This window comes from Triticum aestivum, chromosome 5A (assembly GCF_018294505.1).
Source record: "Triticum aestivum cultivar Chinese Spring chromosome 5A, IWGSC CS RefSeq v2.1, whole genome shotgun sequence".
NCBI lineage: Eukaryota > Viridiplantae > Streptophyta > Magnoliopsida > Poales > Poaceae > Triticum > Triticum aestivum.
In genome coordinates, this window is record NC_057806.1 from 584,439,163 (window position 1) to 584,511,251 (window position 72,089).

The window sequence follows — 72,089 nt, forward strand, 5'->3', positions numbered from 1 at the left end:
TCCTTGTAGTTGATGCTAGTTAGTTTAATTGGTGGAAGATCATATGTTCAGATCCTTTATGCATATTAATACCCCTCTGATTATGAACATGAATATGCTTTGTGAGTAGTTACGTTTGTGCCTGAGGACAAGGGAGAAGTCTTGCTATTAGTAGTCATGTGAATTTGGCATTCGTTCGATATTTTGATGAGATGTATGTTGTCTACCCTCTAGTGGTGTTATGTGAACGTCGACTATATAACACTTGACCATTATTTGGGCCTAGAGGAAGGCATTGGGAAGTAATAAGTAGATGATGGGTTGCTAGAGTGACAGAAGCTTAAACCCTAGTTTATGCATTGCTTTGTAAGGGGCTGATTTGGATCCATATGTTTCATGCTATGGTTAGGTTTACCTTAATACTTTTGTTGTAGTTGCGGATGCTTGCAATAGATGTTAATCATAAGTGGGATGCTTGTTCAAGTAAGAACAGCACCCAAGCACCGGTCCACCCACATGTCAAATTATCAAAGTACCGAACGCGAATCATATGAACGTGATGAAAACTAGCTTGACGATATTCCCATGTGTCCTCGGGAGCGCTTTTCCTTATATAAGAGTTTGTCCAGGCTTGTCCTTTGCTACAAAAAGAATTGGGCCACCTTGCTGCACTTTATTTACTTTTGTTATTTGTTGCTCGTTACAAATTATCTCATCACAAAACTATCTGTTACCACTTATTTCAGTACTTGCAGAGAATACCTTGCTGAAAACCGTTTATCATTTCCTTCTGCTCCTCGTTGGGTTCGACACTCTTACTTATCGAAAGGACTACGATAGATCCCCTATACTTGTGGGTCATCAAGACTCTTTTCTGGCGCCGTTGCCGGGGACTGAAGCGCCTTTGGTAGGTGGAATTTGGTAAGGAAAAATTTATATAATGTGCTGAAATTTACTGTCACTTGTTACTATGGAAAGTAATCCTCTAAGGGGCTTGTTCGGGGTATCTTCACCCCGACCAGTAGAGCAAAGAGTTGCTCCTCGACCTACTGAACCTATTGAAAATGAAATTCCTTATGAGTATCCTTCGAGTATAATAGAAAAAATTGCTAGCTAATCCTTTACAGGAGATGGAACAAAGCATCCTGATGAACACTTACTATATGTGGATGAAGTTTGTGGATTATTTAAGCTTGCAGGTATTCCCGATGATGTTGCTAAGAAGAAGGTCTTCCCTTTATCTTTGAAGGGAGACGCATTGACATGGTATAGGCTATGTGATGATATGGGATCATGGAACTATAGAAGATTGAAATTGGAATTTCATCAAAAGTATTACCCTATTTATCTTGTTCATCGTGATCGCAATTATATATATAATTTTTGGCCTCACGAAGGAGAAATCATCGCTCAAGCTTGGGGGAGGCTTAAATCAATGTTAAATTCATGCCCCAATCATGAGCTTCCAAGAGAAACAATTCTTCAAAAAATTTATGCTTGGCTTTCTGAAAATAATCGCACCATGCTCGATACTTCTTGTGCTGGCTCTTTTATGATGAAGACTATTGGATTTAGATGGGATTTATTGGATAGAATTAAACGCAACTCTAAAGATTGGGACCTCGACAATGGTAAGGAGTCAGGTATGACACCTAAGTTTGATTGTGTTAAATCTTTTATGGATACCGATATTTTCTGTAAGTTTAGCACTAAATATGGACTTGATTCTGAGATAGTAGCTTCTTTCTGTGAATCTTTTGCTACTTATGTTGATCTCCCTAAGGAGAAGTGGTTTAAATATCATCCTCCCATATAAGTAAAAGTAGCTGCACCTATTAAAGTTGAAGAAAAGACTGTCACTTATAATGATCCTATTGTTCCTACTTGTTATGTTGAGAAAACACATTTTCCTGTTAGGATAAAGGATCATGCTAAAGCTTCAACTGTGGTTTGTAAAAGCAATACTAAAACATATACACCTCGTGAGCAAGTTAAAGTTGAACCTAATATTACTATTGTTAAAGAGCTCTTGTCTGATAATATTGATGGGCATGTTATTCAATTCTGCGGTGAAACTGCTAGAATTGCTAAACCTTGTGCTAAAGATAAACATAGACCTATGGTAGGCGTGCCTGTTATTTCTGTTAAAATAGGAGATCATTGTTATCATGGCTTATGTGATATGGGTGCTAGTGCTAGTGTTATACCTTATGACTTGTATAAAGAAATCAAGCATGAAATTGCACCTGCTGAGTTAGAAGATATTGATGTCACAATTAAACTTGCTAATAGAGATACTATTTTAGCAATGGAAATTGTTAGAGATGTTGAAGTCTTGTGCGGGAAAGCCAAATATCCTGCTGATTTTCTTGTTCTTAGTTCTCCACAAGATAGCTTTTGTCCCATTATATTTGGTAGACCCTTCTTGAATACAGTTAATGCTAGGATAGGCTGCGAAAAGAATGTTGTTACTATTGGCTTGGATGATATGACTAATGAGTTTAATTTCTCTAAATTTAGTAAACAACACCGTGAAGAAGAATTGCCTAGTAAGGATGAAATTATTGGTCTTGCTTCTATTGTCGTACCTCCTAATGATCCTTTAGAACAATATTTGCTAGACCATGAGAATGATATGTTTATGAATGAAAGAAGGGAAATAGATGAAGTATTCTTTAAACAAGAACCTATGCTAAAACACAATTTGCCTGTTGAAATCCTAGGGAATCCTCCTCCACCTAAGGGTGATCCCGTGTTTGAGCTTAAACCGTTGCCTGATAATCTTAAATATGCTTATCTTGATGAAAAGAAGATATATCCTGTTATTATAGGTGCTAACCTTTCAGAGCATGAAGAAGAAAGATTATTGAAAACTCTGAAGAAGCACCGTGTTGCTATTGGATATACTCTTGATGATCTTAAGGGCATTAGTCCCACTCTATGTGAACATAAAATAAATTTGGAAGCTGATGCCAAACCTGTTCGTGATCCTCAAGGATGTCTGAATCCTAAAATGAAAGAAGTGGTAAGAAAAGAAATACTAAAGCTTCTGGAGGCAGGTATAATTTATCCCCTTGCTGATAGTCAGTGGGTAAGTCCTGTTCATTGTGTCCCTAAGAAGGGAGGTATTACTGTTGTTCCTAATGATAAAGATGAATTGATTCCACAAAGAATTATTACTGGTTATAGGATGGTAATTGATTTCCGCAAATTAAATAAGGCTACTAAGAAAGATCATTACCCCTTACCTTTTATCGATCAAATGCTAGAAAGATTATGCAAACATACACATTACTGGTTTCTAGATGGTTATTCTGGTTTCTCTCAAATACCCGTGTCAGCTAAAGATCAATCAAAGACTACTTTTACAGGCCCTTTTGGTACTTTTGCTTATAGACGTATGCCTTTTGGTTTATGTAATGCACCTGCTACCTTTCAAAGATGCATGATGGCTATATTATCTGACTTTTGTGAAAAGATTTGTGAGGCTTTCATGGATGACTTTTCCGTCTATGGATCTTCTTTTGATGATTGCTTGAGCAATCTTGATCGAGTTTTGCAGAGATGTGAAGAAACTAATCTTGTCTTGAATTGGGAAAAGTGCCACTTTATGGTTAATGAAGGTATTGTCTTGGGGCATAAAGTTTCTGAAAGAGGTATTGAAGTTGACAAAGCCAAGGTTGATGCTATTGAAAAGATGCCATGTCCCAAGGACATCAAAGGTATAAGAAGTTTCCTTGGTCACGCCGGATTTTATAGGAGGTTCATCAAGGACTTCTCAAAAATTTCTCGGCCTCTGACTAATTTATTACAAAAAGATATACCATTTGTCTTTGATGATGATTGTGTAGAAGCATTTGAAATACTTAAGAAATCATTAGTCTCTGCACCTATTGTTCAGCCACCTGATTGGAATTTACCCTTTGAAATTATGTGTGATGCTAGTGATTATGCTGTAGGTGTTGTTCTAGGACAAAGAGTTGATAAGAAATTAAATGTTATCCATTATGCTAGTAAGAGTCTAGACAATGCTCAAAGAAATTATGCTACTACTGAAAAAGAACTTTTAGCAGTTGTATTTGCTTGTGATAAGTTCAGACCTTATATTGTTGATTCTAAAGTAACTATCCACACTAATCATGATGCTATTAAATATCTTATGGAGAAGAAAGATGCTAAACCTAGACTTATTAGATGGGTTCTCTTGCTACAAGAATTTGATTTGCATATTGCTGATAGAAAAGGAGCTAAGAATCCCGTTGCAGACAACTTATCTAGGTTAGAGAATGTTCTTGATGAGCCACTACCTATTGATGATAGTTTTCCTGATGAACAATTAAATGTCATAAGTACTTCTCGTAGTACCCCTTGCTATGTTGATTATGCTAATTACATAGTTGCTAAATTTATACCACCTAGCTTCACATACCAACAAAAGAAAAAGTTCTTCTATGATTTGAGACATTACTTTTGGGATGACCCACATCTTTATAAGGAAGGAGTAGATGGTGTTATTAGACGTTGTGTACCTGAGCATGAACAGGAACGTATCCTACGCAAGTGCCACTCCGAAACTTATGGAGGACACCACGCGGGAGATAGAACTGCACATAAGGTATTGCAATCCGGTTTTTATTGGCCTACTCTCTTCAAGGATGCCCGTAAGTTTGTCCTATCTTGTAATATTAGTAGACGTCAAGAAATGCCTATGAACTATTCACTTGTTATTGAACCGTTTGATGTTTGGGGCTTTGATTATATGGGACCTTTTCCTGCCTCTAATGGATATACACATATTTTAGTTGCTGTTGATTACGTTACTAAGTGGGTAGAATCTATTCCAACTAGTAGTGTTGATCATAACACTTCTATTAAATTGCTTAAAGAAGTTATTTTTCCGAGGTTTGGAGTCCCTAGATATTTAATGACTGGTGGTGGTTCACATTTTATTCATGGTGCTTTCCGTAAAATGCTTGTTAAATATGAAGTCAATCATAGAATTGCATCTCCGTATCACCCACAATCTAGTGGTCAAGTAGAATTGAGTAATAGAGAACTCAAATTAATTTTGCAAAAGACTGTCAATAGGTCTAGAAAGAATTGGTCAAAGAAACTTGATGATGCATTATGGGCCTATAGAACTGCATATAAAAATCCTATGGGTATGTCTCGGTATAAAATGGTATATGGAAAAGCATGTCACTTACCTCTCGAACTAGAACATAAGGCATATTGGGCTATTAAAGAACTCAACTATGATTTCAAACTTGCCGGTGAAAAGAGTTTATTTGATATTAGCTCACTTAATGAATGGAGAACCCAAGTTTATGAAAATGCCAAGTTGTTTAAAGAAAAGGTTAAAAGATGGCATGACAAAAGGATACAAAAGCGTGAGTTTAATGTAGGTGATTATGTATTGCTATAAAACTCTCGTTTAAGATTTTTTGCAGGGAAACTTCTCTCTAAATGGGAAGGCCCCTATGTTATCGAGGAGGTCTATCGTTCTGGTGCCATAAAAATCAACAACTTTGAAGGCACAAATCCGAAGGTGGTAAACGGTCAAAGAATCAAACACTATACCTCAGGTAATCCCATAAATGCTAAAACCAATATCATCGAAACCGTAACCCCGGAGGAATACATAAGGGACACTTTCCAGAATGTTTCAGACTCCGAAAAGGAATAGGTATGTGGTACGGTAAGTAAACTGACTCCAAAACAAATTTTAAGGCAATATTTCTCCGTTTTGGAATATTTAGAAAAATAGAAAATTAAGTAGCAGTCCGGGAAGGATACGAGGGCCTCACGAGGGTGGAGGGCGCGCCCTACCCCCCTGGGCACGCCCCCCTACCTCGTGAGCACCGTGTGCCTTCCGGACTCCGTTTTCTTGCACGATACGTATTTTGGTCAGTAAAAATTCATTATATAATCTCCCGGGGGTTTGGACTCCTGTATCACGCAAAAATCCTCTATTTTTGTTTTGAGCTGTTGCTGCTGCAGATTAGAGCAAGATGTCTTCTCAAGAGTCAGTCGGGGAGAGCCGAGTATCTAATCCGGCACCAGAACCAAGGGCAAACAGCGACCCTGACCACTTTGGGCCAGCAACGGAGGAAGAGATAGAGGCTGACCTAATGAGGGTAGATGCCATGGAGGATCAAGAAGTCACCTCTCGCTTCCAAGCTGGATTCACAATGGGAGAACTGCAGAGCTCAGCTATTCCAAACTCGGTTATCCCTTCCAATGTTAGATTTCTTTCTTATGAGAATATGAAAAGGAGTGTCACTGGTTCTCCCGCAGCTATGCGGCACCCTTGGGTGCAGGGAGCTTCGGCTGTTACAGGAAAACTCCGAAAGGAAATAATGGATCTCAAGCAGCAAGTCAACAAGCTTGAGGAGGAGAATCGTATTTTGAAGGGCATCATCGCCAAAAACATCACATCACCATCCCCGAAAAGAGAGACATAATCACCTGGGTATGGGCACTCCACTTGGCAACTGCCAATCATGGGGGAGTGCCCTGATACGTCTCCGTCGTATCTATATTTTTTGATTGTTCCATGCCAATATTATTCAACTTTCATATACTTTTTGGAAACTTTTTATATTATTTTTGGGACTAACATATTGATCCAGTGCCCAGTGCCAGTTCCTGTCCGTTGCATGTTTTTGGTTTCACAGAATATCCATATCAAACGGAGTCCAAATGGGATAAAAACGGACGGAGCTTATTTTTGGAAAATATGGAAAATTCGGAAGGAAAAGCAACACGAACCAGTGTCCGAGGTGGTCACGAGGCAGGCCCCCCCTAGGGCGCGCCCCTACCCTCGTGATCCCACTGTAAGGCGGTTGACACTCTTCTTTTGCCACAAGAAATCTAATATTCGGAAAAAAATCACGGTGAAGGTTTCAGGCCAATCGGAGTTACAGATCTCCATATATATACAAAACGGTGAAACAAAGCCCGAATAGAACACAGAACCGGAGAGAAACAGAGAGATAGATCCAATCTCAGAGGGGCTCTCGCCCCTCCCACGCCATGGGAGCCAAGGACCAGAGGGGAAACCCTTCTCCCATCTAGGGAGGAGGTCAAGGAAGAAGAAGAAGAAGGGGGGCCCTCTCCCCCTTGCTTCCGGTGGCGCCGGAGCGCTGCCGGGGCCATCATCATCACCGCCATCTTCACCAACAACTTCACCGCCATCATCACCAACTCTTCCCACCTCTATGCAGTGGTTTAACCTCTCTCTTACCCGCTGTAATCTCTACTTAAACATGGTGCTCAACGCTATATATTATTTCCCAATGATGTATGGCTATCATATGATGTTTGAGTAGATCTGTTTTGTCATAATGGCTATTTGATGATCGTGATTGGTTTGAGTTGTATGTTTTATTATTGGTGCTGTCCTATGGTGCTCTCCGTGTCGCGCAAGCGTGAGGGATTCCCGCTGTTGGGTTTGCAATATGCTTATGATTTGCTTATGGTGGGTGGCGTGAGTGACAGAAGCACAGACCCGAGTAAGTAGGTTGTTTGCGTATGGGATAAAGGGGACTTGATACTTTAATGCTATGGTTGGGTTTTACCTTAATGAATCTTTAGTAGTTGTGGATGCTTGCTAGAGTTCCAAGCATAAGTGCATATGATCCAAGTAGAGAAGTATGTTAGCTTATGCCTCTCCCTCAAATAAAATTGCAATAATGATTACCGGTCTAGTTATCGATTGCCTAGGGACAAATAACTTTCTTATTGACAAAAGCTCTTTACTAAAACAAATTTAGTTGTGTCTTGATCTAAACAGCCCCTAGCTTTTATTTTTGTGTTCTTTACTTTCTTGCAAGCTTACCCAAAAACACCTACAAAGTATTTCTAGTTTCATACTTGTTTCCGGTAAAGCGAACATCAAGCGTGCGTAGAGTTGTATCGGTGGTCGATAGAACTTGAGGGAATATTTGTTCTACCTTTAGCTCCTCGTTGGGTTCGACACTCTTACTTATCGAAAGAGGCTACAATTGATCCCCTATACTTGTGGGACATCAAGACCTTTTTCTGGCGTCGTTGCCGGGGAGCAATAGCATGGGGTGAATATTCTCGTGTGTGCTTGTTTGCTTTATCACTAAGTAATTTTTATTTGCTGTTCTTCATTGTTTTCTATCTTTAGTTATGGGTAGAAAACACAAAATAAAAAAATTAGTTGTACCTACTGAACCAATGGTTGAAGAACCAATCAAAATCTATCACACTGCTGAAGCTTATTACTTGGATCATCTTCGATCCCTATGTGCTCGTGCTGAAACCCCAACTAGCTTAGTTGAGGGCAAATCTTTAGATGAGCATGCTTGTTATGTGCGACACTGTATATCTGAAAAAGGGAAATTATTATGGAGTAAAATTCAACGTTTGCAATGCTATGCTTGGAATTTATGTGAATTATATGATTTTACTTGTTGTTCTGAAAACCCTAAGAAACACCTTCCCTACCAATGTGAGTTTATTGATAATGGAATCTTATCTTCTTATGCTAAAGGTGTTTATAGTTACTATGATGTTCAACAAATTGAAGAATTTGTTGCTTTTGAGGGTGCTTATGAAATTGCTTCCTTGATTGAAAAGTATGATGCTACTTTTCAGAAATCTGAAAATTTTGCTATACTTAAATATTGCTATGATAATTATGCTTCTAATACCTATGTTAAACAATATATTGAGGAATACTCCGCTGTCCAAGAAGAGACTAATATTTTGCAGGAGTCTATGGAAGAAGAAGTTGATGACACTGTGAGCTCATTGGATGAAAAAGATGAGGAGGAGAGCGAAGAACAAAAGGAGGAAGAGCGGATTGATCACCCGTGCCCACCTTCTAATGAGAGTAACTCTTCAACTCATACATTTTTTAATTCCCCTTCGTGCTTACCGAAGGATGATTGCTATGATGATTGTTATGATCCCATTGATTCTCTTGAAATATCCCTTTTTGATGATTCTTGCTATGCTTGTGGCCAAGATGCCAATATGAATGATGCTTATGGAGATGAACTTGCTATAGTTCCTTATGTTAAACATGAAATTTTTGCTATTGCACCCACGCATGATAGTCCTATTATCTTTTTGAATTCTCCCAACTACACTATATCGGAGAAGTTTGCACTTATTAAGGATTACACTGATGGGTTGCCTTTTACCGTTGCACATGATGATTTTGATGAATATAATATGCATGTGCTTGCTGCTCCTACTTGCAATTATTATGAGAGAGGAACTATATCTCCACCTCTCTATGTTTCCAACATGATAAAATTGCAAGAAACTGTTTATACTATGCATTGGCCTTTACTAGGTGTGCATGAATTGTTCTTTTATGACATGCCGATGCATAGGAAGAGAGTTAGACTTCGTAATTGCTTGATATATGTTGCTTTGTGCTCACTACTAAACTACAAATCATTGTTAATTAAAATTGGCTTTGATATACCTTGGGATCCGGGTGGATTCACTACTTGAGCACTATATGCCTAGCTTAATGGCTTTAAAGAAAGCGCTGCCAGGGAGACAACCCGGAAATTTTAGAGAGTTATTTATTTCTGTTGAGTGCTTTTATATAGTTTAAAAAACAACAAAAATAAAGAGGGGAACCCAAATTTTTTTCAAAAAGGAAAGCGAAAGTGAGAAAGACAAGCATTGTTGAAGTGGGAGCTAGCCTTGAACTTTGTTCATGCTCACGGAAACTTTGTGAATCTTGATTACAGAAACTTTTTCAATAAAAATAATTATCCCCTTGTACAATTCCATTGTATTATAAAAATAATGTGCCAAGGTTTGCCTTTAGGATGTTTACATTTGCTTGATGGTTTGTAAGGTGCAGGACAGAAACTTTGGCTGTAGTGCGCGATTTTACATTTTTAGCTGGAACGTCAAATGGTTCTGATTCTTTTTGCACTGTCTTCCTATAGAAATTGTTTATTTTTCCTAATTTTGGTAGAATTTGTCAAGAATCATAAGTACGGTGAATGTTCAGATTATTACAGACTGTTCTGTTTTAGACAGATTCTGTTTTTGATGCATAGTTTGCTTATTTTGATGAAACTATCAATTCATATCAGTGGATCAAGCCATGAAAAAGTTAGTATTAGAGTAGACACAATGCAAAAATAAAATATGAATTAGTTTGCAACAGTACTTAGAGTAGTGATTTGCTTTATTATACTAACGGATCTTACCGAGTTTTCTGTTGAAGTTTTGTGTGGATGAAGTGTTCGATGATTGAGAAGGTTTCGATGTGAGAAGAAGGAAGAGAGGCAAGAGCTCAAGATTGGGGATGCCCGAGGCACCCCAAGTAAATATTCAAGGAGACTCAAGCGTCTAAGCTTGGGGATGCTGGGGAGGCATCCCCTCTTTCTTCAACAAATATCGGTATGTTTTCGGATTCGTTTCGTTCATGCGATATGTGCAAGTCTTGGAGCGTCTTTTGTATTTAGGTTTTTATTTTTCTTTTTATGCACCATGCTGGTATGAGATAGTCCTTGGTTGATTTATAGAATGCTCATTGCACTTCACTTATATCTTTTGAGTATGGCTTTATAGAATGCTTCTTGTGCTTCACTTATATCTTTTGAAGTTTGGATTGCCTGTTTCTCTTGACTTAGACAACCGCCATTTCTAGAATGCTCTTTTGCTTCACTTATATTTGTTAGAGCACGGGAATATCTTTTGTAGAAAGAATTAAACTCCCTTGCTTCACTTATATCTATTTAGAGAGATGACAGGAACTGGTCATTCACATGGTTAGTCATGAAATCCTACATAAACTTGTAGATCGCTGAATATGATATGTTTGATTCCTTGCAATAGTTTTGCGATATAAAGGTGGTGATATTAGAGTCATGCTAGTCGAGTAATTGTGAAATTGAGAAATACTTGTGTTGAGGTTTGCAAGTCTCGTAGCATGCACGTATGGTGAACCGTTATGTAACGAAGTCGGAGCATGAGGTGTTTATTGATTGTCTTCCTTATGAGTGGCGGTCGGGGACGAGCGATGGTCTTTTCCTACCAATATATCCCCCTAGGAGCATGCGCGTAGTACTTTGTTTCGATGACTAATAGATTTTTACAATAAGTATGTGAGTTCTTTATGACTAATGTTGAGTCCATGGATTATACGCACTCTCACCCTTCCACCATCGCTAGCCTCTCTAGTACCGTGCAACTTTCGCCGGTACCATAAACCCACCATATACCTTCCTAAAAACAGCCACCATACCTACCTATTATGGCATTTCCATAGCCATTCCGAGATATATTGCCATGCAACTTCCATCATCATCATATACATGACTTGAGCATTCATTGTCATATTGCTTTGCATGATCGTAAGATAGCCAGCATGATGTTTTCATGGCTTGTCCGTTTTTTGATGTCATTGCTACGCTAGATCATTGCACATCCCGGTACACCGCCGGAGGCATTCATATAGAGTCATATCTTTGTTCTAGATATCGAGTTGTAAGTAAATAAAAGTGTGATGATCATCATTATTAGGACATTGCCCCAGTGAGGAAAGGATGATGGAGACTATGATTCCCCCACAAGTCGGGATGAGACTCCGAACGAAAAAATATAAAAATATATAAAAAAAGAGAAAGACCAAAAAAAAGAGAAGGCCCAAAAAAATGAGAGAAGGGCAATGTTATTATCCTTTTACCACACTTGTGCTTCAAAGTAGCACCATGTTCTTCATATAGAGAGTCTCTTGAGTTATCACTTTCATATACTAGTGGGAATTTTCATTATAGAACTTGGCTTGTATATTATGATGATGGGCTTCCTCAAATGCCCGAGGTCTTCATGAGCAAGCAAGTTGGATGCACACCCACTTAGTTTCAGTTAGAGCTTTCATACACTTATAGCTCTAGTGCATCCGTTGCATGGCAATCCCTATTCACTCACATTGATATCTATTGATGGGCATCTCCATAGCCCTTTGATACGCCTAGTTGATGTGAGACTATCTTCTCCTTTTTGTCTTCTCCATCATCATATTCTATTCCACCTATAGTGCTATGCCCATGGCTCATGCTCACGTATTGCGTGAAAGTTGAAAAGGTTTGAGAACGTCAAAAGTATGAAACAATTGCTTGGCTTGTCATCGGGGTTGTGCATGATGTGAATGCTTTGTGTGGTGAAGATGGAGCATAGCCAGACTATATGATTTTGTAGGGATGAGCTTTCTTTGGCTATGTTATTTCGATAAGACATAATTGCTTGGTTGGTATGCTTGAAGTGTTATTATTTTTATGTCAAATGATAGACTATTGCTTTGAATCACTCTTGTCTTAATATGATCAAGATTATCCTAGGTAGCATTCCACATCAAAAATTATCTTTTTTATCATTTACCTACTCGAGGACGAGCAGGAATTAAGCTTGGGGATGCTGATACGTCTCCGTCGTATCTATAATTTTTGATTGTTCCATGCCAATATTATTCAACTTTCATATACTTTTTGGCAACTTTTTATATTATTTTTGGGACTAACATATTGATCCAGTTCCCAGTGCCAGTTCCTGTCTGTTGTATGTTTTTGGTTTCGCAGAATATCCATATCAAACGGAGTCCAAACGGGATAAAAACGGACGGAGCTTATTTTTGGAAAATATGGAAAATTCAGAAGGAAAATCAACACGAACCAGTGTCTGAGGTGGTCACGAGGCAGGGGGGCGCCCCCCCTAGGGCGTGCCCCCTACCCTCGTGAGCCCACCGTAAGGCGGTTGACGCTCTTCTTTTGCCGCAAGAAAGCTAATATTCAGAAAAAGATCACGGCGAAGGTTTCAGGCCAATCGGAGTTATGGATCTCCATATATATATATATACAAAACAATGAAACAGAGCCAGAACAGAACGCAGAACCGGAGAGAAACAGAGAGATAGATCTAATCTCGAAGGGGCTCTCGCCCCTCCCACGCCATGGGAGCCAAGGACCAGAGGGGAAACCCTTCTCCCATCTAGGGAGGAGGTCAAGAAAGAAGAAGAAGAAGAAGAAGGAGGGCCCTCTCCCCCTTGCTTCCAGTGGCGCCGGAGCACTGCCGGGGCCATCATCATCACCTCCATCTTCACCAACAACTTCACCGCCATCATCACCAACTCTTTCCCCCTCTATGCAGCGGTGTAACCTCTCTCTTACCCGCTGTAATCTCTACTTAAACATGGTGCTCAACGCTATATATTATTTCCCAATGATGTATGGCTATCCTATGATGTTTGAGTAGATCTGTTTTGTCCTAATGGCTATTTGATGACCGTGATTGGTTTGAGTTGTATGTTTTATTATTGGTGTTGTCCTATGGTGCTCTCCGTGTCGCGCAAGCGTGAGGGATTCCCGCTCTAGGGTTTGCAATATGCTTATGATTTACTTATGGTGGGTGGCGTGAGTGACAGAAGCACAGACCCGAGTAAGTAGGTTGTTTGCGTATGGGATAAAGGGGACTTGATACTTTAATGCTATGGTTGGGGTTTACCTTAATGAATCTTTAGTAGTTGTGGATGCTTGCTAGAGTTCCAATCATAAGTGCATATGATCCAAGTAGAGAAAGTATGTTAGCTTATGCCTCTCCCTCAAATAAAATTGCAATAATGATTACCGGTCTAGTTATCGATTGCCTAGGGACAAATAACTTTCTTGTTGACAAAAGCTCTTTACTAAAACTAATTTAGTTGTGTCTTGATCTAAACAGCCCCTAGCTTTTATTTTCGTGTTCTTTACTTTCTTGCAAGCTTACCCAAAAACACCTACAAAGTATTTCTAGTTTAATACTTGTTTCCGGTAAAGCGAACGTCAAGCGTGCGTAGAGTTGTATCGATGATCGATAGAACTTGAGGGAATATTTGTTCTACCTTTAGCTCCTCGTTGGGTTCGACACTCTTACTTATCGAAAGAGGCTACAATTGATCCCCTATACTTGTGGGTCATCATGCCCCGGTATCGTATCACCATCACCTTTATCTTTACTGTTTTCCTTAGTTCGATCCTATTAGTAGTATTTTCATCTAGTAGAATAAAGTTTATGGCATGATCTAGTTGTGAGTTTTGCTTTATTACCCTTCTATGTAATCGAGTCCGTGAGCTATATAATAAAGTTTAGTGTTGAGTCAAGGGCTTGATTATTTTGCCATGGTCCTAAGTGAATGAAAGAAAAGAGAAAGTAATAAAAAGGAAACAAAGAGATCATATGGATCTCATGGAGAGTAATGAGCTCACATAGAAAAAGTATGATGAATAAAAGTTGTTGAGAGTTGACAAGCATAGTTTTGGTCATCGTTGCAATTAATAGGAAGTAATAAAGAAAGAGAGGTCTTCGCATATATATATACACTATCTTGGACATCTTTTATGATTATGAGCACTCATTAAAATATGACATGCTAAAGAGTTGACATTGGACGAGGAAGACAACGTAATGGGTTATGTTTTCTTACATCTGAGATAAATTATATTGTCTTGGATCCTCCAACATGTTGAGCTTGCCTTTCCCCCTCGTGCTAGCCAAATTCTCAGCATCAAGTAGAGATACTACTTGTGCTTCCAAATACCCTTAAACCAGTTTTGCCATGAGAGTCCACCATATCTACCTATGGATTGAATAAGACCCTTCAAGTAAGTTGTCATCGGTGCAAAGCAATAAAAATTGCTCTCTAAATATGTATGATTGATTGGTGTGGGAGAAATAAGCTTTATACGATCTTGTGATGTGGAAGTAATAAAAGCGACGGACTGCATAATAAAGATTCATATCACAAGGGGCAATATAAAGTGACGTTCTTTCACATTAAGATTTTGTGCATCCAACCATAAAAGCGCATGGCAACCTCTGCTTCCCTCTGCGAAGGGCCTATCTTTTATTATTATCTTCTACCTTATGCAAGTGTCATGGTGATCTTCACCTCTCCCTTTTTCATTTTGTCCTTTGGCAAGCACAGTATGTTGGAAAGATCCTGGTATATATGGCTAATTGGATGTGAGTTTTCATGAACTATTACTGTTGACATTACCCTTGAGGTAAAACTTTGGGAGGCAAAACTATAAGCCCCTATCTTTCTCTGTGTCCGATTAAAACTCCACACCCATAAGTATTGCGTGAGTGTCAGCAATTGTGAAAGATTATATGATAGTTGAGTATGTGGACTTGCTGAAAAGCTCTTATACATTGACTATTTCCTATGTTATGATAAATTGCAATTGCTTCAATGACCGAGATTGTAGTTTGTTAGTTTTCAATGAAGTTTATGATTCATACTTGATATTGTGATTGAATTATTACTCTAGCATTAGAGATCATATGACAAAAATTATATAAGTTGTTGTTATAAGAATGATCATGATGCCCTCATGTCCGTATTTTATTTTTATCGACACCTTCATCTAAACATGTGGACATATTTTTCGATTTCGGTTTTTTGCTTGAGGACAAGCGAGTGCTAAGCTTGGGGGAGTTGATACGTCCATTTTGCATCATGCTTTTATATCAATATTTATTGCATTATGGGCTGTTATTTCACATTATGTCACAATACTTATGGCTATTCTCTCTTATTTTACAAGGTTTACATAAGGAAGGAGAATGCCGGCAGCTGGAATTCTGGGCTGGAAAAGGAGCAAATATTAGAGACCTATTCTGCACAACTCCAAAAGTCCTGAAACTCCACGGAACACCTTATAATAAATAATGAAAATCCTTGCCAAAGATGAAGACCAGGGGGGCCCACACCCTTCTCGCGAGGGTGCCCCCCTAGGGCGCGCCCCCCTACCTCGTGGGCCTCCTGGTGACTCTCCGATGACCATCTTCTCCTATATGAAGTCTTTCATCGAGAAAAAAATAAGAAGCAACCTTTCGGGATGAAACTCCGCCGCCACGAGGCGGAACCTTGGCGGATCCAATCTAGAGCTCCGGCAGAGCTGTTCTGCCGGGGAAACTTCCCTCCCAGAGGGGGAAATCATCGCCATCGTCATCACCAACGCTCCTCTCATCGGGAGAGGACAATCTCCATCAACATCTTCATCAGCACCATCTCATCTCAAAACCCTAGTTCATCTCTTGTATCCAATTCTTGTCTCCAAGTCCGGGATTGGTGCTAGTAGGTTGCTAGTAGTGTTAATTACTCCTTGTAGTTGATGCTAGTTGGTTTAATTGGTGGAAGATCATATGTTGAGATCCTTTATGCATATTAATACCCCTCTGATTATGAACATGAATATGCTTTGTGAGTAGTTACGTTTGTTCTCGAGGACAAGGGAGAAGTCTTGCTATTAGTAGTCATGTGAATTTGGCATTCGTTCGATATTTTGATGAGATGTATGTTGTCTAGCCTCTAGTGGTATTATGTGAACGTCGACTATATAACACTTCACCATTATTTGGGCCTAGAGAAAGACATTGGGAAGTAATAGGTAGATGATGGGTTGCTAGAGTGACAGAAGCTTAAACCCTAGTTTATGCGTTGCTTTGTAAGGGGCTGATTTGGATCCATATGTTTCATGCTATGATTAGGTTTACCTTGATACTTTTGTTGTAGTTGCGGATGCTTGCAATAGAGGTTAATCATAAGTGGGATGCTTGTTCAAGTAAGAACAACACCCAAGCACCGGTCCACCCACATGTCAAATTATCAAAGTACCGAACGCGAATCATATGAACGTGATGAAAACTAGCTTGACGATATTCCCATGTGTCCTCAGGAGCGCTTTTCCTTATATAAGAGTTTGTCCAGGCTTGTCGTTTGCTACAAAAAGGATTGGGCCACCTTGCTGCACTTTATTTACTTTTGTTATTTGTTGCTCGTTACAAATTATCTCATCACAAAACTATCTGTTACCACTTATTTCAGTACTTGCAGAGAATACCTTGCTGAAAACCGTTTATCATTTTCTTCTGCTCCTCGTTGGGTTCGACACTCTTACTTATCGAAAGGACTACGATAGATCCCCTATACTTGTGGGTAATCACGGGCCAGGGGGAAGGAGAAGACGAGCGCGCGCGTCCGTATTGTGTCTGCGCCGACACAAATCCGGCTCAAAAATAGGCCGGGAATGGGTCGCCCGTGGACGAAAAGCGGACACACGTCCGTTTGGGTCGGCACGTTGGACCGACTTTTGTGTCCGCGCCGACCCAAACGGACGCCCGCGGACGAAATGGGTCGCCCCGTTGGAGTTGCCCTAATAGCTTCCACAGCTTGGCGCCTCAAACTAGGCTCGAACGTCCGGGCGGGGCCGTCCACAGATCGATTATGAAACTCTAATTCAAACAGGCGCCTCAAATGGGTCTCAAACGCACTGGCTGACCGGCATCTTTTATATCTAGTCCAAATATAGGGCAGATATGGGTGCGTCCGAACGCGTTCGCAACACAGGACTGGTGATGGGGTCCCATGCGGAATCACCCAGAAACCCGGTGATCCAACGGATGCGTCCACCGTTGCTGCAGTGTGAACGTCGCGTGGCGTCGCTCCCGCTTGCCGCCCAAGGCAAATTTCGGCTATTTAAACCGGCCGATGTCCCCCAACCCTAGCCCATCCATCTTCTTCCTCTCTGCGGCGCAACCCGAGCCCATCCGCCTCCTCTCTCCCGTTCTCCCACGCTCTCCGACATCATCATGGTCCGGCAGAAGATCACCACGTACGCTATGCTCACGTCGGAGGCAGATCGCGGAAGAGATCCAGGCTAGGCGCGCCGCCCGCATCGTTGCCAGGCTGCCTTCGGATGAGTCCATCCAGGATGAGGCCTACGTGGAGGCCAACTGACAGTTCCTCCGATAGGAGCGGGCGGCGACCGACGCGCTCATCGCCGAACTCGACATGAAGATACAGGAGGAGGCTGGAGCGGGGCAGCCAGAGGCGCCAAAGGCGCCAGAGGAGCCAGCTGTAGCTGTCGTCCATGTACCTGAAGCTGGGCATGTATATAGTCGACATCTTCGAGAGGACTACCTAGGTGATCTATATAGTACGTAGATTTTTTTTCTTTGCATGTTTTTGTATGGATTTAAGAATTTAGTATGAAATGTGCGGATGCAATTCTATTAATTTGAGGCCTGTCACTCCCCAAGGACACGTCTAGGCACGTCTGCGGGCATTTGTGAGGTCATATTTGTCGTATGCAGCGGTAGATGCTCTAAAGAAGATGGGTGCACGCTCTCACCGGGCACTACACGTACACGGTACCTAGTACCTATGAACGTATGCGTGCACATCTTACATTCGGATCACTTCTGCACCTGCGTGTACGTTTTGCTCAAACACACGGTAGCTAAGATGAGATCGATCCGGGTAGTTTGTCTGTTTTGTGTGTGACGGCGCTCAGATTAGTATTATCTTTGTCTTGATTAATGAATGAATTAAATATTCGAAAATGCTAAACATCAAACGGCGGCCATGCGTTTCTTAAGAAGATAACCGTTCATGGCACATCTCACGTGCGTCAGTTGCAGCCGCCGCCGGCCAGGCGTAGTCTTGTGGGCGCACGCGGCCGGCACACCGGAAGGGGGATGGGGAAGATTCAGGTCGAAAGCTGTTGCCGCACTTGCACCTCATCGATAATACTTGATCCAAAAAAGAAAATTAGCCAACCAATGCCATCGCCAACCAATTTATGATTGGATTGTTAAGAGGACACTGGTATCCTCAATTCATTACGTTCAAATTCTAGACCTAACATTGATGCTCGCATTATTTTTAAATTTCAACGATGTTTGTTCAGCAGGAGGAGATGTTCTCGTCGACTGCGAGGCGCGTATAGTGAGTCCATAAAATCTCAAGATGCTATGCCGGCTCAGTTTCTCGAAGATACTCATGACGGTAGGCTGTGAGTCATAGGAATGAGTGTAGAGCGATTTCGATTGTAATGTGTTAAAAAAAACCCGACCAATGCTATCGACACACATGATCTCTCCCTTTCTCTCCTCTCTCTTCTCTTTGTCCTGACTGACAGTTTGAGCCTCTCTTGCCCTCTCTGCACACCTTTTTGACATTGGCGGATTAAAGCAAGTGGAAGTGGGTGAAAGTCTGAAAGATAGACAGGGAGGGGCACCTAAACCCGAACCTGTCCTCTTGCTGCACTTGCCAATCAGCTGATGCAAAAAACAAGCAAAAAAAAAAAACACTTGGACCGTCGCACATGCACAAACAGTGCAGTGACATAATGGCAGGTCTTTGTAAACAACAAAGTTTATTTTTCATCACCAATCGGTGGCAGGATCGAGCTCTTTTATTTATTTCCAAAGTAGGAAAAAATATGAAGCTTGCTGAAGAGAGGCAGTAGAAAACAGCTGAGAGAAGCCCGATTAAACAAACTCCACGCGTGATGCATGAAGACGAATTAACAAGGAGCTGGCGACGGCGTTGTTGCTCTGGCGACGGCGTTTTGTTTAATGATAATTAAACTAATCACGAATATTCGTTTGGATTACAAGGATCTCCGCTCACACCATGCATGCATACGTGCGCGCACTAGATTTGAAATAGATCGCTTAGGTGACTCCACATTTCAAGTGGTACGTTGTTTTTATGGCGCTGATGGGGGATCCTTGCTTCAGCCATCAAGCGTTTGGCCTCTGATCGGACGGCGCGGGGAGCGCCACGTGCAACCGGAGCTACAGGGCGAGAGATCCAGGATCCTCACGTCGGCCATGGAAGCACTAGTTTCAATAACACACTTATGTTATGAGAAACCAAGACGGACACGCGATTAGGGTTCATGATTGGAGAAGAACCGCCGGCTGCAATGCATGCAACGGGAGAGTGCCACGAGGACCAGTAGGATTAAAGAGGGTAACCTTGTTTACGGCTCTGAAGAGAGGTATATTAGATGTTGCAATCTGAATTACCTCAAAAATGGAAAAAAAAAAGATGTTGCAATCTGAAGAGAGCGCAAATGCAGCAACACAAGGTCGCCATCATGATGGTTTGACCGAGGCTTGGGAATTTAGGCATCTCTTGTGGACAACTCTTATCCATCTCATCGACCGTGTTTGCCTTTGCATCTCACCCTAATCACCACCGGATGGATAAGGTTTTTAGGTAAGAATAAGTTCCCCGGCCGTGTCCCCTTGATTAGCACCCCTCGTCTGGCCCGCCCGGATGATGGCAACTACTGTGGTACATTCTTCTTTAACTCCTCGCATATGCTTCCTCCCTTTCTAGATATAAGTCTTTCTAGACATTTCAAATGAAATACAACATACGGATATATATAGACATATTTTAAAGTATAGATTCATTTATTTTGCTTTGTATGTAGTCAGTTGTTGAAATTTCTAGAAAAACTTATATTACAGAATAAAAATATTTCATTTTCCCCGATAATAATCAAATACAGTAAAATAATTTGGTCCACGCACAATATTTTCACTTCACGTACGCCAAGTCAAGTTTAGAACACTGGAAGTTCACCACAACTATACTATGCAGAAAGAAAACGCGTTGCTTCAGATTTTCTAGAACAAATAATTTCAAGTGGGCGGCAGATCAGACGTAGGCGACAAACCGGCGATCGGAGGCGGGGCTGACAGATATTCTCACTTCCGGCGCAAGACACGACATGTGCGCTCCCGTCCGTTGCGGCTCCGCGCGAAGAAAAACACAAGGCAATGCAGGCCCGTCACGTACGCCGGGACGTGGGTGATCATTGCACGGAAGCGTTTCGCTCGCGTCGCCGAGCAAACCTTTGTCCTCGCCGCCGACATGTCGGAGCTCGCGTCAGGGCGAAGGGACAACGGACGGGGCCACAGGGAATCCTCTTATAGCAACCATGGTAGAATCGACTGAAATTCATAATAATAATTGTAATATGATCGTTGTCACGTATGCAGAGGCGATACATACATAATCATCGCACGGAAGCCCTTGGCGTCGTGAGGCGAACCTTGCCCTCTGCTGTCCCGGCAAAGAGACGACGGGGAATCCTCTCCTCTGAGCGGCTTCGTAATAGAATCGTTATATATGGGACCAAATGCTATAATGAGTGCCAACATGATCGTTGTCACGTACGCCTAGTCGACAGATGATCATTGCACGGAAGCGCTCCGCGTCGCGAGGCGAACCTTGTCCTCGCCGCCGTCGTGTCGGCGGTCGTGTCACGGCAAATGGACGACGGCGAGGGGCCGACGGAGCACTCTCGCTCACGACCTCCCAACCAACGGTCACTCGAGTTCACGACGCCCGATTGGCAAATCAGTGAGGGAGCCGCAGTTCGTTCGGGCTCCCGGCAATTCCATGCGTTCCGAGGACGAACTCGTTTGATTAGTATACAGTGATTATTGCACGATGATGATGATGATGCGTGCGGTTATCTTGGACCGGCGACTTGGTTCGGATTGAATCCAATCCAGTTTCATAATGACGAGTTGACATTTTCAAGTCACGGCTCTCACAAGTCACAACAGTTACGAACTGCAGATTGACAGACGTCGCGGCATCTCGACTGAAGCAGTCAGCATCCGTCGTGATATGGGTGGGTCACAAGAAAATGGTTGCCGAACCTAACTCTTATTTTGTCAATGCGTTTCTGTCGCCGGTGCTTGCGAGGCAGCCATGCGAGAACACTCAAAACGACCACATATATTCGGACTTTGAAAATCATTCAATACGGGTCTGTATCGGTCCGCATGATGGTCTAGACGTATCTTTTCCCGTAAACCCGAGACAAACTTCGGAGGCTTTGCGGGAGTCTGGACAGCAGACACGTAGGACTCAGACAGCCTCGGCCCACCCAAAACCTTTTCTGGACCCCGCACCTCCATTCTCAGTTTCTCTCATTCCTTGCCTTCGTCGCCGCTTCATCACACTGGGCATCACGCAACATCCCTGCCGAAACTCTACGTCTCCGTCATCCCTAGCATTCCACCCGGTCTCCACTCCGCTTCTCCTCCGTCGTCGTTCAACCCATCTCCTCCGAGCACCCCATCAGGTACCATCTGCTATTGCTATACTCACCATGCCCGGTAATTGTTCGATGAATTGCCGGAGCTAAAAAAGTTGTTCATTTTTCTTTCAAGCAATGGATTCTGATTTAAAGTACATATACGAGCACTATGTTGAGTCGTATGACGGCTCGTCCGACGAGGAAGACTACACGGATGAGACATCAATGATGCGGAGCGTGTGAAGGAGCATGTTCTCAATTTCAAGGGATCGATCAAGGGTTATCGAGTGCTCAACCGCAGCAGGGCGCGCGACCATTTGACACTGGTGGGCAACTACTTTTCCCCTGATGCACTATTCACCGAGCATTTTCACTGGTGTTTTCGGATGCGCAAGATTATTTTAATCGTTTTTACCATGGCGTCTGGTCCTATGATAACTACTTCATCTTGAAAAAGGACACCGTGGGAATGATTGGGTTCTCCAGTTATCAGAAGTGCACGACTGCATTTCGGATGCTTGCATATAGCACGGCCGTTGATTCATGGGACGAGTACATACGGATGTCCCAAAACGCATGCAAAGATGTCATGGCCAGGTTTGCAACTGCCATGGTCGAGGCCTTTGGACCTCAATAACTGAGAGAACTAATTGTGGCAGACACCGAGTGGCTCTTGGCAATTTCAAAAGCAAGAGGGTGGCCAGGTTTACTTGGATCCCTTGATTACGTGCATTGAAAATGAAAGAACTTGTGACGCCCGGATAATTAAGCTACAATGAAACTCTGCTAATGATTCCACGTCATCTCGATTACTGTTACTAATCTTGCGTTAATTCAAAACCGATTCAAATTCAAATTCAAAATTAAGCAAACAATAAAAGTTTTCAAATATTAAAACTAAAATGTTCGGAGTGAACCAAATATTGCAAATGTAATTATGGTGGAGAAACCACACATTTATAAAATGCTTAAATACTATGAGATGAATGAAACAGTAGCAAGACAGCCCCAAATTAAATCATTTCATTTAAAGAAAATTCAGATGAAACTTTCTTGCCTCAAAACCTTTTCATGGCAGTGATAAATATTGAAAAGTATTTATGTGTCACACATCTATATTTTACAAAAGTCTTTTTGTGGCCTCGCAATTTGCAAAACAGAAAAGAAATTACAAAAAAAAAGAAACAGGAAAAGCTACTGTGGGCTGGGCCTAAGTCCACAGTGCAGGCCCAGCCCACCAAGGGGTTTTCCCCTTCCTACTGCTCACCGGCGACGCGGTGGACGGCCGTGCGACTTCCATGGCTCAGATCGACCACGGGGCAGCCATCCGCCGCATCCCTAGCGACCTACAAGATCCCCTCGACCCCCTGGCGAACCCTAGATCGCCACTCCTCCCCTCCTTCGCTCGCCCCCTTTGTTTTCTTTGTCAGCCAACACTGCCGCCGATGCACGGCTGTCGATCCCGCGACCACCATGTTCCCCGGGCCTCGCAAGGGAGTCTGATAACTGCGCCACCATCGCCTACGTCGTCTATGAGGAGCGATTTGAGCTGTAGCGATCTACTTCATCCCCATCGTCTCGGTCTTCTTCTTCGGCGACCACACGACGTCGCCGTTGATTCGCAGCGCCTCGACCCCCTCCGGCTACCCCGAGCCACTCCTCTGCATCCACAGTGAGCTGCCTCCCCATCTCCCCTTTCCTTTCCTGCTCGTGAATCCGTCGCTGTACCACCTACGCTCGCCGAGGCCACCATGGATGGGAGCTTCGCTCTAGTGTGCGCCTGCGATGCTACTGCTTGCTGCACCGTTGCCGCCATTTGCTGCAACTGCGCCCTTGCTCACCCGCGCCATCGCCCGCACTAGCGCTCGCCTTGCCTTCCCCGTGCGCACTGCTGCCTACCCCTTCTGCTGCTCCGGGCTGTTGGCTCGCCCGCCGCTGCGCTGCTGCCGGCCGCCCGTTGCGCCCTAGCCGCGGGGCCTGCAACGCCCGGCCACGCCCCGTGCCCGTCGCACCCGTCCTGGCCTCCCCCTCACCCACTCTCGCGCCCCCTGCTTCTCCTCCCTCGCCGCTGCCGCTGGCGACCACAGCCATCGCGTCCCGCTTTCCCCTCGCCGCCCCGACTCCGCCGAGCCGCCGCGGCCACCCTCTGCTTCGCCTCCGGCCTCCCCTGCCGCGCCCCTCCAGCGCCGGCGCCGCCGGCTACCGCCTGAGCCCGCCCCCGCCTGCTTCTGGCCATGGCCGCCGGTCCTCCTCTGCGAGGCCGTGCGTGCTGCCCAGCCACCGAAGGCCGGCTGTGACCCCCCCGCCCCCTCTTGCCAAGTGGGGCCGGCCCCTAAAAAAGTAAATAAAAGAAATATTAGTGAAAGAATTAATTATTTTAGTTAATTAATTGTTTAGGATAATTAGTCTAACTACCCTATGACAGTGGCCCCTCACTTAAATACCGTGTTAAAATAAAGGACAAGTCATTCTATCAATGACATGTAGGCCCCGCTGACCCTTTTGACCAGTCAATGTTGACTGGTCAACTGCTGAGTGTGCATGCTGGCTGGACCCCCTGGCCCACTGTCATACACTCTGGCAATTTCAGCACTAGGTGGCAAAACTTTATTCTGCTTATTATTCGAATTAAACAATTTCAGAAATTCTAGAAAATCATTAAAACTTTGATAAATCATAGAAAATAAACCGTAGCTCGAATGAAAAAACTTTGTACATGAAAGTTGCTCAGAATGACGAGACAAATCCGGTTACGCAGCCCGTTCATCCGCCACACATCCCTAGCATAGCAAACACACAACTTTCCCCCTCCGGTTCATTTGTCCGAAAACGCGAAACACCGGGAATACTTTTCCGGATGTTTCCCCCCTTCGCCGGTATCACTTACTACCGCGTTAGGGCATACCTAGCACCGCGTATTGCCTCATTATGTTTTGTGATGCTTTGTTTGCTCCGTATTTACTGTTTCTTCCCCCCTCTTCTTCTCCGGTAGACCCCGAGACTGGCGCTGATGCCACCGAGTACGACTACGTCACCGACGACCCTTCTCCCTGTACAACAGAGCTCCCAGGCAAGGCCCCCCCTTTGATCACCAGATATCGCCTACTCTTCTCTCTACTGCTTGCATTAGAGTAGTGTAGCATGTTACTGCTTTCCGTTAATCCTATTCTGATGCATGGCCTATCATTGTTGCTACAACTATTGATACCTTACCCGCAATCCTAATGCTTAGTATAGGATGCTAGTTTATCATCAATGGCCCTACATTCTTGTCTGTCTGCCATGCTATACTATCGGGCCGTGATCACTTAGGAGTTGATCACGGGTATATACTTATACATAATATATGATACTTGTGGTGATTAAAGTCGGGTCGGCTCGTAGGAGTCCTCGCGAGTGATTCCGATGTTGGGGGCTGAAGGGACAGGTGGCTCCAACCCGGTAGAGGTGAGCCTGAGTTCTCGAAGGCCCCCGACGGTTACTTTGTGGCGGAGCGACAGGGCAGGTTGAGACCACCTAGGAGAGAGGTGGGCCTGGCCCTGGTCGGCGTTCGCGGTTATTTCAAAATAACACGTTTAACAAGATCTTGGTATTTGATCTGAGTCTGGCTACTGGCCTATACGCACTAACCATCTACGCGGGGACAGTTATGGGCACTCGACGTCGTGGTATCAGCCGAAGCCTTCGTGACGTCAGCAACTAAGCGGCGCGCGCCAGATTGGACTGGAACGCCTGCTAGGCTAGGTCTTCTTCCGGCCGCCCACGCAACATGCAGGTGTGCTAAGGGCGATGGGCCCAGACCCCTGGGCGCTTAGGTTTAGACCGGCATACTGACCTCTCTGTTGGTCTAGGTGGGGCTGCGACGTGTTGATCTTCCGAGGCCGGGCATGACCCAGGAAAGTGTGTCCGGCCAAATGGGATCGAGCGTGTTGGGTTATGTGGTGCACCCCTGCAGGGAAGTTAAACTATTCGAATAGCCGTGATCTTCGGTAACAGGACGACTTGGAGTTGTACCTTGACCTTATGACAATTAGAACCGGATACTTAATAAAACACACCCTTCTAAGTGCCAGATACAACCGGTGATCGCTCTCTCACAGGGCGACGAGGGGAGGATCATCGATTAGGATTATGCTATGCGATGTTACTTGGTGAACTTACCATCTACTCTCTTCTCCTGCTGCAAGACGGAGGTTACCAGAAGCGTAGTCTTCGAAAGGACTAGCTATCGCCCTCTTATTCCGGCATTCTGCAGTTCAGTCCACATATGGTAGCCTTATTCCAGTTGATACCAAATGCATACATATGTAGTGTAGCTCCTTGCTTGCGAGTACTTTGGATGAGTACTCACGGTTGCTTTCTCCCTCTTTTCCCCTTTCCCTTCTACCCGATTGCTGCGACCAGACGTTGGAGTCCAGGAGCCAGACGCCACCGTCGATGACGACTACTACTACTCGAGAGGTGCCTACTACTACGTACAACCCGCTGACGGCGACCAGGAGTAGTTTAGGAGGATCCCAGGCAGGAGGCCTGCGCCTCTTTCGATCTGTATCCCAGTTTGTGCTAGCCATCTTATGGCATCTTGTTTAACTTATGTCTGTACTCAGATATTGTTGCTTCCACTGACTCGTCTATGATCGAGTTCTTGTATTCGAGCCCTCAAGGCCCCTGGCTTGTAATATGATGCTTGTATGACTTATTTTATTTATAGAGTTGTGTTGTGATATCTTCCCGTGAGTCCCTGATCTTGATCATACACGTTTGCGTGTATAATTAGTGTACGATTGAATCGGGGGCGTCACAAGTTGGTATCAGAGCCGACTGCCTGTAGGAATCCCCCTTTCCAACTCCTTGGCCGAAGTCGAGTCTAGTCATTGAAAAAACTTTTACTAACATGGCTGTGCGGCTTACGGCCCACGTCGCCATTGGGTGGTAGTAGGATCTTTTATTCCTCGACCTTTACTCTAAGACTCTGAACTCTCTTCTATTCGGGTTAAATGATTTTGCTAAAATCTAACTTTAGGTTCTCGAATATACTTCCTCCCGAAGAGCCCCTTCAGGCTAGATGATCGCCTGCTGCACCAGAAGATTCTGGAGACACTCTCTGATGCTTTCCCGAGACCCTTGTGCCTTTCGTCATTGCGATCCCTACCACCGATAAAATCTTTATGGATAACTACATACACTTGTCGTCCATAGCTTCACTTCCAATTGTTCTTGTTATTACAAGATACCCTGAAATACTTCGGATATTCCGAGAATACTTTGTGCCTACTGCCTTGCAGTTACTAGCCACATAAATACCCCTACAGATAATTCCTCGCACTTGCCGAGTATCCGCTCATCCCTAGCCATTCATGTGTTTCACATAAGTCCTCGAAATACCATTCGATTTTCTAAAAATCGACAGCAGCCCATTGCTCTTAATTTCCTTGCCTTCCCGCATTATGGTTAATTCCATACTTCTAGTAATCTCCGTTGACATCCTCTGTCACTATCATTTCGAGTCACTTGATTCGATATGTTGCGAATGCTCGCTATCCTCAATCAGATCCTAGAATTCATCCTTCCGGCTCAGACGTCATTTTGAACATGAGCTGGTCCTCGACCAATCAAGTTGTCGTAGAAGGTACCCCTAAGTCTATTCAACTTATCAATTCTTAATCAAAGCATTTGCTTCTGATCCCTTGGTGAGAAATCATAATTCCTTTACATTTGAGCTTTGAATTAGTTAGTTGTTTCTATAATCTGATCTCCTTGCATTCTTTCTTCCTTTGGTTGAGTACCGATGCTCACATCAGATCCCTTGTGGACCACCAGACCCTTTGTCATGTTTTATCCGACAACATCCTTCATATTCAATAATCTTGTGAGCCTTTCCTTGGAAACATAATGCCTTTGGTAAATTCTATCCTCTGCTTGCTCAAGCATGCTCTACTATCGATCTTGTGTTATTTATTCTTGAAATTTGTGGTATATGATCCTAAGATGCCCCGATGGATTGAACCTATGCCTTCCCCAAACCATATGAACCCGAAAGTTTTCGCAAGTCATACTCTTCTGTTGTTTCGCCAGATAAAATTTCTACACTATAGCTTCATCAAAAGCGAGAAGTAAAATGAAAGGTTATGCATTGAAGAAGTGGGCGTCGACCTTGAACCCTGTGTTCATACCCATGGACATGATATATACCTGATCATGGAAGCTTCTTTTAAAATAATTGTTCCCTTATTATAAGTTCATCTTGTATCTGTGGACATGGTTCCGACCATGTTCTCCCTTAAATACCATTACTCGTGCAAGTTTAAGCATTTGTCTTCTGCAAAGCAATACCCCAGTCCAACCTCCACTTCGGTCTGTCGTCGAGTATTACCCCATGGTATCTCGAGATATCATGGGACATCATAACTTCTTATGGGTTCTTCATCAACTATTATTACTCACCGGATCCAATTGTTCCTAGGTTCTTGGTTGTCGTCAACCGAGAACACCGAATAGTGAATCGAGTCTGCACTCCGATTCAATAACCCTAAATAATTTTCGTTGCTTACGAGTTTAAATAATCCTTCAAGTCATTCCTAGCTTGATCGGCTATACCCTTATCGTGCTGCTCTTAACTGTGCTACCTGGTCCTTCTTCCCGGAGCACAATTTTCGATGATGAACTAAGCTTTCGTCAATTTCCTCGTCTTATCGTTTCACCTCGAACAACAAACTTGACCCTGAGTTTGTGTAATATCTCTGGCTCCAATAATCTTTTGCTGCATCAGTCCTTTTGCTTGATGCAGTCGCTGATCAGTTGCTTCTTCGTGGATCCTCTCGACAACAAATTGTCGTGATCATCATCAACATTTTGACTCCTTCCAGGATATCAATGGAATTCTTGATGATAAGTGCCATCCTCGTTCCTTGGTAATTTGAGTTACCATCGACAACATCCTTACCTTCCTTTCATCACAAACTTGATCATGTTATGGAGCTCCTTGCTAACCAGCTTATGTTATGTTCTACCTTGGAGTATTACCATCTTTTATGTCAAGGATATTGTGAGAATTGCTCCACCTCTTGAGAATTCTTGATATAGTAATACTTCTCGCCATCTCCATTCGTTTTCTAATCCCCGTGTTGTTTCTAACCTGAATACCGACAATTGAACTATGATGCATGAATTCAAAACTTCTAGCAATCCTATTGCTTTGGAGTTAATGGTCGATAGTTCATTCTTAGACTATTGGTTATCGAATCACCGTTCCAACATTGATCATGCTACCTAAGCCCATATTTTGAGTGCACCTTTCAACCAATGTTTACTTGCATATGTTTTCCTCAGGCATACATCATTATATCATTTGATCTGACAAATGTTATCTCCTTGTTCACATGATTGTGGAAATCCATCTTTTTGGAAATCTCGAGGAATTGTCGCTGAGTCCATCAGCCACCCCTCATCCTCTCCTTGGTTTACTGATGAACTCTTGTTTTGGAACTCGCTTCCATAGTTCATTTCCCGAGAATCTTACAATGTCATCCCGTCAATTTTTGTTGCACCTTTTCTTCTCAGATATCCTGAGTCTGAGGTATCTTGATTCCAATCAGATCTGAATCTCGGTCAGATATGACGGTTGGAACATATTTCCATGAGATATAACATTGGTCTTTATATGACCCGGCAAGGTGATGTCATGCCTAGCATACCTGGCCGAAGGACCTATTGTTATAGTTCCATTTTGGTAAGGTTAACCATTCTTCCATGAGGAAATTGTAAGACTTATTCTATGAGTTGTTCCTGATGGATTGTTATAGTTCCATTTTGGTAAGGTTAACCATTCTTCCATGAGGAAATTGTAAGACTTATTCTATGAGTTGTTCCTGATGGATCATTTGTGTATCCAAAGTCTTACCTTTGCTTGAATACCATGTCAATGCTATATCGAAGCATGTCTATGGTACTCCATTTTTTTTCAACAAGAACATTTGAAGCATAATGCTAAATGTTTCTTGCTCAATTAACCAAAGCGCCGTTGTCTGGGTAATGTCATGAAATTACTCTTCCCTTACCTAAAGGGTTTTCTACATTATATCATGTCATGGATATCATGCTCTGCTTGTCCTTGGGGAGGATATACCCCCGAAATATGTGTGTATACACATTTTCCTTTCTGTTGTTCTGTTTAAACATGATAATCACTTTTCCTTCCCATTGGTTTGTTTAAACCTTCTTGTGATCTATATAAAATAAGCAGTAATAATTCCCTGCTTATGTAAACACCTTGTTGTACCACTCTGTCAGTAAGACCATGTTACTATTGTTCATGACATCCCGGAAGCCACCGATGGACGAGAACTTTGCCTATTGGTCCGCCTCATTCAATGAGCAGGAAAATGGTTCTCTTCCTCCCTCGCCCTTGGTACCAACGTTGTTGCCAACAAAACTATCAGGCTATTCTCTGACATACCTTGATATCTTGACCATGCAAATGTTAGCGCCTTCCTGCTTTTAACCCACATGGTGGGCCCATAACTCACCGTTCCACAGGATCGAAACCTGACTCTCCTATACCCCTGTACCTAAGGTTGTCCCTCATGCGTGGCCTCATATGTAATTCATGAGCTACCTTCTGAGAGATCATCAATTTTGGTATCAGACACCACACTTATTCCCGTTGCTTTGAACCTCTGTCACGCCCTATTTCAGGCATCGAACAATTGTCTGCCCGCTCGAAACTTCCCATGACACCTCCTTACTTTGCTCTCGATATTTTTGTAAGTTTCAATTCGAGAGTTACTTCCGCCACCTTCCTCGATGTTATCGACCAGATAGTCGACCTTGCAGAGGTCTGTTCTCCCGTAATGCCCACCCTTTTTTTCTTTCATAAGTACGATTGATTTCCTGAAGAAAGGACGCCAACTTCATCATGATGACCTGAAGCAGAGAAATGAAGACATCAATGTATTGGACCGGCCTGAGAAGACCCGCTAGATTCTTTACCAAACCTTCCCCCCTTTCACTACCTCTTAAATCTCGGGACGAGATTTCTTATAGTGGAGGAGAATTGTGACGCCCGGATAATTAAGCTACAATGAAACTCTGCTAATGATGCCACGTCATCTCGATTACTGTTACTAATCTTGCGTTAATTCAAAACTGATTCAAATTCAAATTCAAAATTAAGCAAACAATAAAAGTTTTCAAATATTAAAACTAAAATGTTCGGAGTGAACCAAATATTACAAATGTAATTATGGTGGAGAAACCACACCTTTATAAAATGTTTAAATACTATAAGATGAATGAAACAGTAGCAAGACAGACCCAAATTAAATCATTTCATTTAAAGAAAATTCAGATGAAACTTTCTTGCCTCAAAACCTTTTCATGGCAGTGCTAAATATTGCAAAGTATTTATGTGGCACACTTCTATATTTTACAAAAGTCTTTTTGTGGCCTGGCAATTTGCAAAACAGAAAAGAAATTACAAAAAGAAAAGAAATAGGAAAAGCTACTGTGGGCTGGGCCTAAGTCCACAGTGCAGGCCCAGCCCACCAAGGGGTTTTCCCCTTCCTACTGCTCACCGGCGACGCGGTGGACGGCTGTGCGACGTCCATGGCTCAGATCGACCATGGGGCAGCCATCCGCCGCATCCCCATCGACCTACAAGATCCCCTCGACCCCCTGGCGAACCCTAGATCGCCACTCCTCCCCTCCTTCGCTCACCCCCTTTGTTTTCTTTGTCACCCGACACTGCCGACGATGCACGGCTGTCGATCCCGCGGCCACCATGTTCCCCGGGCCTCGCAAGGGCGTCTGATAACTGCACCACCATCGCCTACGTCGTCTGCAGGAGCGATTTGAGCTGTAGCGATCTACTTCATCCCCATCGTCTCGGTCTTCTTCTTCGGCGACCACACGACGTCGCCGTTGATTCGCAGCGCCTCGACCCCCTCTGGCTACCCCGAGCCACTCCTCTGCATCCACAGTGAGCTGCCTCCCCATCTCCCCTTTCCTTTCCTTCTTGTGAATCCGTCGCTGTAGCCACCTACGCTCGCCGAGGCCACCATGGATGGGAGCTTCGCTCTAGTGTGCGCCTGCGATGCTACTGCTTGCTGCACCATTGCCGCCATTTGCTGCAACTGCGCCCCTGCTCACCCGCGCCATCGCCCGCACTAGCGCTTGCCTTGCCTTCCCCGTGCGCACTGCTGCCTACCCCTTCTGCTGCTCGGGGCTGTTGGCTCGCCCGCCGCTGCGCTGCTGCCGGCCGCCCGTTACGCCCTGGCCGCGGGGCCTGCAACGCCCGGCCACGCCCCGTGCCCGTCGCGCCCGTCCTGGCCTCCCCCTCACCTACTCTCGCGCCCCCTGCTTCTCCTTCCTCGCCGCTGCCGCTGGCGACTGCAGCCGTCGCGTCCCGCTTTCCCCCTCGCCGCCCCGCCTCCGCTGAGCCACCGCGACCACCCTCTTCTTCGCCTCCGGCCTCCCCTGCCGCGCCCCGCCTGCGCCGGCTCCGCCGGCTACCGCCTGAGCCCGGCCCCGCCTGCTTCTAGCCATGGCCGCCGGTCCTCCTCTGCGAGGTCGTGCGTGCTGCCCAGCCACCGGAGGCCGGCTATGACCCCCCCCCCTCTTGCCAAGTGGGGCCGACCCCTAAAAAAGTAAATAAAAGAAATATTAGTGAAATAATTAATTATTTTAGTTAATTAATTATTTAGGATAATTAGTCTAACTACCCTATGACAGTGGCCCCTCACTTAAATACCGTGTTAAAATAAAGGACAAGTCATTCTATCAATGACATGTAGGCCCCGCTGACCCTTTTGACCAGTCAATGTTGACTGGTCAACTGCTGAGTGTGCATGCTGGTTGGACCCCCTGGCCCACTATCATACACTCTGGCAATTTCAGCACTAGGTGGCAAAACTTTATTCTGCTTATTATTCGAATTAAACAATTTCAGAAATTCTAGAAAATCATTAAAACTTTGATAAATCATAGAAAATAAACCGTAGCTCGGATGGAAAAACTTTGTACATGAAAGTTGCTCAGAACGACGAGACGAATCCGGTTACGCAGCCCATTCGTCCGCCACACATCCCTAGCATAGCAAACACACAACTTTCCCCCTCCGGTTTATCTGTCCAAAAACGCGAAACACCGGGAATACTTTCCCGGATGTTTCCCCCCTTCGCCGGTATCACTTACTACCGCGTTAGGGCATACCTAGCACCGCGTATTGCCTCGTTATGTTTCTGATGCTTTGTTTGCTCCATATTTACTGTTTCTTCCCCCTCTTCTTCTCCGGTAGACCCCGAGACCGGCGCTGATGCCACCGAGTACGACTACGTCACCGACGACCCTTCTCCCTGTACAACAGAGCTTCCAGGCAAGCCCCCCCCCCCCCTTTGATCACTAGATATCGCCTACTCTTCTCTTTACTGCTTGTATGACTTATTTTATTTGTAGAGTTGTGTTGTGATATCTTCCCGTGAGTCCATGATCTTGATCGTACACGTTTGCGTGTATGATTAGTGTACGATTGAATCGGGGGCGTCACAAAACTGCCTGGAGGCTTTATAAGGGCAATATCGGGGTCATGTTAAGAAGCTCCTCATCATTTTGAAGCAGTTGCATCACATGATCTTTAGATTTGGCATGCTTTCTTTGGAATCCTTGTGTCTCACAACAACATCAATGTGCCGCAACGATCACCGTTGTTTGCGAGGCTGACAAAAGAAAAAGCTCCTCCTTGCCACTATAATGTCAATGGACGGTACCTATTCTTCGTGGTCTACCTTTGTCAGCACTATCTCTAATCCAGTTGGCCAGAAAAAGTCTCACTTTGCCAAAAGACAATAAGCAGCTAGAAAGGATGTCGAGAGGGCATTTGGAGTTCTGCAGGCCTGTTTTGTAGTGTGTCTATGGACCTGCTAAACAATGGGATCCGGAGACTTTGTGGGAGGTGATGACATGTTGTATGATCATTCACAATATGATCATCGATGATGAGGATGAGGATGCCGCCGCAACTCTAAAATTTGAGAACATGGGTGATCTTATCGAACTTCCAGACCAGAATCCGCCCACATTTGAAGAGTGTATTAAAATTTCATCAACAACTTCAACATCGACCAACTCACGAGCAGCTAAACAAATATCTGATTGAGCATCGGTGGACGGTTAAAGGGAACAACAATGTTGGAATGTAATATTTAAACTTGTTTAAATTTGAACTACTACTGCATGCGGCTATTTAAATGTCTGAACTCTATGTATGCGGTTACTGAAACACGTGCGGGCTCTATCAAAAAAAATTAGGGAGGCAGGACGTATGTGTGCGACGTTGGATGTCGGCCTCCCGCAATACGTGTCTATGGACGGATGCGACACAAAATTTGTGGGTCGCCGTTGGAGATGTCCTTAGGGTTCATGATTGCAAGAACTGTTACTTACAAAACCGGCAGAGAGAGAGAGTCACTAGGATCAACTGGATCTACCAGGATAGCACTGTTCAATAGTAGGTTCCGCGAGAAAACTCTTAGAGCATGTTCAATGCTGGACGCTTGAAGAGGCGCTTAGGAAGGAAAAAAATAAATATCACAAAATAAAAAAATACCTAAGCGCCTCACCCTCTCAATGCTAAGCGCTAACTTCAAGCGCTAATTACAACCACGTACGCCTGGCGGAGCGAAGAAAAGAGGCCTAGCGCCCGATGCAAACCTTTGCATCGATGCCACACCTGGAGCTAGGATTTGATGGGCTAACTGCCAAGGAAATCGTTTAAAATAAACCGACTAATCAACGCGCTCCGTAAGTCGCCTTTAACGCTCGCCACGTGTCTGGTGGGCCCAACGAGCTGCTTATCCTTTCATTCTCTTATCTCTTTCCTGCACGCGTTGAGCTGCTGGTTTCTTCTCCTCGTTTTTCTTCTTCCTGCGGCACAACACAGCCATGGCAGCGCCATCGGCACCAGTGCCGGCCCGCCACCACTCGCGTTTCTGCTATGCCTGCTCCTACACGCCATGCTCTTCGCCGCTGCTGCAAACCGCCGTCGCCTCGCGTCGCTGCACCGCTGCTCCACTGCAGCTCCGGCGAAGCAGCCTGCGCCGTCGTCGTCGTGCGCTGCATCGCAACTTCCGCCATGGCCGCCGCGTGCTGCATCGCAGCATCCGCTGTCATCGCCGGCGCTGCAATGAAGCGCGGCCGGGGCTGCAATGGAGCGCCGCCGGGGTCGTTGGAGCTCCGCCGGGGCTGCATTGGAGCTTCGTCGATGGCTCAGTGCAGCGCCGCAGTGGCTCGATGCAACGTCGCTGGCGGCTCTCAAGGGAAGCTCTTGGTGTTGCATTGGAGCGCTCGCCGTCGGCTCCATTGCAGCTCCGCCGGAGCGCTCGCCAGCCGCTAGACGTAGCGTTTTGGTGTTGCTATGGAGCTCTGGTCATGGCAGCTCTCCGGTGCTGCGGCGACATGCGGTGCTGTGAGATCGAAGCACGGGGGCTGGTTGAACGCGACGCGTGAGAGAAGGGTCAGCGACTCGGAGTGCGTTGATGTATCAAGGGTTGGAAAGAATGGATCGCACGGCTGGTGACCCGACTGTTTTTGCTAGGAAATAAGTCGGATGATTTGTAGTAGTTGCCGACTGCTAATCAGCCGGGAAATCAATAGAAAATATATCCTGGCGTCCGTTTAAGCATCTGACGTTGGAGATGCCCTTAACCACCTCATCGACCATGTTCACCTTTGCATCTCCTCGCAACTAATCTTTCCCGAAAAAAAATCTCTCTGTAATTAGTCACCGCCAAGTGGGGTTTTTTATCTTCTTCTTTTTTATGAAGAGAGCCCCTCTTCGATTTTCATTATAAAAAACACAATGTCTTCTTGATTACAAAGCTAAAAGGACATAACCAAGAGGCAGGAGCTGCCACGAGAGAGGGAGTCATCCCTCCCTCCTCCCAGCAACCTACATAGACATGCCTCACACACAACACAGGCCTCGGAGTGTTAACCTAGAACGGGCAAAACGTGCCCTGACCGCAACATCCAGATAGAACCAAACATTTTTATGTCAGACACATAAAAGTCTTTACGACACAGCAGGAAAAGCAAGCTAACTAGGCTGCTGAAAGAAAGATCTTCATCTCCAGCAAGGAGAAAGTGGCCACTTCATCCTTCAAGTCTTGAACCTGTTTAACCTGTCTTACTCCTGTCGTCATTCGCTTTATTCTTCCTTGATTTTTCTGCAAGATATTTCAATCATGTAACCATTTTATGATCGTATTAACCGAAACACATGGGTCAGTTGACCCTATTATTGTCAAACACAACTTTGTTTCTAAGTTTTCAGATAGGGTTCTTATCTTATGTAAGAAGGATCAGTTCCGCGGCCGGGTCCCTGATTAGCACCCTCCGTCTGGCCCTGGATGACAATTTCTCAACTCTGACGTACGAAATGAAGACAAACCGGCGATCGCTGGAAAATATTCTTCTCTGTTTGAGAGGAAGACACGACATGTGCTGCAGGCCGCTCGTTCCAGCTCTTCAGAGGAACGCCAACGGGCAGGCGCGTCACGTTGAGACTTGAGACCATCATTGCACGGAAACGAACCTTGTCCTCGCCGCCGTCATATCGGAGATCACGTCACGCCGAAGCAATCAGGGAAGACGCAGCAATAATTCTCCAAGAAACGAACTCGTCTGATGGTAATTGTCACACGGTAAGCCATCCTGTGACACAACAATTTTGGTGTAGATTCAACCCAACTCACACCGCTTGGCGTAGATCAACAACAATTTGTATAGGACAAAGTCAACATTTCAAGTCACAGCTCACAAATTACTAACAAAAAGATGGCGGCATTTCGACTGAAGCGGCTAGCTTAAGCAGCTTCTGTGCTATAGGTCAAAAATGGTAGCCGAACCTACTCCGACAACTTTGTCGACACATTCCTTCCTTGTGCTCTCTGCTTCTCATGGCACAACACAGGGACTAGGACCTGTGATGTGGCACTGTTTGCAGGCCAAGCAAGAGGCTGCTTCCTGATCTTCTTATCGTTCCTGATCTTCACCGGTATCTTGTGCGTCGACAGGTCGACACTTTGAGGGCGGCCAGCACCTCCTCCTGCTTTGAGGCGTCGAGGCTTCGTCCCTGCAGCGCCAACACAGTTTCTCCCCGTGTAGCTCTTCTCCGTGGTAATCACCTGCAAGCGGATAAATCCACGACGCGGTCGCCGAAGATGTGCACCGTCCGCGGGTTGGGCCCGCGGGAGATGACGCAGGTGTAGTCCTCGGACGACGGTCCGTCCTCCGACTCCTCGGCCGCCCCCGCGCGGGCGGCGCGCAGCGGCAGCCATGAGCTCTTGTTCTTGACGCCGAACTCCACGCGCCGGTCCAGGGAGCACGACCTGACAAGAGCCGGCGCCTGCGCTCTGACGGTGCTCCGGAGGACGCTCTTCCTCCGCTGGGCCTCGTGGGCGCAGTCGAGCACGTCGGCGAGCCCGTGCGGGCCCGCGCACCCGTCGCACCACGGCCGGCGCTTGCCCCCGCCGGCGTCCACGGTCGAGCCGAAGGCCGCTGATGCGTCCAGCACGGAGGTCGGGCTCATGGCGTAGGCGGCCGTCGTCTCGGAGTCCCGCGCGGGGCTCCCAGTGATGACCGCGGCGCGGTCGCCGGCAGGGAGCGACGACGAGTGAAGCAGCCTCGGCGCGGCGAACAACGGCGCGCGAGCAGCAAAAGCAACAGTAGCAGCAGCCTTGCCGCCGGCGTCGCACGGGGCCGTGGAAGAGTTGCCGGCGTGCTGCGCGCATGCGGCGCCGTTCATGGACCTGGACCTCCTCCTGAGGATCATCTCCTGGACCTTGGATCTGAACATGTCAAGAGCCAGCCTGACAGAAGAGCCAAACCCCGACGCTTCCCTCCCGGAAAGAACCGATCAGCGGCTTGCAGCAGAGAAGATCAAGCAAGCGCAAGCTAGCTGGTGAATTGTTCCTTCCCTCTCGAGTGTCACCGGGCGAGAAGAAGACGAAGATGACGAGGGAGAGAGAGAGAGAGAGAGAGGTGTGGGAGATGGCAATGGGGGCGGGTGGTGATCTTAAAGAAGGGCCGGGCCGGGCTCCCCCTCTCGGACTCCACTGATGTCATCGTAGGTTTGGTTTGTGTGTGCTCTGCTTGCTTCCAAAACTGCATGTCCCTATCGTCAGTTTTATCACCACTGCAAATATTTCTCTTCTTTTTGTAGAGAGAGTTTGCGATCGTTTTCAGTTTTCACTGGCCTGGGCTGGGCTGGGCTGGGCGTCTTGTTGTGTGTGTGGCGACGAACCGTGCCCAATTAGCGAGCGCTATGCACACAAGGACGGATTCCATGATGAATGGCAGGTGGATTTGCTGTCGACCAACGGGAGGTGCGGCAGAATCCCCCAATTCGCCGGTGCTGGGTCACACGATCTTCAATCATTGATCCCGCCATTGTTCGAATTGAAAGATTTAGAGTCCACAGACTTTAGAAATAAGCGATTCTTTGATTGGCCCATTTCTTAATTTCGGTGTCTCTCCCTTTTCTCTGCTCGCGAGAGCATTGCGCAGAAATAAGTTATCAAGATCCTCTCTCCAAAAAAAAATGTCAGGAACGCAACAGTATATGGGTGAGCAATTCTGAAATTACTTCGGACTAAGGACGGCGCGGCTTGCTTGAAAATGAAAACTAAGTGACTTACAACGTATTATATATTTTTGTTTACCAAAGAGAGCAGGACCGCAGGAGTAGAAGTCCTCCTATCCCCAACCGCTTGCTTGCACTTGTTTGCTTCTGAATTCATCTCAAAGAAAACAAAAACCGTTTGCTTCCCTCCCTTCTCCACCGTCCCCAGACGATTTTTTGTCCAAAAGGACCCCCTGCCAAACGCTATTGCCAAAAAGGACTATCTGCAGATAAAAACGTCAAAAAGGACCCCTCACTAGTGGCGGCAGGCGCGGCAGGCGACACGTGGCACCTGCCGCCACCGCAGGAGGCGGCCGCGCGGGTCACAACGGGTTCTTGCACAGTGCAACAGCTGGAACAGAATGGGCCAGGAGCGGTGGGCCCGGCCGCCACTAGGTGAGGTGGCGAGAGCTGCCGTTGTCGCTCCCCGTCCGACAGCCTCTGCTGCGCGCAGGCCGAGGCGTGGGCCAGGCTGCCACCGGAGGAGGCGGCATCTTTCTTCCTTCGCACGCCCGACACCTTTCCTGTTGCAAATGGCGCTGATTCCCGTGTGCAACAGCAACGCTGACGGCGGTGATTCCCACGCGCGGGAAAATGCACGCTGATGCCTTGCTTTAGGTTCTTTCGCGCAGGAATCAGTCCTGCTTTAGCTTCTTTTGCCTCGGCAGATGGGACAGCACTGTGAGAATCGCTCCGGCTATTGCTTGAGCGGATGCGACGGCATCAGTCACTCGATGCGGGAAGCTGTTGTGCCGACACTACAGGGATCCTAAAATTTACCGCTTAATTTTCTCGCCATTATTTATCGTCTGAGCTTATAAAGGGAGACACCGAGGCTCTCGTCCAGCCATCCTTGAAATTACCACTGCGCAAAGTGTATAACACATTTTTTCAGTCGGTATGAGTTTGCCTTGCTCGGATCAAAGCATTAGGCCGAGGAAAATGAAGAACGCAAGTTTGCCTCCGGGGGTGGCAGTCCTGCGGTGTTGGTGTGGCGATCTTTGCAAGGTGAAGGAGGTTACAGATTTTTTAGATTGGTTGGGCATGAAGTTTTTCATGTGCGCCAATTATGAGGAAGATCCACCCATAGCTATTTCAGAGTACGACAAGCCTCCGGTATGCTTTAACCATCACAAATAAATATTGTTGGTGTTTTGATAGATTCTTTAATAACATTCTTGTTTCTTGTTGTAGTCTCCTCCGCCTCTGTGCACATACTATCCTTGGATTGACACGGAGATGCCGGCTTGGGCAGTGACTGAGATTCGTGAAAGAAGTCGCCGTGCGTGGAATAGTTTCTATGCGGAAGAGCGACGCGAGAAGGCGGAAGCTGAGGAGAAAGCAGAGGAAGAGAGAGAGAGTTAAAAGAATATTATGCGGAGCAACACCATTTTTTTCAGGATTTAGGAAAGAAAAACAGGGAAGAGGCTCGTCGCATGGAGGAGCAGGAACGACAGCGAAAGGAGGCTCGTGAGGCGGAGAGGCAGAGAAAGAAAGAAAGGGCTCGTGAGGCCAAGGCAGCAGAAGAAGCTGGCGATGGAAAAGAAAAATATCCACGCTGGACTCAGTAGATTCCTGTGGTAGTATTTTAAATTTCGCAATCATTTGTATCTTTATTTCTACAGTTTAATGTAGCTTTATTTTAGTAGTTAAAAGTAGCTTTAGCTTTATTTCAATTCTACGATGTATCTTATTTTCAGTTGTACCGTGTTGTAATGGAAAAAACATAAAGTTTTAGAATAAAGTAGTGGCATTTTCTTGCCCTCCAATAATATCGAACATCGTGCAACAACTATAGAATGAAATTAAGATAGAACATAATGCCCTACAATAAGAGAGTACAAACTAATAGTGCAAGTACATCTGAATTAAAGGGTAGAACTGGAATACAGCTTAAAAACTACATGAAGGCATCATCGTCATCCTCCATGGATGCAGAACTCTTGCCCTTCGAGGATGCAGAACTCATACCCTTGGACGATGCAGAAATCTTGCCCTTCGAGGATGCAATACTGTTGCCCTTAGACGATGTAGAACTCTTGCCCTTAGACGATGCAGAACTCTTGCCCTTAGACGATGCAGAACTCTTGCCCTTTGACGATGCAGAACCCGGAAGCGGCGGCATGAAGATATCGTCTTCGTCCTCGCTCTCCTCAGTCCATAAAAATGGATGCTTTTCTGCAGTCCTTCTAAAAGTTTCGCTCTTCGGCTCCACTACCTTCTTCCACCTTCCATTCAACCTAAGAAGTTCTTTACGCACCTCCTCATAGGTCCTTTCAGGTCACCCAAACCTACGTAATTGGTGAGCCAACTCATTCATTATGGTGTCACTACCGGTGAGTTCGTCCCATGAAACTATCCTATTGTCCATCCTGAAATCGGTAGCTAGCCTAAGAAGAGTCCTGCTCATCTCAGGGTGAAAACTACGATCGAAAGGATAATGGGACATCTCGACTACACTACACTCGAATGCTTATCCACCTCCGTCTGAAGGGGTTTTTATAGATAGAGAGGAGAAAATGGCAGGAAATAACGACTGCAGTATGGCGGGAAAGGGTTGGCGGGAACATATGGCGGGAAAGGGTTGGCGGGAAACGGGTGGCGAGAACATATGCAGGGAAAGTGTTGGCGGGAAAATATTGAGGGGAAAGGGTTGCCTGAAAATATATTTTTTTCAATGTCTAAGATGGACAATGTTTGCACAGTATTCATTAGCCAAATTTTTTAAAAAAAATTCATTTCGGCCTAACATAAGCCGAAGAGTGGAGCGGGATAATATGTCGGGAGATATAGGCGGGAAAAAATGTTCCTGACTGGTGCATTTTTATTTCAGCATACATAGATGTTCAAATCGAAAAGTATGATACTGACATATGTAGATACAATGGGTCGCACACGTGGATAGATGAATCACCCTACTTTCCGACGACCACCTGGCCTTTCCTTACGACCGGAAGGCGACAAACGATTAGGTGGCCAAGTTACACGAAGACCGCGGCCGTACTCCAATTCGGCTTCATGTGTCTGTGAGTCCTGCGTAGGTGGTGGAGTCGCGAATCCTTGTTGCGAACCTGAAGCGTAATTGTAGGTGTATGGTTGTGATTACGCAGGGATAAAAGATGGGCCAATAACGTCTCCTCCGAAGAACTCTGTAACTAACCGTGTCGCCATGATGATGTGATGCTCCCAGGACGCCTGTGTTGACGCCACGTTGGGTGTTCTCATCGCCCCAATTAATATCATGTATGTCCTGCACATAGAAACATTGTAAACAAACTGTTAGAGGATAATATATGATAACATTGTAAATGCATTAAAATGTAAACATGACTACCTGATCAGATCCCTCGCCTGTACTGTCTGGCCATGGTACGTGGTGCTAGTTTAAATCTGGTACACGAGTCTCCTTGGGCATGGGGATCCCTCACGTGGAGAGATACGACTGAGATCCCTCACCTTGGGTGTATGCATCATATCCTGTGTACGCATATGGGTTAGGGGAAAGAGTCTGCTCGGGCATTGAATCCAAGCCCGTGCCATGGTCCTGAGATGTCTGCCCCTGACGAAGCTGCACCGAAGAAGAGCGATGCAGTGGTAGAGATGAGTCATGTCGTGGAAATGTCGTTCTAGTACTCGGACCCTCCCCCCATTGCCCATGGCTCGTACGCGCCTCGCTTGGACTGAACGACGGCGGCACACTTGGTCTGGCTGACCTCACTACCGGCATGTTATACGCTCCAGTGACAACATCGTCGCCTCTACCGCATCTAAACTTTGTTGCCATCTATTGTTGAAAACGTTTCTGGAATGATGGGCGAGCTGTGCCCTGGGCCGGCATGCTGTCCGTAGCCATCTGCCCTACTTCGTTGCAACTTTCAAGCTGAACAATATTTGGATTTTATTTAGTTCAAATGATTTTGAAATGATGAACCTAAAAAAGTTACAAGTGATTACCATCTGGTCACGATAGTAAGCTGCATGCAGCTCAATATGTCTCCGCGCCTGCTCCTCCTGTGTGAGATGTGTTGGTATAGTAGCTGGCTGACTGGCCAGGCTAGCACGTGTGTTCATGCAGTACCATTGCTTGTACGCTTGATCTGTACTTCCATCATACGGTCTGCAAAATTAAATAATTACAGAAACCGTTGTGATGAAAGCAAAGCATCTTCACGCATCGTATGATCATCGTAATAAAATAATGTAAATAAAATATACCTAAGTTGATGCACTATATCTGCTAGCGCTTCATTTTCCCACTTGTGTATCCATTCATTGTTTTGCTCCCTCTAATCGTATAAACTCCAACCCTTGCCCATATTGATTAGCCTGCAAATTATGTAACAAAGTGTGAGTTTAGTAAATTAAAATAGACACTAACTATTTAGGGAGGTCACATCTTACTTATGGGTTTCCTCATTGATACGTCTTAGAAAAGGTGGTGGAATTTCTTGATAGAGACCGAACTGTCTCATTACACGCTCTGGGTTGTAAGGCTCAACACACTACAGGAACAATAAGTTGCAGCGAGTCAACCAGAATGCACTATCGCTCAACATGCCTGGTGTGAAGGATCGAGCATCAAAGACCATTTGTAGCTGGTCCTGAGTCCACGGGTTCCATGTGACTTCTACCTCATCAAGTATCTCAAACTGCTGGTGGTACATAGGGTAACAATTTTTCGCAATATCTGGAGACCAACGTTTCCGTGCCTTTGTCCATCTGGTGGCCATAATTGCGCAGCCATCCTTGCTAAAGTCGTATGGGTGTATAGGTTGTACTATATGAGGTCGTCCTACAGGGAGGTATTCCCAGAACCACAACTGTAAAAACTCGTAGGCGACATAAAGTAATGGAGCTTTTTGTGCGAAAGAGCTTTTTTGTGTGGCATCACACAAGCCTCTGTATGTATGAGATGGCATGGCAGAACCGAAGTTATATTTTAGCTGCTCGGGTAAAGGTTCATCTACCATATTTTCTGCAATGTAGATGAGACCAGGGACAACAACGTCCCCATGTGAATTTGGAAACAGAGTCCCGAGGAGGCACAACAAATACGCAAACAGATGTCTTTTTCTCGTCTCCTCATTGACGAAGCTAGATAAAAACGAAAGTTATCATGAAGCCAGACGAGTGGGATGCCCCGAGGGCTACCAGAACGTTGTGATTCTGACATTTCCATCCCAAGACGAGCTGCTATATCTAATGCCCAAGATGGAGACACTCGTGGAGAGACTAACGGCTCACCTCTAATTGGTAGAGCAGTGATCATAGAAACATAGTACACTACTAAATTTTCCATAGTACCTAACCACCATACATGTTTACATTTCAAATAATTAGTAACTGAACATTTAGTAACGATGACAATATTTACATATCATACGACTAAAATAATAACCGTATTTTCGTTATAAATATTCGGTTTGTTTTTAGAATCATTTGCTTAGACTTTAAGGGGTTGTTTGGTTAACGTGTATTTAAAGATCTCTTTTTTCTCAAACTCGTCTACGAGTGTAACAAACTAAAACTCTGTTTGCTTTTCTCTAACTACCCAAAAATATCCTAAAATGGTTCTCGTAACATGCAAAAACTTAGCTTTTGGCAATACGACCATTAGTAAAAAAATGGTTTTCTATATAATTTTCTTACAACAGGTTATGGCAAAACTGAGGGTAAGTACTCGCTATCCAAACAACCATTAAACATAATATTACGATAATAACATTTTAATATCATATGAGTAAAATATTTAATTTCTTCCGGCTTTATATAATGTTTTTCATATCATATGATAAAATTCTTTATTTACAAATAATAATATTTGCAACAACATGCACATTTTTCACAACAGTACATCAATATAAAAAATATTAAAAAATTTACGGCGTCATTTTATACCTTAGCTCCAATGTGGATGTGCTTGCGAATGCAATTAAGCGTCCAAATAGTTCGAATAAATATCCATCACCAGTAATATATGAACGGAGTCAACCTATTATCACATGAACATCAATATTACACACGAATTTTTTCAATCACGTCATGGGACAACGAAGATAGTAACACAATAAATATCCGTCAAAAGTATGAAAATAGCACTTGCATGTATGTGGTATCACCTCAAAAGGGACAGCGAAGATGGTAACACAATTTATCCAATCACGTCATCTCCTCCTTGTTTGCTACCAAGATGAATTATTTTACCTAATTACATACATCATTAAGTACATTAGCACCTAATCTTAACATATAAAATTTAGATTATCGCGACATAACAAAGTAGACCTACGGTTTCCTAACCATAGACTTATTAATAAACATACCACATGCAATGAACAATTACAGTGCAATTTTTTCTTAATTACCCTATTAAGAGCTTCTCGCATGTCAATACAAATGGACGCAGCTAACATTGATACAACATCTTCAACCTACTCTTATCAAAAAATAGTTTAAATGTTGTATCTATCGTCTGAATTTTTTCGTAACCTCTAAGCACTAACATCGCATAGCTAATGACGAGCTAAATGACTAACTAATTACCACCGTGCATGCACAAAAAATCCATGTATTGCAAAGCTCATACCTTGATCTCCCCCTTCGTACTTCACTTAGCACGGCAAATCCTACTCCAGAAACTCCAAATGACTCCTTCAAGTGCTGAAATAATGCCTAAAACAACATAGAATACACACTTAGGAACTAATCAAACAGAACAAAAACATCATGCATGCGAACAAAACCAACAAAAATGAATAGATCTCACCTTAATCTATCTTTTCTTCAACTTCACCATCTTCGAAAACCAACTCTAAATCAGCCAAAATCACGAGTGAAAGTGGCTACCAAGTATTTCCTTCTGTGTATTCTTGTAGACTTAGAGAGAGCAGGGAGGCAGTGAAGGCAACCATAGATATTCGAGAGAGTGTATGCGCAGGCGCAGTTATGCATACATAAAGAAGAGGAGCACTGTATTGTCGGCAGAACGAGCTAGAGATCACCTACCGCAGCCTCGGATTCCAGCATCGCGGTGTCTCATCACACGCAGCAACTACAACGATGTCGGGTGTGCGGCAGGTAGCGGAAATCACGCAGGCGGGAATCTGATTCCAAATTACAAAGCATCAGTGTCACCTCTATTGCAGAGAGCAAAACAATGCGGAAATCACGCTCTTGGGTGCTGTCACCTCAGCTGCAACATCAATTTCCGAAATCATGGGAATGAGCGCCGTCTGCCACAGTGTTGTCGGCTACTGCTGCCGCCTGCTACGGTGGCGGCCGGGCCCGCGCCTCGCCTTCCGTGCAGCTGCTTTTGTCTGCCTGCGGGCGACATGGGCAGCAGAGGCCGCCTCACCCGGTGGCGGCGTGGCCCACCAGCCTGGCCCGTTACGTCCCGGCTGCTGCTGCTGTACCTAATCCGTTATACCACGAGCAGCCGCCTCCTGCTGTGGCGGCAGGGCCCACCGCCTCCTGGCGTGGCGGCAGGTGCCACGTGTCGCCTGCCGCGCCTGCCGCCATGGCCTAGGGGGTCCTTTTTGTCAAATATATCCACGGATAGTCCTTTTTGACAATTCTATTGGCTAGGGGGTCATTTTGGAAAAAAAATCTCCCCGGACGTCCCCAGCAGGCTGCACCACCAAGTCGTCTCCCGCCTGACGGTTGAGTGGTTGGGATCGGGCACGCAGTTTTCTGCCACACCCGGCCGGCCGGTAGTTTCATGACGTCCTTTTAATTGATCAGTGTTCGGTGTAGCAGCAAATGTGTATGCAAATTGCAAATGCAGTGCACCCCATGCGTAAAAGCATCCACGCATGGCTCGTTGGGTCCGGGTGTCGTGCTATATATATCTAGCATGGTGCCCTAGCCTCGGATGTCATGCGAATGGATCATTTTGTGTTTTTTTCTTAAATCTGGTTTGGTTTATTTTGTGCTAAAGTTTTAGAAAAGGCCCAAATCTGGTTTGGTGGACGAGCTTGATGGAGCTCCTTTTTTTCTTGAAAAGTTCAAAAATCAAATTTAAAAGTTTCAAAAAAATACTTGAAAAAAAATCTACACATTCATTTGGATGTATTTTACGTGTGTAAAAAGTCTGGCGATGAAATACATTGCGATGAGAGCTACAGAAAAGGACAAATTCACGCATTTTCATTAGTGAACAATGCATGTACTGTTCATCATTTTGTAAATCACAATTTTGTCTTTTTGGTGTAGGTCTTACCATAATATATGCCATCTTCAAATTTTGTACACATATACTCTTTCCGTCCCATAATATGACTATATAAGAGCATTTCTGACACTACACTAGAGTAAAAAACGCTCTTATATTACGAGATAGAGGGAGTAGTATACATCCGTATGAACGTATGTGATTCCTTTTCCGGATTTCTTTTACTTCAAAATGTGACTTTTGTTTTCCATTTTTTCTTAAAAAGAGCCCCGTGGAGCTCGTCCGCCATTTAGCATTTCCTTCAAATATGTCCATTTTCACTGCTGCTACGGCCTCTTCCCCCCTACGGGACAAAAAACACGTCCGTTGTTGGCTCTCCTGTCCTTCCCTTCTTGATATTGCCAGAGTATAGCATTGATTAAAGGGGTGAAAGAAAGGGAGAGGGTACCTAAACCTGGACCGTCGCCACATTTTTACACTCGGACCACTGCCTGCACCTACCGACCTACGCACCGCCGGCCAGCCATAATAATCTTGTGGGCGGACCATGGAACGGCCGGCACACCGCACACCGGAACGGGGATGGGGAAGATTCAGGTGGAAATCTGCTGCCCGTACGTCTACGTTCATCCCATCGGCACTTGATCCAAACAAAAAATTAACCAACCAATGCCATCGACACACATGATCTCTCTCTTTCTCTTTTCTCTTTCTCATCTCTCTTCCCTGAGTCCTGTCTGACAGTTTAATCCTCTCTTGCCCTCTCCTCTGCACGCCTTTTTGACATTGCCGGATTAAAGCAAGTGGAAGTGGGTGAAAGTCTGAAAGATGGATAGGGAGGGGCACCCAAACCTGAACCTGTCCTCTTGCTGCACTTGCCAATCAGCTGACGCGAACACACTTGGGCCGTCGCACATGCACAAACAGTGCAGTAAACAATATTGCTTATTTCTCGTCACCGATCGACTGCAGGATCGAGCTCTCTTATTTCCAAGCAAGTAGAAAAAATATATGAAAACTTGCTGAAGAAAACAGCTGATTGAGAGAGATGAGAGAGGCCCGCCAGATTAATAAACAAACTCAACGCGTTTTCTTTTTCGAAAAAAAGGGACTTCCCAGCCTCTGCATCGAAACGATGCATACGGCCACAACAAACTCAACGCGTGATCCGTGCAGACGAATTAACAAGAGCTTTGCTGAGCTTGGGTTGCGTAAGCCGCTGTTGCTCTGGCGACGGCATTTAGTTTAATTCAATTAATTACGAATATTCGTTGGATTACAAGGATCTCCTCTGACAAGGTCACACACCATGCATGCATACGTGCACGCACTAGATTTGAAATGGATCGCCTAGACAGATCTACATTTCAAGTGGTACGTTATTTTTATGGCGCTCGAGGATTCTTGGTTCAGTCATTAAGCCTTCCGTGTAATTCCTTATTACCGAGGTTTAGGCCACCGTCTTGGTGTAATACCTTACGCCTGCTCTATGATGATACTGTTGTGGAGAGCTACAATATGTGCTCTCATTGTTGACGACCTTCGCGAATGGAGCACCTTGTCGGAGCCCATACGCTAAGGACGGGTCCGTTGCGTTCCATCCCAGCTTCTGACGCCAGTGGCAGTGAGGGGGATGGGATGTATTTAATGTTGCTGACATCCGAATTCCTCGCTCCCTTCAGGGAGGCGGGTCACGCTGGGCAGACCGCCTCCCGAGAGGCCACAGAAGGCGCTTCCCGGAGCTGGGTGGCCGACGGAGTACTTTGAACGGTACCCTAACTACCCATACTTCGGATTCGAAGGGAAGTCAAACCTCCTATCGTGTTGCTTGGCATGGAGTGGTCTGCTAGGGACCATCGCCAAGTCCTCGGCTCCCGTTGGGCTGACAATGTCGGCGGCGAGTCGGGCCTCGGCGACCCACATCCTCTCCTTCCCACGGCGGTCACACCGGTCCCGGTAGGACTCATATATACTCCGACGGACCAGTGATGGGAAAGGGAGATTCGAAGGCTCCCGGGAGGACCGCAATGATCCAGCCCCGGAGTATCCGAGCGCCCGATGCGCCGACGCAATGGACTCGCGCCGGACAGATCCTGCCGTCCATCGCATGCTGCCCTCCCGGAAGCGGCGGAGTGCAATGTAGACGGCCATTGCCTCCTTCAAACCGCATGAGACGCCACCCCAGTCGACGGATTTGTATTGATCGTCGTCGGATCCGCTGCCCGCCAAGCCGGAGATCGCCAGATGGGAGCTTGGGTGGCGGAGGGGAGTGGAGTGAAGTGGCTAAGGTTTGGTCCTGGGAACGGATGGGGAGGAATATACGCGGGGTCGAGTGGGCCAGTGTGGGCCGAGACAGACGTGACGGACGCACCCGGGTGCTCCATATCCGTCATTCATTTGGGCTGGATATAAGGGGTGCCGGTCAGTCCGAACGTTTGAGACCCGTTTGGGTTGGCTATTTTTTAACGGTCACTGAACGGGCAATCCACGCGGGCGTGGATGGGGGGAGAGGGAAGGGGTTTGAGGAGCCCGAGTGTAGATGCTCTTAGATCCTTTTTGTTTGAGATTTTGCTTTTGCTTTAGCAGCTTTTTCACTTTGACAAAAAACGGAAGGAGTACATGTGGACGTACGCGTGCACATTTTAAACCCGGACCACTCCTTCACGGCTTCACCCCAAGCACGCTAGCTAAGATGAGATCGATCAGGTTAGTTTTATTTTTATTTTTATGTGTGTGGACGCTCAGGCTTGTATACGATTTTTATGTTTTCATTCATGCTTGGTCTCTGAGATTGGACGTCTATGGGAGTGCCTCATGCAACCGGAACTGGAGTAGTAGTACATCACAATAGAACTCGCACAAGATCACCGTGTCTGCCCCCGCAAAAGAAAGAAAGAAAGAAAGAAGATCACCACGTCTGCGAGGGAAGAAAGCAACCGAGACCGACATGCGACTATGGGGTTCCCTTCACGGCATGTCGGCAGAAGGGCACTCTTCGCGCAACACGGCAGCGACGCGTTTCTTAAGAAGATCGCCGTTCATGGAACACCTCGCCGCGCAGCCGCCGCCGGCCAGGCATAATCTTGCGGCGGACACGGCGGCCTCATCGTGATCCCATTGATGCCATGCCACTGCCACGTCCGGCACACCGGAAGGGGCCGGGATGGGGGAGATTCAGGGACGTGGATCCTCTGACTTTGCAATCCCTGCCATACCCTGCCTTTGAGTCACTGACAGGTGGGCCCCATGCTTTGTGGGACCCGTGTGTCAGTGACTCAAAGGTAGGCTTGGCCACGGCAGGGGATCCTCGTCCGAGATTCAGGTGGAAAGCTGCTGCCGTACGTGCATTCCCATCGGTACTTGGTCCAAACAAGAAAATTAACCAACCAATGTCATCGACACACATAATCTTTCTCTCTCTCTCCTTAGGGCATCTCTAGCCGCGCCCCCAGGAAGGCCTCCCCAGGCGTTTTTTTTGCGCCGGCGCCGGAAAATCGGCTCAGTCGTGCCCCAGGAGCCCGATCTTCGCCGGTATGGACCGAAAACAATGCGGGCGGACCCAGGTCGAACCCGGCGCGCTGGGGGGGCGCCCGGGGACGCCGGGGCGAACTGTTTTGGCGCGAAACAGATGCGGGCCCGCCGCGTCAGGGACACGGCTCTCTTCTCGCTCCTTCGTCGTCCTCATCGCCTCGTTTCCCGCGGAGAATCAATGCCAAAGCTGCCGCGCTGCCGCGTCGGTCAGCCTGCGCCATTGATGCCTCACGGGCGGCGCAGTGAAGACCGGATGACACGCGTCCCTCGCCCTCCCTCGCCCGCCACGCGTACTCCCGGTGGCTCGCGCACGGGCGGCGCCTCGGCCTATATAAGACGCGCCCCAGCGCACTCGGCGACTCGCACTCTCTCGCCGTCGTCGTTCCTCCCTCTCCTCTCTCTTGCCGTCTCCAGTTCATCACACCCATGGCCGAGCGCTTCCCAGGCGACGGCGCGGCGGTGAATGGCTTCGGCCGCTGCCATCTTCACGAGAACGAGGCTCGCCTCCTTTTCGACGCCGAGTACCCGGTCCCGCCGGACATGCGGGTGCCCGAGGCGTGGAGGATCAGCGCCGGCGGCGTGCCGGTGCCCCCGGTAGCCACCGCCGCGGCGCGGCGTGCGGAGATCGCACGCATCCGCTCGTCCCTGCCGCGTGCGGCTAGGGAGGGGCCACGGTACGTCCCCGACAGCCCGCTCTGGGAGCCTTATTTCCGCCGCCGTCACGCCGAGCAGCTCGAGGCCATCAACGGCGTTGAGCCCTCCGGCAGGCTCAACGCCGTCGGCCGGCGTCGGTGGTGGGGCGTGCCCGGGCGCACGTTGGAGGCCGTCCTCGAGTACATCGAGGGCGGCAACACGCCGCGCCTCGAGTACCCCGCTCCCCCGTCCTTCCCATGCCGCCGGGGAAGCTCCTGGACCCCGAGGCGCATGGAGACCAGGGGGTCCTCCTCCTCGTTCGGCGGCTCCCCCTGCCTCCACCTCTGCCCCGTCAAGCCGGAGCCCCAAGGCATGCCTGTCAGCGTGCGCACCCGCAGCTCCGGCGTCCGCATCGGCGACAACGCCTCCCCCACCGACCGCTTCGTCCTCGTCGAGCCCAAGCCGGAGCCCGGCCTCCCCGCGGAGTACGAGGAGATAGCCCGGCGTGGCTTCTCTGATGAGGACGCCCTGCGGTGGGCGCGGGACGACTACCTCCGCGACGAGCTGGTCCGGCAGCGCCGGGCCTTGGAGGAGATCGCCGCCCGCAAGCGTGGGCGCGAGGACGAGCACGTCGTCGTGGTCCTCGACAACGACGACGACGACGACGCCCCCGGACCGTCCAACCCGCCGCGCCAACCGGGGGAAGGATGCAGCAGGGACGGCGGAGGCGTTGGCGGGGGCGACGACGACGACGACGACGACGGCGGTGACTACACGCGGTTCTACAGCCTCCTCGGCATGTAGAACCGCGTGGGCGGGCGGCGAGGCGGGCGGCGAGGGAGACGGCGGGGATAGCCCGCGGTAGTTTTTCCTTTTTTTGTAAAATATGTTTAAATTTGAACGAACTCGAACGTGTTTGCTTTGTGTTTGCGCCGAATTTAAACATTTTAAAAACCCGTGGGGGCCGCGACTGGGGGCATTACGCCCCCAGTGCGCGGTTTAGCGCCGGTGCGCCCCCAGGGGGCGATTTTTTGCCCCTCCTGGGGGGCCAACGGCGGGAGATGCCCTTACAGTTGGAGCCTCTCTTGCCCTCTCCTCTGCAGTAGGCATCGCCTTTTTGACATTGCCAGATTAAACTTGCAAAAAAAGAAAGACATTGCCACATTAAAGCTAGTGGGAGGGGGTGAAAGTCTGAATGAAAGATGATAAAATGAGGTGATCTGTCCAGCTTGTGACACCAAATATCAGTACCAACGTGACTGGTCTTTGCTCCTCCCCCGCGTCGCTCCCGCGAGCGACGGGAGGAAACCCTAGCCGTCGGCCCTCCGCCTCCTTCCCCCCTCCTCCTCCCCTCGCCGCCGCCGGCAAGGGCCAGCGGGCGAAGCCCGGCTGGCTTCGGCGGCGGCGGGGCCTCATTCCCCTCCCCTCGCCCTTCCCCGGCTGGCGCGGGACAGCCCGGGCGCATGGAGGCGCTGCGCTGGCGCGGGGCGCAGCGGAGCGGCGGCGGTGGCTCTGGGCGGCGGTGCGCGCGGTTGGCGGGTGGCGCCCTGGGCTTCCGCTGGCGGCGTGGCGGCTGCGGGTCTCTGGTGGTGCCGCACCCGTTGGATCCGGCTAGATCTGGCGCCGGCGGCCCGGCGGGTGGCGGGGCCTGCGTGCGGCCTGGACCACGGGCGGCCTCCCCTGCCGTGGCCGGCGGCTGGCAGGGTTGGTGGCGTGGTGGCGGGGCCTCCTGTTATGGTGGCACAAGTGCGGTGGCGGCGGCCTCCTCCGGCGAGCGCACCCCTCCCTGACGACAGGGGGGGTGGTGCTGATGGTTCCAAGCGCTGGGCTTGGCCGTGCGGGCGGCGAGTCGGCGATGAGCACGGATCTCGACTTGAAGACGGCGACCTCCACGTTCTCTGGTCACCCACGCCAACTCGATTGACCGGCGACCTTGTGTGGCTGGTTTGGTGGTTGGTCGGGGTGGGCTACGGATGGGGGAAACCCTTGGCGTGCTGTGACAGCCACGATGCCAGCGGCGCTCCATCGCCGCTCTACTTCTTGGAGTCGGCATCGAGTCCTCGCCCATGCCCCCCTCCCCTTGTCCCGGGTGAAAGCCCAAATCCCCTCGGATTGGGCGGCGACGGCGCCTTGGCGTCGCGTTCTTCCTGAAGACGCCGCCTTTGGGACGGGTGAGTGGTGGTCGCGGCTTTGGCGTGGTCGGTTTGCCGGCGTTCTTCAGTTGTTCCTGCTCGACAACGGTCGGTGCTCTTCGTGATGTGACCCGAGGCGGTGGCGTTGTTGGAGTGGTTTTGCCGCCATGGTGGTGTGTTGCCATCCTCTCCTAGTCCATCCGGGCTCACGGCGAGCTCTCGGATGGCTGGGCAACGGCATGGGAGTTGATGGCTGTGCTCTTCCTCCGACGGTGGGCTGTTCCTTTAGCGTGAGCGTTTCATGGGCATGTCCTGGAGTTGCTGGGGTCCTCGGCGTCCTAGTTCGGGCTGTCAGGACTGTAGTTGTTCGGTTCCATCTTGTATCCTCTATCGCCTTCTTTTTCCTTCTTCTTTCTTTTTTTGTGGTTTCGGTGGTTGTATGCTCAGCTGTTGCTTTATAATCTAAAGCAGGGAAATCCTTTTTCGTAAAATGAAAGATGATAGGGAGGGGTACCTAAACCTGAGCCTGTGCTCTTGCTGCACTTGCCAATCAGCTGACGCAAACACGAGCAAAAAAAAAAGGAAAACACACACACACACTTGGACCGTCGCACATGCACAAACAGTGCAGTGACATAATGACAAGTCTTTGTAAACAACAAACATTATTTTTCGTCACCGATCGGTGGTGGCAGGATCGAGCTCTTTTATTTTCAAGTGCACCTCTCGTTTAAAATTATACTAAAATTGAGACACTTATTTTGAAATGCAGAAAGTATTGTATATGAAAGCTTGCTGAAGAAAACAGCTGAGAGAGGCCCGATTAAACAAACTCCACGCGTGATCCGTGCAGACGAATTAACAAGTAGCTTTGCTGAGCTTGGGTTGCGTAAGCCGTTGTTGCTCTCTCTGGCGATGATGTTTAGTTTAATTAAATTAAGGTGTCAAAAATGCTTTTATATTAAAAGACGGAGGAAGTATATTACAAGAATATCCGGTCACACACCATGCATGCATACGTGCGCGCACTAGATTTGAAATGGATCACCTAGACAAATCTACATTTCAATTGGTACGTTATTTTTACGGCGCTGGAGGAACCTGCTTCAGTCATCAAGCCTTCGCACGGCGCCATGCTGCAACCGGAGCTACGAGACAAGAGACCCAAGGTACCCACGTCGGCAATGGAAGCTAGTAGGAAAACCAAGACGGACACGCGATTAGCTAAGCTAGGGTTCATGATTGGAGAAGAGCCGTCGCCTACAATACATGCAACGGGAGAGAGCCACGAGGACCAGTAGGATTAAGGAGGGATAACCTTGCTTACGGCTCTGAAGAGAGTTACCTGTTTTCATTACATGTTGCAATCTGTCAGAGCACAAATTAAAGGCAGCAACGCAAGGCCGCCATCATGATGGTTTGACCATGGGTTGGGAATTTAGGCCTTTCTCGTGGACAACTCTTATCCATCTCATGGACCGTGTTCTACTCAATTCGCCTTTGCATCTCACCCTAATCACCACCGGACGGATAGGTTTTTTAGGTAGTAAGAATAAGTTCCCCGGCCGGGTCCCCCTGATTGGCACCCCTCATCATCTACCATTTCGTCGACGCACGATACTTACACGTACTCTACTACGCCAAGTCCGGTTTACAACACAGGAATTTCACCAAAGCTTTGCAAAAGGAAACGCGTTGCTTTTGTTTTTGTGGTACACAAGTTTCAAGTGGACGTCGGATCAGGCGTAGGCGACAAACCGGCGATCGGAGGCGGGGCTGGCAACTTTCTCACTTCGAGCGCAAGACACGGCATGTGCGGCGTGCGGCCAGCCGCTCCCGTCCGTTGCAGCTCCGCGGCAAGACACAAAAGCAGGCCGGCAGGCGGGTCACGTATAGGCCGGGACGACAGGTGATCATTGCACGGATGCGTTCCGCGTCGCGTGGCGAAGCAAGCCTCGTCGTCCTCGCCGCCGTCGCGTCGGGGGTCGTGTCACGGCAAAGGGACGACGGCCGGGGCCACGGGGAATCCTCTCACAGTAAGAGCGTCTACAACCAAAGACAGCAAATCCGATCCCTCAAAAACTCATGGATTCGGACGTGTCTGCGGATAGTGACCGATCATATCTTAAATTTCAGATACCTCATACTCCCTCCGTTCCGAATTACTTGTCTTGGATTTGTTTAGATACGATGTATCTAGATTCATTTTAGTGTTAGATACCTCCGTATCTAGACAAATTTAAGACAAGTAATTCGGAACGGAGGGAGTACCTCGTACTATAAACTTTAAATCCATAACAAAGCATGCCAACGATTTCCTACATAGTAGCTACTCCACGCTAGCTTAAACTAAGCTTCAGCGTCGGAGCTGTCCACGACGGTTGGGCCAGGTGTCGGGTAGATGGACGCGTAGGAGGGCTATGACTCCTCCTTCTCATTCTCATTCATAAACACGAGCATCTCGTCGACATCCACGACATGCTCCGTCTCCGTCGTCTACTGCAGACAACGGCGCCTGGCCTCCTTCACCGATTTTGGACGGAGGGAATTAAAGATCGCCTGCTGCTCCGCCTGCAGATCCGCGTCTCAAGTGTCCCCCACATCCTCCTACTACTCCTCCGCATCCACGGCGTCCGAAGGTAGCCCCGTGGTGATCCAGGCTTCGCGCCTTGCCCGAATCTGCTCAAGGAATTGCAGCCGGCGCTCCGGCGCTAGATATGGGTAGCTCCTTACCCGGCAGCGTGCAGGCACATCGAGTGGAAAGTGGCGGCGATGGCTGTTGGGAGAGGGTGGATGGGTAGGATTTCGGTGTCGGCGGTCGGCTTAAATAGTCGTCCTAGGGCACTATGCGGCCTGCTGGAGCGGCTCCACGCGGCGGCGAGTTTCGGACCGTGGGGTTTCAAAGTGTTTTCGTGTGGGACCCGGCCGTCAGTCCGACGTGGCGGGCATGCCCGGGTGCCCCCGTATCTACCCTACATTTTGGGCTAGATATGAGGGGTATCGGTCCGTCCGAACATTTGAGGCTCGTTTGAGGAGCCCGTCTTGGTCGCCTTTTTGTGACCAGGCAGTCGATTCAGACGTATGAGACGGGTTTGGGACGTATTGGATCAATCCTCATAATAATACTCCCTCTGAGCCAAAATGTAAAACATTTTTTTATTTTCCATAGGGCATAAAAAAACATTACTGATGGAGTAAGGGCATCTCCACCATCGACCCTCAAATCACTCGCAACCGTCCGAACTGCACGGTCCGAATGTGTTTTGTCATCCAACAGGGTCCTACATTTGTCCATCAACGGTCTGAACGTACTTTTTTCCGCAAACCGGAAACAAACTGGGGGCATTGCGGGCGTCCAAACTGTTGCCACGCCCGCGTTTGACTAACCTTATCCACCAAAAACCCCTCCCGTGCCCACGCGCTTTCCAACCCAAAGTTAGTTGCCTGCATTCACGTTGTTGTAGAGCGGCCGCTCTACACTGACGTCTGCCTAGAGCAGACGTGACCCCTCGCTAGCGTTGGCATTGAAGCGCCTCGCCTCCCAGGGCGTTGCCCATGCCCCGTCCCCTATCTCCGTGCCTATTCAGTGCCGGAGAGACGTTTACCGGACGGGACTGGACGGACATTTACCACGCAGGTTCAATACAAGTCCCTTCATCTTTTGTCATTAAACAGACTCGTCGACCGAGAAATCAATTCCGGCTTTCGCGTATGAATATATCCGGTTTACGTGAATTTCATTTCATTTGTTTGAACCTTGTTTTTTATTATGTATGCAGATAGCATTGAATTACCGTCTCTCGCGTCTGTGTCCGTGAACTGGTCTCCCTGTCCGCGGACGGAACGGTGTTCAGTTTGCGGGTGAGATGCCCTAACTGCCAATATGATCATTGTCACTTGCGCTGAGGCGATAGATGATCATTGCACGGACGCGTCGCGCGTCGCGGGGCAAACCTTGTCCTCGCCGCCGTCATATCGTAGGTCGTGTCACGGCAAAGGGACGACGGAGTACTCTCGCTCACGACCTCCCAACCGACCGTCGGTCGATATCACGGCAAAGGGACGACGGAGCAATCAGGGAGGACGTACCGAGTTAGAGCTGCAGTAATTCGATGCGCTCCGAGGACGAACTCGTGTGATTACTACTGGTAATAATAATAATTATTGCGCGATGAAGATACAGTTACGTGCGGTTATCTTGGACCGGCGGCTTGGTTCGGACTAAATCCAATCCAGTTTTGTAACGACAGGTTGACACTTTCAGGTCACGGCTCTGACAAAACAGTCACGGACTGCTGATTAACAGGCACGGCAGCATTTCGAGTCAGCTTAAGCACCCGTCATGGCACAAGTGGAGACATTTCGGCCGCAAGAAAATGGAAAGAAGAAGAAGAAGAAGAAGAAGAAGAAGAAGAAGAAGAAGAAGAAGAAGAAGAAGAAGAATGTTTTCTTGTGCATCTCAACCTAATTAATCACCACCGGGCAGGGCAGGGTTCTTATCTTAGGTGAGAAATAATCCCCGGCTGGGTCCCTGATTAGCACCCTTCCTCTGGCCCTGGACAACAAGGTGTGAACTCCCTAATAATGTACTGTGCAAAATACAAAAGACAAACCGGCGATCGCTGGGAAATATTCTTCTCCGTTTGAGAGCTACGACACGGCATGTGCGGAGAAACGCCAACAGGCAGGCGCATCACGTCGAGACGATCATTGCACGGAAGCCTTCCGCGTTGCGTCGCCAAAGAGGAAGGGGCCACGAGAACCTTGTCCTCACCGCCGTCATATCGAAGATCGTGTCACGGCAAAGGGACGACAGCGGCCGGGGCCCGGTAGGTACCCTCGCACGCCCTCCATCTGTCGAGATCGCGACGGCAAAGCAATCAGGGAGGACGCAGTTTAGAGCTGCGGCAATTCCCCCCAAAGACGAACCGGAACTGCTCCACAGACGACAAGTGCAACCGATTTTCGCACGACCATGAAATCGAGCGGCGGTTGCCCTTTAAGTCGACTACATGTGCGGCTGGATTTACATCGTCGTGCATGAATCGTCCGTCTGTTGTCGTCCGTATAGCATGATTCAAGACGAACTCGTCTGATAGTGATTACCAATTACCAAACGAATAATGGTGCGTGCAGCTACCTTGGAACAGCGATAAATCGAACACGATTCACACCACCTGGTGCACATCGACTCAAATTTGTGTATACCAAGCTAACATTCCAACTTCCAAGTCACAGCTCGTGACAATCAAGGACTGCAACATAACAAACAACGTGCGATTTCGACTGAAACAGTTTGAGTAACCAGCCGCCCGGCTATGTATTACAACTCGCGAGAAAAAAATACTCGCTGAACCTATTCTCAGAACTTGTCGGTACATTTCTTTCTTTTACAGCGATCTGGTGGTGTTTGCAGGCCAAGCAGGGCTACTTCTTGATCTTCTTATCGTTCCTGCCCCTCTTCCGCTGCTCCCGCCTCTCCTCTGAGTAGTTCTTCTTCACCAGCATCTTGTGCATCGAGACTCTGAGGGCGGCGAGCACCGCGGCCAGCACCTCCTCCTGCTTTGAGGCGTCAAGACTTCCCTGCAGCGCCAGCAGAAGCTTCTCGCCATGTGGTACTTCGCTGTCCTCCAGGATTGCAGGGTCGTGGTCAGCCGAGGCTGATAATTCTTTTTGGAACCGGAGGATGATTCTGACACGGGTTAATAACTGGGAGGCGGCCTGGTTAGGCATGTTTGATGCGCCCATGACAGTCCACAGAAGATCTGCCGAGGAGCTGTAGGCTAAGCTAGTGGGAATGTAGCTCTTTTCCATTGTAATCACCTGCAAGCGGACATAAGGCATAAGTTTGTTAACATCGTATGAACTAGGTGGATGATTTGTAAGCAACTCTGCAGACAAGAGATTATTAGATTGCGAGTCAACACAACAAAAACGGGCAGTGCACACAACCAAAACACAGCTCGCCTTTGCAATAACATGATGATGCCAAGAGCTTGTTGACACGTGGAGGATGCACACACCCAAAATTACCAGTAAGCAGATCGAGGATGCATCAAGATGACAAGAGATATGTATTAACCATCAAATCTTCCAATTTATCTGACTAGTTACTAATTAGCAAGCCTGGTAAAACTGCCCCAGATCATTCTTAACTAGATTCACTAACAAACTGCAACATACAGTCTATTGGTCAGGTGGGGCAGAGGAACTAGCAATAGCCATACCAACCAGCCCAACTGATGGATTGTTAGCCATATCACGTAACCCTTTTAGTTAAAAGTGTTATACAAGATTGTTAGGCCTTAGGATACAGTCTATTTAAGGGATTTGACTGAATGTTTCACTAGCAGGCAACACCAAAGACAAAAGAAGTACATCCCTCTGCTGTCACGTACTGGCCCTCAGTACAGTAGTTAACAGAACGAGCTCAGGCTTATCACATACTCCCTCTGTAAAGAAATATAAGAGCATTTAGATCACTACTTTAGTGATCTAAACAGTCCTATATTTCTTTACGGAGGGAGTACTTGTATCAGTTATTTTAACTGCTAAGGCATGTGCTAGGCTTCGTAGCTAGTGAAATAAGTACTGTATGATATAACTAGCTACAGGCTATACCTCCAAGACACTAAAGCCTTGTTCGGTTAATCCTCCTCCCAAGGGGATTGGAAAGGATTGGAGGGGATTTTGGCCTGTAGGGAATTTAATCCCCCTAAATCCCTGCCAATCCCCTTCAAATCCACCAACCGAACAAGGCCTAAACGGGTATGAAAACCTTTTCTGGAACCAAGGCCTGGCAAGTGAATGGGGTAGGCATTTAGCATTCAAGAAATCAACACCGAGCTATTGATCAGCATAAGACTAACTACTAGAAATATCATTTTAAAACAAGATTCTGTTGTTGCTCTTGTATCTGAATCAGTTGCCTATGAAAAACATTCTCGATAAAGTTGCCCAGAAAAACATGAAAATTGCTTGCCAAAGAGATGTACCTTTTAATATAAAAAAGAAGAAGAAGAAGAAGAGAGATGTACCTTTAGAAAAGATAACTTCTTTGCTATGAGATCACATGCTAAGAGCATTATGCCATTCAAACTGCAGTGCTTAAAAAGAGCCCCAAGTTACTGACGAAATAAACTTCATTACATGTTGAACAGACAACCGTCACTCAATCTTACCTTTGAATAGCTACAGCAACCAGTGAGTCATCATTTGTCACACACAAGTCTGCAATGGCTAGATTGCTATCTTCAGTTTCATCTGACTGTTCTCCCACCTGCAAGTAGTTTTAAGAACTAATTAGCTACAGAAAAACTTGTAATTTTGTGAACAGACATAAAGCTTGAGACAATATTTTCCAGCTTTTACCTTGTCTTTGACTTCATATGTATCAAGGAGGCAGCCATTTATGTAGTCCCATAACCGAACCTTAAACAGATAAAAGGGAACAACATCATGAGAAATTTTAGCTAAGTTTATAGCGACAACATGCCAGATTCTAAACTGAATATGTACACACAGTAGAATCACCGCCTCCAGATAATAGAAAGCTTGATCCTCCTGAAAGGCTTGTGAAGGCAATGGAAGAAACAAATCTGCATGGGTAGTCACCTCAATTATCAAATACATTAACCACCATGTTGCAACATTTAGCTGTGAAACTACAGCAACTGGGATCATGATCAACAAAAATTCAAAGTCATGTATATATAGTAGGAAAATGAATTGTAAAACATGAACAAAAAGATGACAAAGTGAACTGAACATACTCTGTATGTCCAAGGCAAAAGCTCTGTATTTGGGGAGCCCCTTTTACAGGATCCTTTGGGAATGATGTAACCTACAAAAATAATTACATGAGTAAGATGAATAACTCAGAATTATGCTCCACCAGGCAATTACTGTGAAGTACAGAAGTTCCATACTCGGATTTTGAAGTCCCGGTCAGCAGTGGCAATGAACCGTCCATCTGGTGAGAATTTCTACGTTCACAAATAAATGAAATAAGTAAGCAAGGTTATATTCGACATGAACAGAAAAAAACACTGAACTGTGACAGTGACAGTCCGACATACTACACTTGATTTGTCAACAGGCTTACTAATTAATATATAGGAGGCACAAATAAATCCACGTGGTGCATAAGGTAAAATTTTATCCATACCATGCTAGTAATAATACTGCAGTAGTGACCATAAATTGAGACAGGTTTGTTATCGGATGACACCTGCCCTTCGCCATGTCCCCCCACCGTAACTAACCAAATGACACCAAATTTATCTGCAAATGTCACATACAGGCCATCTTTGCTAATAGCAACTGCGCTAACCCTCTTTTCAGAAGTTCTGCAGAAACGAAAGTATTGCAAAATAAATCATATGTATGCTCGACAGATTTAGTAGTGTTAACAACAACACAACAATAAACATATGCACTCTTAAACACCAAGTTCATTGCAATTATCGACTGAATACAAACAAAATAATAGGCTGCTAATCGAAGATAAGGAGAGGGTTCTCATACACCACATAACAAAGCGACACTTATAGACTGAATACATGCAAAATTTCAAGTCCACTATTTTGGTGCCTTCATCATGTTAGAAAGATTGGAAAAAAAGCAGCACTCACATAGTCTGGATGCAGCGCCATGAGTCAGTCTTCCAGATCTTCACAAGCTTATCATCACCGGCAGATGCGAACAGGGCGCCATCAGCACTAAACGAAATTGCTCTAATAGCATCCGAATGAGAACAACCACCAGAATCATCTGACAATGAAACTGCACAGCCGCCGCTGGATGCACAAAACAAATCATCATTCGCATTGCTCATCAAGCAAATTGCATTAAAATAAAACTTTACAGTGAGAAATAAGTATATGTATTAGATAGTACAAAACCAAGCACCTGAGCTTTTATAAAAGAAGACAGCTGCAACGTTTTACACATCTAAAAGACATATGAAACCAAACTACTGTCGGTACAAGATAAGCACCTAGCTCGGCTCAAAGGCGCATTACCCCCAATCTCCACCAAAATCTAGCGATACTGTAGTCGAAACACGAACTTCACTACACAGGACCCGAGATTATGCAGGAAGACGCACCGGAGGCGAAGAGAGCAATCCTTACTTGAGATCGAACACGCGGAGCTCGGGCCCGACGGCGACGGCGACGGAGTGGCCGAGCGGGTGGGCGGCGACGAGCGCCGGCGCGAACTCGCCGGCGCCGCTCACCTCCGCCTCCTCGACCGCGGCGTCCTCCATGGCGGCAAGCAGCGGCGAGCGTGGATTTGCTGTCGGGTTCGAATCGAGCGCGAGGGGCGGGAGGCGGGGAGGGAGCTCGGGAGTGGGGAAATTGCTAGGGTTTATGGCTGGCTCTTCGCGGGACCTGGTGGCCAGTGTCAAGTAGGAGTTCTATTTTTCTTTTTCTGAGGGAAACGTTAGAGACTGTGTGGATTGAAGATGTTGAACCTCGGGGTGTTGATTGAGCCCAGAGCCCATAATTTACTGGGCCTCACCAATGACAGGCAAGGCCTAGTGGAGAATCTTGGGCATGCTTGGTTGAATGCGAGTTGACGAGAGCAACTAGTTGACGAGCGTTTCTTTGGAAGCCTCATCATGATCAGCGTCACTTGACGCGCTCTCAGCCGCCGTCACGTGTCGCGCTCGGGGCGCTCTGTTCGGATTTTGTTTTCTTTATTTTAACGCACGCTTTTTGGCTTTTAAAGTTCTTTCGGGTTTTTTACATTTTGGTTTTCCACCTTCTTCCTTAGCTTTAAAAAAACAATTTTTTTGCGCGAAAAAATATGTTTTTTTTCTTTCGCGAGAGGCACAGTTTTGCTTTCTCGAGAGGCAGAAATAATTTTTTTTCTTTCGTAAGAAGCACGGTTTTGCTTTAGCGAGAGACACGGTTTTGCTTTCGCGAGAGGCATGGCCGTACCTCTCGAAGACGGAAAAAAAGTTTTTTTAATTTTTTTCCTTCCATGAGAGGCACGGCCGTGCCTCTTGGAAACGAAAATAACGCGTTCTCTGATTTTTTTTCCTTCTGCGAGAGGTACGTTTTTGCTTCTGTGAGAGACACAGTTGTGTTTTCGCGAGAGGCACGACCGTGTCTCTCGGAAACGAAAAAAACACATTTTCTATTTGTTTTCTTTTCGCGAGAGGCACGGTTTTACTACCGCGAGAGGTACGGTTGTGATTTCGCGATTGGCACGGCCGTGCCTCTTTTGGAAAGGAAAAAACCATGATGCCGGTTTGATTTTTTCGTCCGTTTTTTTATGAAAAAAATTCAACAAAATATAACAAACATGAGATCTAGTTTTAAAGATCTCGACGCGAGGAATCCAATGGAAAAATAGTTTGAGATTTGAATGCACGATTTGAGAGATAAAACATTTTGAATAAAAGAATTTACAAAGAAAGGAAAAAAGTCTCAGGTCACGACAAGTGGCACACATGCAGCATGCCACTTGTCACGACCTAAAGAGATGGGAGCCATCTCCTCTTCAAGCTGGGCTGGCCCACTAACTATTTTTTTTCTTTCTGTTTCAAAAAAAAAAGGTGTGCCCAACGGGATTGAACCCACGATTCGTACATCCAGATACAAACGGCCTAACCATCAGGACAACACAACACTCGTGACTAGGGACTTCATTTTTCTTTTTACTAGCATAAATGCCCGTGCATTGTAATGGGAAGGAAAACTGGTGTGTATTCAGATTCAATAAGAATTACGTGCAAAACACATTCCTATTTCATCATACTTTTGTCTTTACTAAGATCAGTGGAAACATGAACGATTTTAATTTTGAGCAATAGAACAGGTAACAAAAATAAGTTAAAAGAACTTTCAAAAAAGGAAACTCTACAACTGATGTATACATTAAGCATAGAACACAATGAAAGCCCATGTATATATTATGCATGGAACACGATGAAACTATTGTTCATGATATTATTTCACATTCCCTTCAGATGTTGGATCTTTTTAGGAGCAACATTGTCTATAAAAATAAGAATAACATAGAAGTTTTCAAGACACACTGATTTATTTGCAGAGGCATTGATTATCTGTACGATTATGTTTTCCCTTTGCTGACAAAAACTGCGTATTTGCCAAGAGAGTCAATTATGATTTTGGTTTGTTTCACGTCCTTTTAATGAATATATTACTTTACAAAGAATACAACAAAATAGATCGAATGATTTGTAACTAAAACTGGTATGGAACAATAAGCAAGAAGTTTAACCTGAAAATTTGTTGAAAACATTTCAAATAAAAATATGAAGGCCAAAGAGATTGGTAGGACTAAATTGATATTGTAGCATTCTGTTATACTTATTGATGTTGAACTGTATCCGTGGATTTATAATGATAACTTTCTATAAGCATCGACCTTTCACCTTGCACCCTATTCCAGATCTCGATTCAATAAATAATTGAAGGCTCAATCCATCAGGAAATTATGCATTATATTCTTGCAAAGAAACTTTAAGATTGCATAAAGGATGAGATGTATATGACCTAACAATATAATAAAAAAAGTCGTCTCTTAAATAATTAGCAGGGAGTAGAGAATCTATATCCTCTTTCCCGTCCGTTGTGATCGCATCAGTGGACGCCTCATTCATCTATGCCGGTACATGTGTGCACGCCAAGGGGCCACTACCAAGTCCACGCCGTCCTCTTCCTGAGACTTGGCATGCATCGTGAAGATGTCCGTCTCGCGCAGCATGCACGTCACGGATCCACTCGTCACTGGTGCTCAGGGCAGGGTGCCAGCGAACAGAGCCGTCTTTGCTTGAGAGAAGGCCAAACTGTCTGTCATCTCACGCGGCGTCGACCATCAATTGCTACAAACACTGTATCTGGTTTCTTGATGCAGGCCACCATCAAAGTTGTGGCCACGGCTAAAACTAAAAAGTGTTGTCGGGATCCCGCTCGCGGGAGAATGCCCCCATCGCACCTACTAACCGTTGCGAGCGTAAGGTGGATTGATGCACGTTGAACCTGGAACAAGATCTTCTCACGTTTATTATTCTACTGTAGAGGGACGGCCAACTCACATCACCGTTCGTACCAAAATACAAATAGCATTGGCCCTCCTCGCCGTAGTTGTCATTTGCTCTCATCTTCCGAGATACTCTAGTTACGCCTCGAAGGGAGAGTGACTGTCGGTGCCTCCGGCCACCGCCATGGCTTCCCTGGACTAGAAGTGTGAGTGCTGCCGCCACGCCCACACCTCGATGCCGCTGAACTCGCACCACTGCAGAGGACGACAACCGTCACTGACATGCATGGCTGCACCATGTTGTCTAGGTCGCGTTGCCGCAGGGAGAGCACAACAACTCATCCATCGGCCGTCCACAGTTCGGCGATCGACTCCTCCGCTGGTACTCCTCTATTGGTGCAGACCAGCTCGTTCTCGATCATCCGGTGATCGATTCCTCTGTTGGCATTCACTCGTTGGACTGGGTCAACAGGGCTAGCATCCCCTCTAGGGTAGAATCGACAACGTCAGAGAGGATCTGGTTCTGCTGAACTTGTGCCCGCGCCTACATGACTTCCATGTCTTGATGGCAGCTGATGTTCTGGTTGTTTCTGCTCGTCATGAACGACACACACACACACAGCTCTCACCCGTCAATAAAAAGTCTCCATCTCACGATGGGGATGGTGTCGCTGTTGACGCCTCACCAGGTCCCGGTCTCGCAGCGTTGATTTGATCGTTGATGCGAAGCCAAGATGCGATCCGCTGCCGCCATGAAGCCAAAACACGAATGAAAAGGTGGGCTAGGTTTGATTTGTATACATATAAGTAAAAGCCCAGCCCAATACGACTTGACCGAACACAGACACCCGTAATAGTTAGCTACGGATAGAAACCCGTGAGACCTATTCCAGTTGGTTTCCAATATCTTTACGTGTCCACAATGTCTAGTTTGACGTGATGTTTTTTACCGGTTAGAGAAGATGAAAGGAGAACCAAAAATGTTCCTACATTAAAAAAATATGTAGATCTGTTTTGAAATCTCAGCCGTCGATATTTGTGGTTAAGACAAAACTGATGAAGATAAAAAGGTGACGGATGGAGAACTATGAAAGGTTCCGTCCTTTATTATTAGGTATAGATATAGATTCTTTCCACTGTTCCCAATATTGGGAAGCATTTAAGCCACTTTTTTCTTTTTTAATTCCATTTTTATTCCTAGACCGGTTTTATGTGGATTTTCTTTCTATTTCTATTTTATTTTTATTTTCCTTTTTATTATTTTTAAATGCATGAACTTCTCAAATTCGATGAACTTTTTTCAAATTCCTTGATTTTTTTAAAAAGCAATGAACTTTTTCTCAAATTTAATGAACTTTTTCTGATTTTAATGATTTTTTTTAAATCAATGAAATATTTCCAAATTCAATGAAATGTTTTATCAAATTTGGTGAACTTTTTTTCAAATTTGATGAAATTTCCGTAAATTCAGAGATTTTTTGTTTTCTTTCCAAATCTTTGATTTTTTAGATTTTGATAAACTCTTCCTCAAAATTGATGATTTTTTCAAATTCGACGAACTTCCTCAAATTCAATGATTTTTTTTAAAAAAACAATGAACTTTAAAACAATATTTTCCATTTTTTTTGCAAAAGTAAAAATGGTTGACTTTTGGTCAAGAGCTGACTGGTAACGCGGAGCAATTAACCTGATTATTTTAGACACCAATAACCCTTTGTTGACCCGAGCGATCTGAATGATCGATGAAACAACGAATTAGCAACCCGGAGGGACCATCGATCCAAGTTGGGCCAGGCCCAGGGATGCTCGCTGTAGGCGGCAGGAAGCTGTTCGCGCGCTTAAGGCGCCGAACAGGAGCTCCCCTAAGAGTTGGCTAGTTTTGAGAAATCATTTTTTTTGCAAGAAGACAAATCAATATTTAGCAAAACTAAAAGTTTTCCAACATTTGGCAATTTAACTTGATGGCATAAAAACATTGGGAGCCAGCCAAGGCCTCAAACAAGGCAGCTGTCGAATACGCACGATGCCCACACCACTCGAGCGGTATGCGCGCGCCATTTTTTCTATTTAATTTTTCTTCCGTTCTCATTTAATATTTTTATATTGATTCTTGTTTTTATTTGTGTGTTCATTTCCTTTGTGATATTTTATATATTTTTATCGATTTTTTATTTTACTTTATATGATTAGTTCGGTTTAAGTTATCTATTTGTATTTCTTGAAACCTCCTTTTATTTTTTTATTTTCCCATCCTTCAGATACATGAGCATTACTTTTAGATAAACAAACAGTTGTTTTGACATTTGTGAAAATTTTAAATAAAGAAATGATTACTCTCAAATAACTTATTTTTTTCAAATACACTACATTTTTTGTGTGTCATGAATTTTTTTTTGGAAAAAGATGAACAATTTAAACATATATTAGATGAAAGGTAGGTTGATATGGCACCAAATATTTTTGTGATTGTACTGAAGTTATTCCTAAAAGTAGGCTAAAGATGTTTTAGATGTTGGACTTCTTTTAGCGCACATATATTTTTTCGGAGTTGGTGAAATGTATTTGACGAAAAACTTATTATATGAAGTGTAGTTTAGATAGTATATATCATAGACTCACTTTGTAACCAAACACAATTTACTAATCATTCTTTTTAGTTTGTAAAAATATAAACATAGATAGATATATTTTTTGGTTGGCATGCACATGTATATTATAATTTTAGAATAAAGCAAACCCATTTTTTATTCTACACATTCTAAATCAAGACATGTACTATAAGCCAGGTCCACCGCCACCCCATGTGTATGGTGTGTTTGACTGCTGTGTTTTTCACCTCAGGATTGGAAGAATGTTGAGAGGCAAATGTGAAGATATAGACCATTTCTTCAAAGATAAAAAATGACTTTGACTAACATGGACATTTATCAATTGATTTTTTCATTTTAATTTACCCAAAATAGTTTATTTAGTTAAGAAATGTGCAAAGTAGTGTGGTTTGATAAAGAACTGAGTGTTAAGTAGCGTGGTTTTCAACCTGTTTTATTGCTCAAAAGTAGGCTTCTTTTTTTGCATGGTTACGTCAGACTTTGAGATGGGAATATGTACGTAGAAACTAGAGAATCCCGCGTGTTGCTGCGGAAATTGGTGGATAAAATTTTTGGGTTGATAACATGAGAATGAAAATTAAGTATACATATATGGATTACTATATTTGATTATGTCTAGTTGTAAAATATTTATTGAATATAAGTAGATAATTGAATGGAAAACATTTTGCCATGCACAGTTGAATGTCCTGGTGGGTCTTTTCCCATACATAATTGCATGTTGAGGTGAACCTTATCCCCTTCATAATTCTATGATGAGGTGACATGGTTGCATGTTGAGATAATATAAGTTAGTGGGGATGCCTCTCCTAGTGAGTATGATACACGGATGTACTATCGGTATGATAACATGAACACTTGCCAATATTTGTGCAAAATGATGACCCTTTTGTGTACCTTGAAAAACAAGAGACGAATTATGAGTATACCAACAATAAACACTCATTTTTTTTGTAAGGTTCACAAATGATCTTTGTTTTGTGTATACCTTGGTACCCTCATTATGCTAACGTTTTAATCGTGTAACTTTGAACTCAAACACCTTGACAACACAGTGTGCCCGCACTAAGCCGCGGTGATATTTTAAAGCCGGTTAGTCCAGTCATTTCAATCGAAAGTAGACATATCTTTTACCTTGTCCGTGTCCACCGTTAGCTTTGTTGGTTTCTACACAGGAAGTGGATATCCAGCCGGTGAGTTCAGTTCCATCATTCAGAAACAAATATCACGCATCTGTGTAATGAACACGTTAGCTTTGTTAGTTCCCACACAGGAAGAAGATACCCACACCCACCCACTCAAAATGAAAAGAAAAGAAGAAGATATCCATGAGAGGACGTGAGAGCGTTCCTGACGAGCGGACGTAGAGGCCTGCTCGACCATACGAACCGTGCGATGCCATAAGAGGCGACAGGGTGGCCAATGGCGCGCCGGAGACACGCACGCATGGGAGCGGCGCCCACGGCCATGCCGCGCTCTCCAAGGTGCCTATCTCGCTCCAGGCCGGTGTGTCCCTCCCGCGCATGTCGATCACACGATGGAAAGACACGACACGGCATCGTATGCGTCGACGTATCGATCGATATCCAATCCCCAGACGGCCAGACATGATGCATGCATGCAGTCGGGACAGCGTTTGGCGGCACCCACCCGCCCTGCCGACGTTCGGTCGATGGCTCGGCTCGGCTGATACATACCTCTGATCGGTAAAGGTGGGAGGATCGATCATCGATCGAGATGGGTGGCGGGATAGAAGTGGAGTAGAACCGATCGACCAACACGGCATCCACAATGATCGACGCGCCGCGTCTTGCCTCTTTGCGCATGTACGCGAACTGTTGTTCGGTGAAGATGCCTGGCGCGGACGTGTTCGGCTAGACATACCGGCAGTCTTTGCAGGCACCTGCAGGCTACTGCACAAGCATGTGGCTGTTTTAGGGCTTCTTTGATTCATGGAAATTTTATAGAATTTTTGAAGTATTGAAATCTTTTGAAAATTTTCCTACGTTTGTCCTTTGATTCATAGGATTGAATCTCATAGGAATTTTTTCAATGAAATCTTTTGTACAACATTTCATAGAAAATCTAACATCCACTCTAACCTCCTTTTACAATTCTTTTACTTTTCCCGTGAAATCAAATGCTCCTTGCTAATCTTATAGGATTCAAGTAAGCATGACACTTCAATCCTATACTTTTTCTATTCCTGCGTTTTTAAAATCCCACGAATCAAAGAGGTCCTTAGTTTGCAAAGGAAACAAAAGTAGGGCGTATCTAGTGGGGGCTGTCGATCATACCATGTCGCCACGGAGGAGTACATGCATGCGATGAGGATTATCATCAGAATTATCTCACAATTAGTTAGAAGAGTATAATGCTTCGTGAGAAAGGCACGGGTGACCTCAGAGCATCTACAGGCGCGTCCGCGGGCACTGACCGGTCACATCTAATTAGCAATACCTTAAATCCATAAAAATCACGCAACTACTACGTAAACGACGCATTACACACGTTGTCCGGCTACTACACCAGGACAGACCATCGGACTACCAAAATTTGACATGTTCTACCTACATGCAAGCTATGTAGAAGATCATCCACGACCGTCCTTGCACTTTCCGGCGCCCTTGCCGTCCTTCTCGCGGAAGTAGCGGTCAAAAACACATTATGAATCGAGTTGGATCTGCTCATCCCGGAGCTGTTCGACCCGTCACTGTCGTCCTCCTCCTCCTCCTCCTTGGGGGTCAGTCCGACCATGGCACGGACCACCCGATTCAGCTCTCGAACGAGGGCGCGCGTGTTCCTCCACTGTCGCTTCTTTATAATGTGGGCACGGATGGCTTGCTCCTCTGCGGCAGCGCATGCCGCCGCATCAGCCGCCCCCGCCACCGCCATGTCGACAACGAGTCGGGCCTCGGTGACCCTCACTCTCTCCTTCCCACAGCGGGCACACTGGTCCCTGTAGGACTCATACTTCGATAGACCGATCATGGGGAAAGGGGGATTGGAAGGCACTCGGGAGGACCGCGATGATCTAGTCCCAGAGGATCCGAGCGACCGATGCATCGACGGAATGGACTCGTGCAGGACAGATCCCGCCATCGGTCGGGCGCAGTCCTCCCGGGAGCAGTGGAGATATAATGTGGATGGCCAATGCCTCCTCCAACCCGCATGGGACGAAGCCCCAGTCGACGGATTTGGACTGGTCGGAGTCAGATCTGCTGCCCACCATGCCGGTGATGGCCGGAGATCGCCGGATGGGAGCTTGGATGGCAGAGTGGAGCGGAGGGGAGAAGAATGAGGTGGCTAGGGTTTCGTCCAGGGAGCAGATGGGAGTGAATATATGTGGGGTCGGGTGGGCAAGCGTGGGCTGGGTTCGACGTGGCAGATGCACCCGGGCCTCCCCATATTTGCCCCATATTTCGGCTAGATATGACGAGTGTCGGTCAGCCCGGACGTTTGAGGCCAGTTTGAGGCGCCCGTTTGGGTCAGTTTCTTTTGACTGGTCAGTGATCGAGCCATCCACCTGGGCGTATGAGGGGGGTTTGAGGCACGTGGATGTAGGTTGCTGCGGGACAGTGATAGTGATTCGTGGTCGGGCTATGGCTGTCAGCATGTGATGCTCGACGACGGTATTTGTGATCTAGCACGGTGATCTTCAATGGCAACGCGGTCTGGCTAGGCCACCGGAGAACAGCGAGTCGATGTATGGTCCTAGACGGTGGCGAGGCCGGCATCAGACCTAGAACTATCATGCAACGACATCGGTGATTTTTTAAAGGTTTCTTAGTGAGTCTTCGAGTTTGGTTTGGGGTGGCGAGGCGTGTTGGGTAACGTAGCATAAATTCAAAATTTTCCTACGTGTCACCAAGATCTATCTATGGAGTCATCTAGCAACGAGGGAGGAGTGGATCTACATACCCTTGTAGATCGCGCGCGGAAGCGTTCAAGAGAACGGGGTTGATGGAGTCGTACTCGTCGTGATCCAAATCACCGATGATCCTAGCGCCGAACGGACGGCACCTCCGCGTTCAACACACGTACGGAGCAGCGACGTCTCCTCCTTCTTGATCCAGCAAGGGGGAGGAGAGGTTGATGGAGATCCAGCAGCACGACGGCGTGGTGGTGGAAGTAGCGAGATTCTAACAGGGCTTCGCCAAGCGCTGCGGGAGGAGGGAGATGTGTCATGGGAGGGAGAGGGAGGCGCCAGGGCTCAAGTATGGTTGCCCTCCCTTCCCCCCACTATATATAGGGCCAAGGGAGAGGGGGAGGGCGCAGCCTTGCCCCTTCCTCCAAGGAAGGGTGCGGCCAAGGGGGGGAGGAGTCCATCCAAGGCACCTCGGAGGTGCCTTCCCCCTTTAGGACTCTCCCCTCCTCTTGTCCCTTTGGCGCATGGGCCTCTAGGGGCTGGTGCCCTTGGCCCATGTAGGCCAAGGCGCACCCCCTACA

The 72,089-nt window shown here is 46.4% G+C and overlaps 2 protein-coding genes and 1 long non-coding RNA gene across 3 annotated transcripts; all 3 read right to left on the reverse strand.

The window, feature by feature from the left end:
• Window positions 1-36,584: 36,584 nt before the first annotated feature.
• On the reverse strand, window positions 36,585-38,052 carry LOC123105004 (uncharacterized). Its single transcript, XM_044526963.1, has one exon. It carries the CDS (start codon window positions 37,723-37,725, stop codon window positions 37,051-37,053), a length of 675 nt encoding a protein of 224 aa, XP_044382898.1. The 5' UTR covers window positions 37,726-38,052; the 3' UTR covers window positions 36,585-37,050.
• A 3,301-nt stretch (window positions 38,053-41,353) lies between these two features.
• On the reverse strand, window positions 41,354-43,499 carry LOC123107814 (uncharacterized). The gene is made up of 4 exons (XR_006451764.1): window positions 42,766-43,499; window positions 41,885-42,667; window positions 41,711-41,800; window positions 41,354-41,621 (listed from the first exon to the last, which is right to left on the reverse strand). It is a non-coding gene; the product is annotated as an uncharacterized lncRNA (long non-coding RNA).
• Window positions 43,500-58,213: 14,714 nt separating this feature from the next.
• Window positions 58,214-62,455, reverse strand: LOC123105006 (tRNA (guanine-N(7)-)-methyltransferase non-catalytic subunit wdr4). Its single transcript, XM_044526964.1, has 10 exons — window positions 62,151-62,455; window positions 61,650-61,814; window positions 61,184-61,364; window positions 60,945-61,001; window positions 60,789-60,859; window positions 60,539-60,614; window positions 60,388-60,447; window positions 60,198-60,295; window positions 60,054-60,114; window positions 58,214-58,839 (listed from the first exon to the last, which is right to left on the reverse strand). The coding sequence occupies exons 1-10, from the start codon at window positions 62,282-62,284 to the stop codon at window positions 58,444-58,446; spliced, it is 1,299 nt and encodes a 432-aa protein (XP_044382899.1). The 5' UTR covers window positions 62,285-62,455; the 3' UTR covers window positions 58,214-58,443.
• Window positions 62,456-72,089: the final 9,634 nt, after the last annotated feature.

Bases quoted from the DNA above. Each gene is read 5' to 3' on its own strand.
- LOC123105004 (XM_044526963.1), bottom strand. From the start codon at position 37,725: ATGTTCAGATCCAAGGTCCAGGAGATGATCCTCAGGAGGAGGTCCAGG.
- LOC123105006 (XM_044526964.1), bottom strand. From the start codon at position 62,284: ATGGAGGACGCCGCGGTCGAGGAGGCGGAGGTGAGCGGCGCCGGCGAG. The intron at 60,860-60,944 runs GTATGGAACTTC...TTATTTTTGTAG, and splicing joins ACCGGGACTTCAAAATCCGA to GTTACATCATTCCCAAAGGA. The intron at 60,115-60,197 runs GTAAGATTGAGT...TAAGCACTGCAG, and splicing joins GTTGCTGTAGCTATTCAAAG to TTTGAATGGCATAATGCTCT.